Source organism: Esox lucius, chromosome 17, assembly GCF_011004845.1.
Source record: "Esox lucius isolate fEsoLuc1 chromosome 17, fEsoLuc1.pri, whole genome shotgun sequence".
Lineage (NCBI taxonomy): Eukaryota > Metazoa > Chordata > Actinopteri > Esociformes > Esocidae > Esox > Esox lucius.
Genome location: NC_047585.1, coordinates 46,144,260 through 46,216,348, shown reverse-complemented (window position 1 = coordinate 46,216,348; position 72,089 = coordinate 46,144,260). Strand labels below are relative to the sequence as shown.

Genomic DNA, 72,089 nt, shown 5'->3' with positions numbered 1-72,089 from the left:
CAACGATTATCAAGCAAAAACTAATTAAACAAGAGAAGAGCAAAAGCAATCAGACATAACAATATCCTCACACAGACAAGAATTTTAAAGAGAATAACAAATATTAAAGTATTATATTGCTACATCTGCCTACCTCGCTTTCTCCCTAGCTGTGTGTCTCTCACTCTGTCTCTCTCTCTCTCTGAGTTACTGTGTGTGTGTTTCTGTGCAGGCGTTTCTGTGTGAATCATCAGAGGACCAGCCTCACCACACCAACAATTATTTACCATTACGTGTGATGCCTGGGCTGAGTTTTCTAATGATTAATCCAAACCCTTATTAGGATTTTTCTATTAGATAAGCAGCCTGAGCTCATGAGATCAATTTGAGATAAACAACAATATTTTTTTTTTCTCTGCAAAGATTCTAGATATAGCATTACATTTCAACACCATATAAGTAGAAATGTGCCTTAGGCAACTGTTTTCAGACACGCCTGGTTTTAAGGTTTTTGGTAAAATGTACATATCCAGCAATAAAGACACATATTGCATTTAAGCATCAATCCAATCCTTTCCTCCCATTTAAGACTTTAAATCTGGCTCTTTAAGTCAGTGTTTCTCGACCCTGCTCCTGGGCGCCCCCCTGCCCTGCATGTATTAAATCTCTCCCTGCTCTGTCACACCAGATTCAAATGATCAGCTCATCATCAAGTCCTTCATGAGCTACATCAGGTATGTGAGGGCAGGAAGAGATCGAAAACATGCAGGGCAGGGGGTGTTGTTGAGATAAATGTAGTTTAAATAATGCTGATTTAATAACCATGTATTCTTATGTTTTTGTTTTATTAAATTGTATGCTGCAGCCAGGTTAGGGAAATATGATTGAATACAATAACCATAAAGTTTAGAACTCCTTAAATTACACTCAGCCACACTCAGACTTTACACCTGGCTCTGATAGAGAGACAGGATTAAAACCCCACAATTAACATACAAATGAAACTGCCCCCTATACAGCACAAAGAGACCTTCTGTCTCCAGCCCCCTGATGTTATAGTCTAGGTTAGGACAATAGAATGTAAATTACTGTAACCTGGTTAAGATTTCACACCTGTATGCAAAGAACCTGTTGATCTATGCTCGAGAGTTAGTGCATGTCCTTCCTCATTGGATAGCGAAAACCAAGAAATTCGTCCAACATGTCACCATGCCAACGAAGAGCCAACAAGGATGGGTTTTACTCACGAGAGTGAAAAGTAACCGCCCCTGTGGCGGGAGTATTAAAACCAATGTTCGATCTTGTTTCTGGGCGAATATTTTGTGGAAGCTCGAGGGTTGAACAAATATTTGACCGCTGCAGTGTATTTCATGTATTTTGACTTATCAATTCTTATTAATAAATCTTTATGCTAAATTTCAATTTGGACCGGAGCCTCGTCCTTCTTCAGAAACTCTGATACACGTAAAATTCTTAACAATTGGTGACCCCGTACACGTGATTTCTGATAGGAGGACGGAGGAACGAGTAGATTCAGAGGACTGAAAGGTTGATTCTGCCGCTTGACTCTTGCATGGGCCCATCTAAAAAAGGTAAGCCATTCCTGTTTAATCGAATTTGGCGTAGGATTATGTAGAAATATTAGATGTAAGAGTCAACGGCCATCAACTCGTAAGTCTATTCAAATCTGTAAAAGTTATTGATAAAAGTAATATCCAATTGAAAACTTTGTTGAAAATGATAAGTCAAAAGCAATGTCTGTGAATTGTGTGTGATTGTTTGTGATTGCCTTAAAAGCCAGAGGAAGGGTGCCTGGTAAGTGCGCATTAGAAATCCGAGAGAACGGCCGGGGTACATGCTTAGGTTTTGGATGTATGAGACCTTGGAAGGATAGGCCGTGTCCAACATACATAGACCCTAATTTCATGTGATGCGACCAGGGTAAACCTGTGTGGATTCTTGATTTTGGGTGGGCTACTCTGTTGAACATGTATACATTTGGAAACCTGATCTAGAAAAGGAGGTATTGGGACGCCTGGAAAAATTTCAGTAAACGTTAAAGGTCCGGATTGGGTCGGCCGAGTTTAGACTCAGTAAAATTTTAAATAAAAAAGACCGCGGGGCGGCAACAGAGTAATAGTCTCTGTTAGGCACGAAGATAAACATTAAGACTTTTTTAAAAGCCAGCTGAAAATAGTTGTAGGTAATCTACTTGTTACAGCTGTGGAAGTAAGGACTTGGTAACGCTGACGTTGGCGTGACGACGGACGTAGATGCGCCATTGGAAGTGCTTTCAGTTTTTTCTCTCGTACTTAATAGCCAAAAATAGGAATCAATTGGAACATAGGTATAGTCGAATTGTGTGAAGATACACTTAGGAAATGTACAGAGGCCTACTGTAAATATTTTGAAATAGAATGGTGTTGATAATTTGAGTCCGTGGCAGCGACTCGCGCAGTGTGTGTTTTGTGATAAACTGTAAATAACGAATTGCATAAGATTGGGTTGTTGAATTGGGAGCGAGCGAGCTCAAGCAGTGTGGTTTTAAACAGGAGAAAGCGTCCATTAGCGCCAATTCTGTAGTGACTGGGGAATGTGGGGAGGATTTTTAAACTGGAAAAACTTATCAGAAAGGTCTGTTTGAAGTAACACATTCAAAGTATAAGTGTCCGCCTGAAAATGGTAGAAGCCTGGCTCTATATTAAGTGAATTAAGTGTAAGAAAACAAACAGATCTTTGAGTTTTACTCTGTGGCAAAGGGGGTGGGGAACTGTGTGTAAACTAATTGTGTATCGTGATTGGACTGGAGCAGCAGACTGCGTCTAGACCTGTGTGAGGAAGTTGTTTCCTCTTATGAACAAAAAGTAACACTGGAAACAGAGTGGAATTGTCTTAATTTACTCGATCCAAACCAACTAAAATAAATATTACAATCCAAATAGGAAATACTCTAATGTTAAAATGACTAGTAGTTAAAGAAGCGAAAATTAAATAAATCTCCCTTGGGATTTGTAGACAGAATCCCCTGATCCCCATCAGTTTGAACATTAGAACATCAGACCAGGAAAAGTAACAGAGAGAAGTGAAATCAGGCACCAAACTAAGATTTGCATAAAATTAGAATCCTCCTTGAATTAGTACATGGCCTTTAGCTTCCTTTCCTTATTTACATAAATGTTCTAGTTTCATTCATTTCTTTAAGCAAATTTTTATTTTTCAACATAGATTCATGCTCGTTTAAATATCCAAGTTAGATCAATTTTACGTTTTGTTTTAAATTTCTTTTCTAGATTTCCACAATAGGTTAATTTCTTCTGCTTCTGTTTAGAATTTATTTGTAATTTTTTAGAACTCCCTAGTTTCATTTATTACATTTTATTTAGCAAACTTCTAATAAGAAAAGAGAAATCATAATAAAACTCACAATAGATTCATTTTACATTTTTGTTTCAAATTGTATTTGTTATTCTAAGAACTTTCGGGTCTCATAGATTTTTATTATCTTTAGTTTCAAAAACACCTACTGATCACAGTCTAGGTTAGCACAAGGGTAGACAAACAGCCCCTAGAGTTGTTCCTAAACAAAATAACAGAAGACTGGAAGAATACGATTTTCAAAAGAATTGAGCCCACCACAGAACCAAAACCAGGTAGACTCATTGGGGTTAGCAAAGAGAGAGATTCAGACTCAGACATCTCCAACGAAGAATTAAGAATCCTCAAGTTACATTCAAAGCCCATGGCACCCCCTCCTTACAGGGCACCTAACTCCCTCTGTCCGCAAGTACAGGCCCCGGTCATGCAGGTAAAAGGAGGGATCCTTGAATTTGATGAAATTACTGTGGCAACCCAAAAACTGAGTGAGATGCTGTCAGATGTCATGGTGGCGACTCAAAATGCACAGCAAATGCTGAGCGATGCAGTTCAAAAGGCTGTCGCTGCAGCATTGAAGAATCCCCCAGTGGGAGCCACGCCTCCACTCATAGGGCCAACATCGCTGATGGGACCAGAACCAGGTACGCCACACCAATACCCCATGCAGGACCAAAGACCACCACTGCTTCCACTTAATCCTCCAAAGAGAGGACGGAATAGGAGGAGACCAAGAGGACACAGAGGTTGCCACAACTGTGGAGAGCTCACACACTGGGTCAGAGATTGTCCTTCCGCGGGTCCACCAGCACCCATGCCTTATGGCTCACAAAGAGGAAGAGAATCATCGTACAGTAGGGGACCATCACACTCAGAAGGATGGAGAGGGAGGAGCAATGATGGGACCCAGAGAATCCAACTTCGGGTGTTCCCACCCCACCACACCTTCAACCAATAGGCACCGGCACAAAAGAGGGAACAAATTGAGGCTCCTAGAGTTTTGAGGAATATAGGAAAATAGTAACTTCAGCCATAACCAGTTTCAATACTAGTGTTGGGGTGTACTTGGAGTGTAAATTGTATAAATATCTTTGATGCGTTTGATGTTGGGAAAGCGTTGTGGTACGTCTTTGGCGACAAAGTAAGTGTTTAGTTGTTTGAACATGTGAACGAATGTTCCTTTGAGTTTTATCAGGGTTTCCGGTGACTGGCGTTTCCTTTCGGTGACGGATGCGCGGCCTGGCAGGCTGTTTGGAGGCAGATGGACGTGGTAACGTATGAAAGTTGCAGAAGGCGCAATATTAAGTTGTTTGGAAGGTGTAGGCTACGGAATGTAGAAAGTGGTGACTGATGGAAGCTTTGGGAAAGTACAATTTTCATATGCTTTAGTAAACTATGTGGTTGGGTTGTGTATGTCAGATTTGAGGGTTTTGTGGAAGTTGATAGAGGGATTTGAGAAAGTGTGGAAACTATAGGTTATTTTTGGAGTATTTTAGTCATAAGCACCTGTAATTAGAATGATGTCGTTTTGTTCCATGTCCTGACAACCATTCCCTTGCAGCTAGCCTATTGCGTTGCGATTAGTACAGGATTTTAGGCAGTTGGACTGCGAGATGGAGAAGTTGAGTGCTCCTGTATATAGTTAAACTTTATCTACCTCAACATGAAGCTGGAACTTATCAAGGAAACCTGATCACCTTCCTCGGTAATAGCCAAGCTTATTTAATTAAATATTACATGTAGTTCAAGAAACATTTGAATGTTATATAGGCGTTGATGATAATGTGTAAAACCGTAAGGCCCCAAGGGGGGTCTCACGGAAAAGTAGGTCTGCCTTAATCAAGGCCTACCACGTGGTACCTGACTGTTGCGTGCGGAGCTATTCGCTAGCACAAGTGGGTACGTCTGAAACCTAGTGATGAATTAGAATTTGGTACAATGATTTTCTAATCTGGTAAAATAGTCTCATGGTTAACGTATTATTTTCACTCTCCTCATATATTGAATAGGTGGTAGAATGAAGTTTATCCACATGGGGATAAACTTGAACATTAAGGAGACACGCTGTGTCCCAAGAGGACTGAATTTGAATCCAATATAGTCATAAATCTTAAAAGGGTAATAAACCTAAAGCGAGTTTACTCCCCACAATCAAAAGTAGATGTATTTTAAATGCTGAATTGAGTTTGGTTAATTAATATAGTTTCACTTTGTTTTTATTTACAATTATATCTGGGATAATACTGGTGTTTTCAAACCAATGCCTGATACTCGTTAATGGAGTAAATTCTAAAATGGTAAATTGACAAATGCACATATGGGGTATAGATGTGGGGTATTAAGGCCTACATTGAGTGTCCTTTGGATTACTTATTGTACCTTGATTTTAGTGATGTCATGCATCTGGTTTCTGTCTACATTACCATTCTTACGAGTTTTCTTAATTTCCTAATTTCCAAAAATGTGTGGAGCCCAGAGCTTCAGGAAGGGGGGTTAAATCAAAATCGCCTATTACTAAGGGTTACATTCAAGTGTACAGTCTGGTCTCATCTATGGTCATTTCACCAACACAAGTACATTCAGTTTTGGGATAATCAAACAATAAGTGGAAGCTAAATACATTTTCCTCTCAGTAGCTTTAATGTTGACATTTATGATTTCGAATCAAATTGTAATAAGGGTGGAGACCTTAAGTCATCCAACATTGTTAATTGCTAGTACAAATTTGATGTCTTTGCATGACATATACATGAAAGTAGCGATTTTGGCTGTCCGCCATTAATTTGAATAACATAGACATACATCTGGAGTTGAGAAAATGCCCTAGACGTTAGGAGGTAAATTGAGTCATGATGTTTGTTTAGTCTCAAATTCGTTTGGCCGTTGCCTGTGGAAATGCAAAATGTGTATATGCTAATTTGGCCTATAGGTTTTCTGGGTTCCTTCACACGAGCGAACGTGGGGCATATTTGTTTTATTTTCTGATTTACATAAAGTTTTTGTCATTTTCATTTGTTTTTGTTACATTTGCGATTAAAAAGTTTTTACTGTATGATTGTTGCTTTCACTTGGATTGTAAAAGCAAAGGGGGGAATATATGAAATAATTGTCTATAATGAAAAAGAGTTGAACTTAAAGTTCAAAGGGATTTAAATAGGTATTTAGAGAGTTACATGAAGAATTTTGTTTTTGTTTCATAGTTATAGCAGATAATTGGTTGCTGAAAAAATGTCCGTTCACAGTTTATCTAATTTGGTTTTCTGAAAAGTTTGTTTTATACAAAATCTAAGTAGAATACATCTTACCATTTTGAAATGGTTTAGCAAAAACAACTAATTTGATGGGATTGTTCAGGTATTTGATATTTGATTAGAAGTAATCCTTTTAATCTCATCCACTAGGGAATAAGTGGGTAAAAAGGTGCAGGGAGCACATTTGGTTATTCGTTACAGGTTTATACTGAGAAAGTAATTCTGCTTAAAGAGAGGTACAGACCCCATGGCGTGCCCAACTCACTGACACAAAACAAGTGAAATGGGTGGGGGGCTGTTCGAAATAGGTCTTTGTCTTGTTTGAGCTATTAAGCAGAGAAACAGACTAAATGGGGACATCAAATTGGGTATTCTAATTCCAGGTTTATTTACATATTCAATACCTCTTCATTATTTTTATTTTTATCATTTAAGTGAAACAATGGTGAATTCGAACACAATCAGATGTAAATTATATAGGTGAACTGAGAGTTGTCCATGAACTACTCTTTGAGAGTGATACTTCAATGTAAACAAACTATCTTAGCTGATGAGTAATTGAAACAGTGACAGGAAATGAGAAATTATGTACTGTTGTTATTTGTTGGTTGGTAAACTAACTATAGAAAAGAGTAGAATTGTTGTTTTGCTACACTAGCAGAACAGAAGCACCAGAAATGTTAATGTTTTAACGATACTGTTACTAATCTATTTAGTCAAAGGAAGAAGAAAGACATTGGGAATACGGTTTTGAGTGTTTGATGGAACTGGGTTACAAGCTAATGTACTGGACCTATTTGTGATGGTGTACTGTGCAGTTACAACTAATCTTCTCAAGGATGATTCACACTTCAGGTACCGGACATTTGAAAACAATTCGACTGGTTGGAGCCCACAGAGACTGAGCTTGGCTTAAAGGACAAGAGGCAGGTGGGCAGAGATAAGATGGACACACAAACACACACTCACATCCACACAGACTGGTCTACAGCTGCAAGCAGAGTCTACACTGAGGCGCCGCACATCTACAGAGAGGTCCCGGGTTCCTGTGAGCTGGACTAATCCTAGTCCTGACGATTCTGCCGTGAGATGGAGAAGGCAGCATCCAACCGAGCAGATGGGGGCTGAAGGAAAGCGCCGGTTCTGAACAACATCTACAGGGGCGCGGAAAAGATCTACTGCACAACATCATGCTACGCTGGTTGGGTCCATACCAGGTAACATCTCATCGGCTGTCCAGGTAGCTGAGAGAGGAACCTGCAGATTGACGACACACTCTACAGGAGGGCTTCGGAGTTCAAAGCCTGCAGCTATGGAGCTTTTGGGCTAAAACTGGTCATCTTGACATTCACAAGGGAGGACACACAGATTCTCCTGGCCTGGCTGATAAAGCAGCTGGAATGAAGACAACAACAGCTGCATTGGAGCTATGAAGGACAACACCTTGGAATATACATCAGATTTTTATGTCCTGTTACACCGGTCTACAAAGAAATGGTTCACAACTGACTATCTGACATTTGGAGGAGCAGTACATTTGGGATGATCTAATTGGAGTCCAGAGAGAGACTGAGTACTTAGTTGACCATGCGGTGAACAAGTAGGTTTTGATTGAGATAATGGTGAATTTGGATTAGACACAGCAGAACCAGAAAACCTTGGTCTCTCTTTCTGGTCACCTTGGATGCAAGATGAGGAGATGAGGAGAAGAAACTGAATCTCTTGTATAAATCATGGTGTACTCTATTCTTTACAACTTGTTTACATTCCAGCAATCTACCATGAAGTATTTTTACAACTGGTCTACAATAATTGATGTTTACATTTGTCATATTTCTGTTTAGGTAATGATCTTATTCTCAGTGACATTTATAGTTATTTTCACACCATAAATGGTGTGAAACGGGGGATTGTTGAGATAAATGTAGTTTAAATAATGCTGATTTAATAACCATGTATTCTTATGTTTTTGTTTTATTAAATTGTATGCTGCAGCCAGGTTAGGGAAATATGATTGAATACAATAACCATAAAGTTTAGAACTCCTTAAATTACACTCAGCCACACTCAGACTTTACACCTGGCTCTGATAGAGAGACAGGATTAAAACCCCACAATTAACATACAAATGAAACTGCCCCCTATACAGCACAAAGAGACCTTCTGTCTCCAGCCCCCTGATGTTATAGTCTAGGTTAGGACAATAGAATGTAAATTACTGTAACCTGGTTAAGATTTCACACCTGTATGCAAAGAACCTGTTGATCTATGCTCGAGAGTTAGTGCATGTCCTTCCTCATTGGATAGCGAAAACCAAGAAATTCGTCCAACATGTCACCATGCCAACGAAGAGCCAACAAGGATGGGTTTTACTCACGAGAGTGAAAAGTAACCGCCCCTGTGGCGGGAGTATTAAAACCAATGTTCGATCTTGTTTCTGGGCGAATATTTTGTGGAAGCTCGAGGGTTGAACAAATATTTGACCGCTGCAGTGTATTTCATGTATTTTGACTTATCAATTCTTATTAATAAATCTTTATGCTAAATTTCAATTTGGACCGGAGCCTCGTCCTTCTTCAGAAACTCTGATACACGTAAAATTCTTAACAGTGTCCAGGAGCAAGGTTGAGAAACACTGTCCTAAGACAAGACCCTTTAAACCAGACCCAACCCTATTTTCCCCCATGTGGGAGAACAGATCACTTCATGGAAAAAATGTAAATCAAGATGTGATGTTCTCTTTTTCACTGTGTGTGTGTGTGTGTGTGTGTGTGTATCTTCATCTTTCTTGATTTTGCACCTGGTTAACATCTTCAGAGCTCTCCTGTGTTATCAGCTACAGTGCTGATCAATAGGTAGCCCCCAGGTAGCTGGTCAGACTCCTGTGTTGTAAGATTACAAACCAATATCGCCCAAAGCTCTGTTTGTGTAGATAGACAGGAGTCTTTTGTAAATTAACAAGACAAAGGATCAATGACTTGACTTTGTGCGCTGGATCTCCACAGAGAGACTTTAGTGACCTGTCCTAATGACACAGGCTCCAGGCAGAAAAGGGTGAGGACACGGAGATGGAGAGGTGGCGACAGGGATGATAATGGCTTTCTCCCATTTGGATCCCTATAGGGACTGCTGTTAGGGTAGGGGTGGTCTTTCAGCCGGCTGGCTATAGGTGCCTTGACGGGGGCCATGTCTGGGGTGTATCACGCCTCGGGTGAGAATAGTTCATGTGGAATGGGGGCATGGGTGACTGTCAAGCCTGGATCGTTGCATTGTAATTGTCTCCACAAAGTCAGGGTGGGTAGATACTTAGTCAGGGTGGGTAGATACTTAGTCAGGGTGGGTAGATACTTAGTCAGGGTGGGTAGATACTTAGTCAGGGTGGGTAGATACGTAGTCCGGGTGGGTAGATACGTAGTCAGGGTGGGTAGATACGTAGTCAGGGTGGGTAGATACGTAGTCAGGGTGGGTAGATACTTAGTCAGGGTGGGTAGATACTTAGTCAGGGTGGGTAGATACTTAGTCAGGGTGGGTAGATACGTAGTCCGGGTGGGTAGATACTTAGTCAGGGTGGGTAGATACGTAGTCAGGGTGGGTCTTGGCAGATGTCTGATTATAGGGCAACAGGTGCTGCCATGCATCTCAATAGGGTGACAACACATGAAAACACATGTGGGGCAGGGGCTGTTTCCTGCAGGCTCCAGTGAAACAGATTCATTACTTTGTCCCCTCGTATCTCCATTCCCTATCCAACCCCCGGCGCCTTTCATTTGCAAATTAGAAAGCAGGCTCTTTTCTCTTCTGTCTTCAACCTGTTGTGTAGATTCTTATCTGTTTTACAAGCAAATTAAATTCTTTGACAGGGAGTTCAACTCCCCAGGGACTTCATTGGCTGTGGAATTACATCAAAGATCACAGCCTGCATGGTGCCTGGAACTCCAGAAACAGTCTCTGAATCAGTCCCTACAGATGGCACATGTAAATTGATCGTCCTGTTGTTGCCAAAAACTTGTATCATATTTAAGATTTGAAAAGAGTTCTAATGTTTGAAATTCCCTCTATGGACATTTTTCCATAGAGGGAATTTGAATTGGTAGGCCACATTGGATAGTATTAGGATAATACATCTAGCACATAAATGTTTTTTGCATCTGACACTGATTACAGAACATAGCACGTTACATATTCAATATACCAGCGCAGGTCTCATTTGAACACTTTATCATTTCAATGGTACAACCTGGTGAAATGAGCGTTCAGTAGGAGATAACATCCTCAGACTGGCCTTACTGTGTTATTCTCACTGTGATGCTTGCAACCCTCTACTCACAGCTCCATTGAACAGCGGAGCCTGGAGCTGTAGTGTTACACGTCTCAGCTTGGATGTGTTAAATGCTGTGTAATGTCATTTTCCACAACGGGAATCACGCGTAGATATACGGGGGAGGGGCAGGGGATTGGATGTCTTTATGTAAAGTTGATCTTTTGAGAATGGGAGATTAGGGTGATTAATGAAAGATAATCCTGCTGTTAAAACCTGTGGCAATCTAGAAAAGCTTGGAGTTTCTGAGGAGAGGTGTGGATTCAGGTTAACTATCATTGCTACAGTGGAACTAAAAGCTGTGATATTGCTCATGTGTATTGGGAAGGTAGGAACATAGCAATTGAAATGCTTTTCCTTAGAAGGTATTGGCAAAAATTTTGATTTTCACAAGTTAACTATTGGCAAATCTCTCCAAAAGTCTTGTTAATCTAAATGAAACAGTAGAAGTGTGAATTGGCCTTTAGACAAGGTTTTGAAGAACTGGCATGACAAACATTCCATGCATACTTTTCAAAAAGCAAATGGACATGCTAGGACTTGCTAGGGAATGCTGAAAGATAGTGGTGTATCATAGTGTTGTTGTCACAAACCCTTCAATGTAAAGTTCTATTGGATTTTATGTGGGGAACATCAATAAAAATGTTTCATGTATGTTAACATTGAGGCTGTTTATCTGAAAGTTGCATCAGAGACATCTTAAAAGTGAGAAGAAGAGGAATCAAGCTAAATTAATAAAGGCTTGACTGAACATTGACTAGGTTGAATGGCATTTCCCTTCAGGGATCAATCAATTATTAATATAAATTCATTATTAAGTAGTCATCTTCATTTTACAGTGTACCATAGCTGACCTGGGAAATAAGCCAAGCCGGAAATAAAGAGACAGCATCCACATCACAAAGCCATGATGCTGATAGGTCACAGATGGTGTGATCGTGGATCATGTTGGGTCAATTCACCAGGTTCAGAACATGTTGGGTCAATTCACCGGGTTCAGAACATGTTGGTTCAATTCACCGGGTTCAGAACATGTTGGGTCAATTCACCAGGTTCAGAACATGTTGGTTCAATTCACCGGGTTCAGAACATGTTGGTTCAATTCACCGGGTTCAGAACATGTTGGGTCAATTCACCAGGTTCAGAACATGTTGGTTCAATTCACCGGGTTCAGAACATGTTGGTTCAATTCACCGGGTTCAGAACATGTTGGTTCAATTCACCGGGTTCAGAACATGTTGGTCAAAACGTTGCTATTAAATGGTGGGAACAACTGTATCACACATCCGTTATCTCTTCATCCTTCACGAAAGGCAACCCTGAAGTCCTTAAAGTACCTCTGCTAACCGGGCCGGTGCCGCTGGCTTCTGTCAGCTTCCCAGCGCACACTGATGTTTCACGAACAAAGGGTTTAATATTCAACATTTACAATACACTTTCCCTGACCTGCAGGAATAAACCAGCGTGCAAACAAGAAATGATGATGAAAGGGCTTCTGCATCACGAGTCCTTCAAATATCTCCAGTAACCTGGCTGCTGCCCCTGCAGTCTGTCAGCCCCCTAATGCACATCGATGATCCACCAGTGGCTGTGACCAGCACCAGAACATACGACTGGCTGCCTACACATGGACGTCTGTAGAATAGTATTCTGGGCACGGGTGTTTCTCCCCTCATACACACACTCACTGCACTCTCAATCACTCATTTCTTTGGGTATCTCTCCCTCACCTATTTCTGTTCATCCATTCTGTCTCCCACAGCCCCCCCTCTAACCCGTTCACCCTGCCCCTTCCCTCTGCCCCCCTTTTTTCTGTCCCATTTTTATGAGGCCATGATGAAATATTAATGACGGGGGACAACATCTTCATGGAGATGTCCTAGGGAGGCTGTTTAACAGACTGGGTTAATAGTGCTTTGAAGCAGAAAACACACACAGACAACAACTCACACACACTCATTTTGACCCTGTAAAATATATTTAAGTTACATCATATTTTTTGCTGTACATCCCTCAAACAAATTAAGTTGCATTAAGGACATTAAATAACCACCTTTCTGCTTCCATGGCAAAATATTTTGGGGGACATAAAACAGCAAATGGGATGCTGATTAAATATAAAACCTACAGCTTGAGCACACTGTTTGTGATTCCTGGTCTCTTAACGAATAGCTACATACCTCGTTATACTTTATGTATTGTTTATCAGGTGTCCGTATGGTGTATGTGTCTTGTCTGCTGAGTAGATTAATTATACTTCATTATTTTTGTCTTTATTACATTTCCTATTTTCTTACTATTAAATTTGCATTATGGATAAGAAACCATTTCACGGCAGAATGCGATTTGATTCAATTTATTGCCAATGGATAACTTCATAACAGCAGCTCCCTTCCAAGAATCCCTGATGATCCTGTTATCTCTTCCAATACAGTGTTCCCTGTTGGGAATTATACAATAATTGGAGCACCTTTTTATATGACGACAAATTATCTTGAAGCACAACAGACGTTAAAGCAGCGAACACAGTAACACTTCTTGAAATTAAGCCTATACCCAATATAGTTCACTACTTTTGACCAGTCCTATGAGCTCTGTTCAAATAATAGTGCACTACATAAGGAATGGTGCTTTTTGGTACTGAGTCATTGTTTTTTCCTTGGCTTTCATTAATAGCTTACCTGCAACTTAAAAAAAACAAAAACAAATAGGATTTGAAGCATGGCAAACTGAAATGCTCTCCGGGAGTCCGCGGTGTCGCTTATTATTAGATACACTCGGATGGATTGCCCCTGATGTACGCAGCGACATACGGCGAGTGAGGAATAGGCCTGCTCAGGTTATTTCACTGATTCATTGTTATACATTCCTTACATATCGCCCTCACAGACAGGTTATTCCATGTTAATTAACATGGGGTCGGAAAAAAGGAAGACAAAGTAAATTATCCATATCCTTGAGTAATTATACAGAAGATTGTGTTAATAGTAACGACAGAATAGAAACCTAAAGTATGAAGTGTACAGGCTGCAACGATATTAGGCTACTTTATAATGTAAATCTAGTTCTAAGTCACATTGCCATGTAGTGCGTTAATGTGGGAGAGCTGCTAGCGCTTAACTACACTGACAGTCCCCGATTGTAGGTTTCCGTTACAGTACGTCATCTAGTTAACATTGTTGTTTCAGACTGCATTACATAATTATTAATGACACCATATTCGAAGATCTAAACCCTTCAATAATTCCCACTCAGCTGGATAAAAAATATGACACCATAACTGTGATTCTCTATATTTCTCGCATGCACGAAACATTGCCAGAGAGAAAACAAGTCATATCACCAAAACTTGTTGAGAACTTCTTAAATTATATCATGCACGTCTAACAAATGTGCATACATTATGTTACTAATTCAGACAAACATATTTGCTGTTGCAGAGACCATACTCCTTTTCGGATAGGCTGTAATATTGTGGTTCTAGGCTAGGGTCGTGACATGCAGTAATAACAACGTATTAACATGCCATTTCAGACACAGTACAGGCGATGTAATGGTTCGGAATAGTCAATGAGTGACACTTGAAAGTCAAAAGAGATACATTGGACCGTCATTTGATTGGTTAACTTATCGATGATAGATTGATAATCGTATAGGCTATCTGACTATTTTTTTTAATTCTATTTTATTCCAATCTAATAATGTTTCTGTCTGTGTGGGTATATGTAGCAACGGTCTGTTATTCTTTGCATATATCTAAAATAATATTTTCCACTACTTCATGTCAGACTGAATTTGAGAACTGTGGAAATAAGGGGGAGAGCCAGTTTAGGGGCGGAGTAATTCCAGGCGCTGCCTTCCTCTTCAGGCCAGGGACAAGAATTCATTCCTACAGGGCTCCGGTCTCGTAAAGTAGCTTTCATACACTTTGTGTGCGTGTCGGGAACGAGAGAACGAGACGGATCTGCGTAAATGACTGTGGTTAGGCTATAGCCTCCCTCTAGCTGGTCCGGGGTGTTTCTGCCACCTAATCCGTTATGTGATTGTCCTTTAATTTCTATCCTTCGGTTTTTCTTTTTTGTTAACTTGATTTCCAACAGCAGCCTTTCTACCAGAAGCCAAATAGGACTTGTAATCAAATACCGGTGTGCGTTTTTAGTAGGTTAGGGCTTCTGCGTTTCGAACGGGTGGACCCGACTCAAACTTCGTGTGGAGGCTGTCATTAAAACTCAACCATTCAACGAAGAAGGCAACTGCAGACAGTGAGGAGACCCGACACCTTTATTTGTCGGAGACGTCCCGAGGAGTGCCTCTCACCAAAACCGGGACGTTATCGCTGGTGCCTCTTTTTACTCCCATCGCTAAGAAGAGGATTTCAAGGATTATATGCATTTAAGCAAATGAAACGGTCAGTTTCCCGACATATCGTCTATATTTCTTAAATCTCAGCTCCTGTCTTCTTTGGCATTGATGCTTCTTGGATCTACTGATCGAGTCTGCTGCCTGTCAGTGAAAGTGTTCCATTTGTGGATAGGGAGAACATTCAAGGAGAGTGGGAGAGAGCGAAATTTCTTCGTCTCTTTTGTGGATTCCAAATATGCTAAAACGAGGACAGATGATTGAGTTTGCGTCTTAGGCTAGCTATAGCTTACAGCATGAGCTAATCAAACCATGTGCATTCGCTGCTTGGAAACGGGTAAGTGAATCGATGTATCTACAAGAGCTAATTCGTGCCGTTAATAGCTACCGAATCAGAAAACTTGCCAAAGCCATGACCAGAGAACTGGCTACTAAACGTCTAGCATTCACGGAGATTCGCGGTACCCCGCCGTACGGTAGCTAATTCTGAGCCAACTGCCTACTGGCTAGCTTCTATTTCAGACCTCAGTTTTGCTCTTCGCAGCTGCTGGTGTTAGTCAACTCGCTGCTGTCCGTTTCCTGGCTTCCAAACAAGGATAAAAACAGGTGCATTGCAAGGGGATATATGTGACTGTTGGAGATGGTATGCGCAAGCATTTATAACATTGGTTGACTTTATTTCGCCCATTATCATGTGTTATGGCTATATCGATAGATGTGCTTCTTCCTTGCAAAGAATGTAGTGAGCTATTTGCAAGTTTAAGTTACAGAATAGCTGTCCAGTGATGTAACTGCTGTCTACATTATTGTATTGCTTCGCCACTTTTCAGGGCCTATACAAAAAAATAAAAAAACAGTCAGTTTTGTTGTTTACAGATTAATTTCTTATTATCTCAGTATACTGTGGCAAACGTTATTCAACGACCTTCTGTTTTGCTGGGTTAGTGGGCTCACATGCATGTAGTAGGTAATCATAGATGGGCCTACTGAGATGTTTATAATCCCTAATGTAAATGGATTTGGTAAGAGCTAAATAATACATTGGTCAAATCTAATTCCTTACTAAATATTATGATATTGTCTTAAACGTAGATAATTCTAGACTACGTGATGTTATTTCAACGAATAACATAGAATGTTACTCGCTCGGGCAGTGCACCATCGTTGCCTGTGCATGCCACTAGCTATTTCTTTCTATGTAGGTTTTTAGATATTTGTTTTTCGTGCGTGTCTGCACGTGCTTGCGTTGTGAGAGCGAGCCCGGAACAGTGGGGGTCCAACTTGGTTACATTGTAAGAAAGTGAGTATACAGGATTACATTCTTCACCTCTCTGTAACATCATACACCCCAACCTTACGTTACAATAATAATCTCAAAACAGAAGAAAATCATTAGGCTATAATTAATTGAATGATTTAATTATGTTGTAAGGTTACGGGGAATGTGTTTTTAAAATGTTCTCACGTCTCCTCCATGAAGACATTTGAAACATTCCAGTTCAGGGATATCGCTGTTCTCTCTCTGACCGAACGCAAAAAAAAAAAAGGATTTCTCTTTGAAACTGATCTAGCTGATAACTAAACGAATGGTAGGGAAATATAGTCTGCAAACTTTCATGATTTAGCCGCCGCCTGTGGATTTTTTTTTTTCAAATGTTTTTTACTAATGTATGTTGTGAGTGAATAAAACGTATTTCGAGGCAGTGGTGTGGGAGCCTAGTCAACTAATTTTAGGCTCCCTTTCAGCGGTGTTTTCTCCCCAAGGAGCACTTAAACACTTAGGAAGTGCAATTGATTTGTCACTGCAAACGACAACCAATAGACCACTATGTGTTGGCTTATTATTCTGATTCATTAGGGATTCGGAGAGTGTGTTTTTTTTATTGTTCTGATTCGTGGGGGAATCGGATAGTGTGTTTGGTTATTATTTTGATTGATTAGAGTGTGGGTGCACACAATGTTCACCATGTCCTGGATGTTTACCCTAAATAGCCTACAATTTTGATTCAGCAGCGTTGTCTGCTTACTGCATTCTGAACTTCATGCTATTTTTAATAATTAATCAGTGAAGTTTATTTCATGAAGCTCTTGTCACAAAAACGAAATGTCATCGTCGGTTATCCAGAAAAATGCTTCTTTTTGAATGTTGTTTAATGGGTTGTTGCCCCCGCCCCTTGGTTTGTGGTTCTCCACATGGTGGTTGTAGTTTGGAACCAATATAACATATTTTGTCTGTGGCTTGGCCATATATTTCTATGCTTTCACTATTCCGCTGTACTGGCTAAAGAGCTGCAACTCTGTAATTATGTAATCAATAAGATGTGATTCCCAAATAGCGCTACTTTATAGTGCGCTACTTTGACAAGGGTCAGTAGGGATTGCCTATATGGAGTGAGCACCAGGAGGGCCTATAAGGAGGGCCTGTAGAGAAGGCATGCCTATCAGGAGCTACAGCCTATAAGAAGGGAGGGTCTATAAGGAGGGACGGTCTACAAAGAAGGAGGGCCTATAAAGAGCGATGGTCTGTAAGGAAGGAGGTGAAATGGGGCTCTATTAAAACTACTCTATGTCCCTTTATTCTGACCACATTGTACAATTCCAAGTGAAAACATCCCCACATTTCACTATACCAAGTTAACTCAACCCCCCATGCTGTGATGTATGAATTACTTTTTTGCTGTGATGTGACTAATCATTTTAATAGTCAAATAGTCTCTCAATTATTAAATCAATTTATTGTAAAAAGAAATAAAAAACGAATTCAAGCTTTAAATAAAAGTGGGTCTTTTCCCATTACGTTATACATTTGTGTTTTTCCTCATCTTGCACAGTGCTTGACATGGAAGTAATATTTTGTTTTTGAAAATGTGCTAAAAGTAATAGGGTTTATTAAGTGCATATGTGTAACAGGTGTTTACAAATCCATTTTACTCTTCTGATTGAAAGGTTAAATGTTCAACTGTTTAGATGAATACTGTGTAATAAAGAACACAATGAACTCCAACTAATTGCTACTTCCAGGTTGCTCACTTGATATAATTCATCTAAAATAGTATGTTTATCACATTGGAATTCATCCAAAATTGCTGTCTTTGAATCTGTACAATACAGTAATGTGGAACAAGAAGGCATTGCAGAGAATCTTATACCAGGCAGCATTAAAAATAGAGTACACAGACAACCTGAATTGCAATTAATTTAGTGTAACTATGAATGCATTTTGCTCCAAGTTTCTTTGACACCAATGTCATGATCCATCAAATCAAATTCTTAGCTAGTATAAACTCCTCCTGGTGCTTCCCCTGGTTCTATTGGCCCTCTTCCTGCTCCTCCTTTCCCTCCTCCTGGTTCTCCTCACTCTAATACTTCAGTGTAATGATGTAACCATGACAGTGTTCTTCAGAAGAGCCTTCAGTTCAGTGTTGATTCACAATGTTTTTGCTCTCAGCTGAACCTCTGACTTCATAAGGTGTTTGAAGAATCTGTGTATGTTCGTGTGTTTGTGTGTTTGTGTGTGTGTGTGTGTGTCTGTCTGTGTGTGTGTGGGTGCACGCACGCCCTGGGGTTAAATGAATACACACACTCTTCGTGTTATTTAATGGAAGCATGTAGCTGTCACAGTAAAGCCTTTCTTCCAAGTCCGTCTTGTTTATCTTTCTGAGCAGCACCAGTCTCCTTCTGAGGCAGATGTACTGTCTGAAACCATCCTGAACGCCACCCTGCACCAGGAAGAGTGCACCATGTTTGACTTGTTTTAGGGTGCCATTTTGGAGTCTGTAGTGCACTACTTTTGACCTGAGCCCCGTCTCTCATAATCAGAAGTAGTTCTTTATGAAGGGAATGTGGTGTAATTTGGAAGTTGGCCTATCTTACTAACTCCTGCTTGGTTGTCTGTTACTAACGTGTGGTTGGGTGACGGCTTAGAGGCTCTAAAAATAATTGGTACTTTAACAATACTTGTAGAACAAAATATTTTAGGGTTAATTAGTTAGGTCTGCAAAAATATAATAATACTTGGAGTTTTTAAAGGTTTTGCAAGATAAAGAACCCCTTCACAGTTTTAGCAGAATATCCTGACCTGGTTCTAGTAGAACAACCCTTCATGATTCTCTGTAACACCTTTTTTATGGTCCTGAAGTTGCATTTAAACTGGTCTTGTGTACTAATGACTAGATTTTTAAAGTGTGCCAACTCTCTAAAAAACGTGGATGTTTAACTCTTTCCCTCTAGAAAGGAGGATCTCCTACTGAAGCTCCTCAAATGGTGCACAGACAAGCTTGTTTGTGTCTTTCTCAAGGTCTCATGTAAACAAAGCATTTGGTTTTTATAGTATGCTTGTAAGTTTACGGTCAAGGCATTTTATTGATGTTTGTTCATCCCTTTGCTAATTCCTCCTATATATGTATGTGTGTATATATATATATATATATATATATATAATATATATTACACACACACTCACCTAAAGGATTATTAGGAACACCATACTAATACTGTGTTTGACCCCCTTTCGCCTTCGGAACTGCCTTAATTCTACCTGGCATTGATTCAACAAGGTGCTGAAAGCATTCTTTAGAAATGTTGGCCCATATTGATAGGATAGCATCTTGCAGGTGATGGAGATTTGTGGGATGCACATCCAGGGCACGAAGCTCCCGTTCCACCACATCCCAAAGATGCTCTATTAGGTTGAGATCTGGTGACTCTGGGGGCCATTTCAGTACAGTGAACTCATTGTCATGTTCAAGAAACCAGTTTGAAATGATTCGAGCTTTGTGACATGGTGCATTATCCTGCTAGAAGTAGCCATCAGAGGATGGGTACATGGTGGTCATAAAGGGATGGACATGGTCAGAAACTCAGGTAGGCCGTGGCATTTAAACGATGCCCAATTGTTTACTAAGGGGCCTAAAGTGTGCCAAGAAAACATCTCCCACAACATTACACCACCACCACCAGCCTGCACAGTGGTAACAAGGCATGATGGATCCATGTTCTCATTCTGTTTACGCCAAATTCTGACTCTAGCATCTGAATGTCTCAACAGAAATCGAGACTCATCAGACCAGGCAACATTCTTCCAGTCTTCAACTGTCCAATTTTGGTGAGCTTGTGCAAATTGTAGCCTCTTTTTCCTATTTGTAGTGGAGATGAGTGGTACCCGGTGGGGTCTTCTGCTGTTGTAGCCCATCCGCCTCAAGGTTGTGTGTGTTGTGGCTTTACAAATGCTTTGCTGCATACCTCGTTTGTAACAAGTGGTTATTTCAGTCAAAGTTGCTCTTCTATCAGCTTGAATCAGTCGGCCCATTCTCCTCTGACCTCTAGCATCAACAAGGCATTTTCGCCCCCAGGACTGCCGCATACTGGATGTTTTTCCCTTTTCACACCATTCTTTGTAAACCCTAGAAATGGTTGTGCGTGAAAATCCCAGTAACTGAGCAGATTGTGAAATACTCAGACCGGCCCGTCTGGCACCAACAACCATGCCACGCTCAAAATTGCTTAAATCACCTTTCTTTCCCATTCTGACATTCAGTTTGGAGTTCAGGAGATTGTTTTGACCAGGACCACACCCCTACATGCATTGATGCAACTGCCATGTGATTGGTTGATTAGATAATTGCATTAATGAGAAATTGAACAGGTGTTCCTAATAATCCTTTAGGTGAGTGTATTTATGTGTGTGTATATGTATATATGTATTTTACTTCAATGCCTTGCAAAATGTTCATGGTCCGTGGAGACATTAGACTGGACTGATGTTGGCTGAAACAGCAGTAGTTTGCATTAGTTGTAGTCTTTTAACAGACCTCCCTGTAACAGTAGGAGGAAACCTACTCAGGCTGAGTAAAGACATCAGTCTGACAGAGGTCTTAGATTTTCTCTCCCACCGAAAAATTTGTAAAGCTTGGGCTTTCTCCTGCATCTTTACAGAAGAACAAATCCAAGCTTATAGTAGTAAACTCTAGATGGCCACACAGCCAACCCTTGCCTTGGGTTTGACTGGCACCTAAACGGATACTATATCTTTAAGAAACCAGTCTTTTTTTAGTAGAATTGTGTTTTTATAATTATGTCTAATCTTTATTACTGTGTTGATATATCCAATTGTTATTATTCTATATTGTTTTTCACACCAGGTTTTTGACAGCAATAGACTTTAAACAGGCTCAGTCTGTTTTATTCTTGTTTATTGTTGTTGGTGTCTGTGTCTAATGTCTTGATTGACTTGTTTTTTTTAAGACTTGTTAATCCTGTTATCATATAAGGACTGATCTCATCACTGTGCCTATTGATAATCACCCATCATTAATATTCTTAACAAACAGAGAGCTGCTTTTAGCCTGAGCCTCTGCCAACATTGACGAAGCCCCACTCAACAGGAGCAATGTGGTACAGCATGGTGAGATGTAGCAGTGTGGTGAGGTGGAGCAATGTGGTACAGTGTGGTGAGATGTAGCAGTGTGGTGAGGTGGAGCAATGTGGTACAGTGTGGTGAGGTGGAGCAGTGTGGTGAGGTGGAGCAATGTGGTACAGTGTGGTGAGATGTAGCAGTGTGGTGAGGTGGAGCAATGTGGTACAGTGTGGTGAGATGTAGCAGTGTGGTGAGGTGGAGCAATGTTGTACAGTGTGGTGAGGTGGAGCAGTGTGGTACAGTGTGGTGAGGTGGAGCAGTGTGGTGAGGTGGAGCAATGTGGTACAGTGTGGTGAGATGTAGCAGTGTGGTGAGGTGGAGCAATGTGGTACAGTGTGGTGAGGTGGAGCAGTGTGGTGAGGTGGAGCAATGTGGTACAGTGTGGTGAGATGTAGCAGTGTGGTGAGGTGGAGCAATGTGGTACAGCATGGTGAGGTGGAGCAGTTTGGTGAGGTGCAGCAGTGTGGTGAGGTGGAGCAATGTGGTACAGCATGGTGAGGTGGAGCAGTTTGGTGAGGTGCAGCAGTTTGGTGAGGTGGAGCAATGTGGCACAGTGTGGTGAGATGGTGCAGTGTGCTGAGTTGGAGCAGTGTGGTGAGGTTACCTATTAGTTAGTATAGCCAGGTGGAAAGGGCCTTTAGTATGAGTTAATAGAGCCATGTGGAAAGGGCCTTTACTATGAGTTAATAGAGCTAGGTGGAAAGGGCCTTTACTATGAGTTAATAGAGCCAGGTGGAAAGGGCCTTTACTATGAGTTAATAGAGCCAGGTGGAAAGGGCCTTTACTATGAGTTAATAGAGCCAGGTGGAAAGGGCCTTTACTAAGAGTTAATAGAGCCAGGTGGAAAGGGCCTTCACTATGAGTTAATAGAGCCAGGTGGAAAGGGCCTTTACTAAGAGTTAATAGAGCCAGGTGGAAAGGGCCTTTACTATGAGTTAATAGAGCCAGGTGGAAAGGGCCTTTACTATGAGTTAATAGAGCCAGGTGGAAAGGGCCTTTTTCTGGATTGTAAAGCTTGGCTGGTTATAACAAGAGTCTGGCTCATTCTCTCATTATCTATCCTACCCAGACACACCGAGCTGCTTACATAGACCACTCAGAGTCATTCTGAATGCATCGGAGCATCACATTGTTAATGAACTAAAACCCCCTATATCCGCTAGCCTACAGCCTGCGTGAGAGAGCTGTAATAATAGCCTATAATAGGTCAGATATTGTTTCCAGGGTGATGGACTTCATTTCCTGTTGTGTACAACATTAAAGGATGACTGCTTTGTGGGTGTGAATCCCAAATGGCACCTATTCCCTAGAATGGCGCCCTAGTTTCCTGTGGACCTTGGTCAGAAGTAGTGGACTACGCAGGGACGGTAGGACCATTTGGATTTACATTGGGCGACTGGATATTAGTTCAGCTACATTTACTGGGCATTGCTAGGACAGCTTCATTAAGATGCATGGTTGGAATGGTTAGCTATTTCAACACAGCCCTTTGTGTTGGGTGGTTTTACTGCCAGAAGGCTAACTCACTGGTGAGCCATGATTTCAAATGTTGATGTTACCTTTTGTCCATTTTGTACAGTGATAGCAAATAATATAATGTCCCAATAACATGGACCCATGGTGGTGAGACATTGGTCCTGGGTCTCTCCTGTAAATGTATTGTGGCTCTCAAAGCAATACGTGTTTTGCCACTGATGAACACAGAATGTTTATAACATCAGTGTAAAAAATAAAATCTACAAATTGTTCTAAACTAATTACAAATACAAAACAGAAAATACATTGGATGTCAACATTGAGTCAATATTTGGCACCTTTGGCAGCCAATACAGTGATCAGTCTGGTTAGAGAAGTCCCTAGCAGCTTTCCCCATCTGAAATGCCTTTTGGCAAACTCTAGCCAAGATTTGATGCAAGTTTATTTTTTACCACTCTCCCATGAAGGCCACTTTTGTAAAGTCCCCGGCTACTGTTGAAGTCAGCTCAGTGTCTCCCATCTCATCTGTAGGAGACCGTAACTCCTGTAGAGATGCCAGAGGCCTCTTGGTCTTCCTGACCAGTGCCCTTCTCACCAAGACACTCCGAGGACAGCCTGTTGTAGACACATTCACAGTTGTCATATTTTTTCCTCTGCCTAATAATGGACTTCACTGTGTTCCAGGGGATAATCGGTGCTTTGGAAATGTTCTTCTATCCCGCCCCTGAGTGATGCTGAAGAACCTTATTCCAGATTTGCTTTGAATCTTCCTTTGCCTTTGTGATGCGTTCTTTGTTGAGAATTGTCCTGTGGGACCTCCCAGAAGCAGGTGTATTTAACCTGAAATCATGTGAAATGCCTTAACTGCACACAGCTGGACATTCAACTACTTATGTGACATGAAGGTTGCACCACAGCTCATTCAGGTGTGTCATAGCAAAGGGGGTAAATACATATGCAAATATATTTTCTGTTTTATATTTGTAATACATTTAGAAGAATTAGCAGATTTTATTTTATACAACTCCTGTTTCAATCCATTTTGATTTCATGTTGTAACTATCACATTTGATCAGCAGCTGCACATACAGCTGCAGTACACCACAGCTTTTAGGAAAGAAGAGGTCGAGCTTGACCCAACCAGCAGGGCTTTTTCACTATATCAGTGTTTCCCAATCCTGGTCCTCAGGACCCAAAAGGGTGCAAGTTTGACGTAATCAACCTGTCATCAAGTCTTTCAGTTGGATCAGGTGTGTGAGTACTTGGTCAAAAACTAAAACATGCACCCCTTTGGGTCCCCAGGACCAGGATTGGGAAACACTGCTCTATATAAACGGCCATCATACACCTTCCTGGAGGCATTGAAGACATGTGGTTTTTAAATGTTACTTCATTTTACAAGGTAGTTAGGAATATGGTGCACTACCTTTCCAATGGTTCCTGGGGAAAATAGAGGAGAGGACACTTTTTCAATAGATAAGGGTCAGAGAACGTGGCTGTGCTATTTCTAACAGTTAAACACCACAGCTCTGTTTTCACACCGCCTGGTGTCTTTACAGGGTTTGTAGAGGACATTGTTCTTCGTTTGAGGGGTTTACTTTGCTCACTCAGTCATCGTCAACCCCCCGCCAAACAAACACATAGGCTGTGCATGTGCTGGCAGGCAGGCGCGCACCCACACACACATGCACGCACACGCACGCACTTCTACGAGTTCAAACATTTAAGTAAAGGCTTTCTGTCACACTCTATACCAGGCTGTTGGAATGTAGACCCTCAAAGCCTCTGCACGCACCATTTTGTCTCAGCTCGTAGACCTGCCGATGTGGCAGAGCTGTGAGCTTCCTGAAGCCCCCCTGGCCTAACGACAACAGACATTCCTTCAATCAGAGCATCAATACCCAAAATCCTGTGATGATTCATCCAAAGGCCTGTCTCGGAGACGGGTCTTGGCCTGCCTAGCTTACGATTCCAGGGATTACACACCTAGATGCATTTTCATCACTCGCAGCAAGTAGGTGCAATAGTTACCAATAGTTTAAGTCTTGCAGATAGATTCATTCTATAGGCCTGTGTATGTAGACCAACAATTTAATAGATAATGGAGGGACCTTACAGAAGGCTAGTGGCCAATCTTCCTTATGGTTTGACAGCTCACAGATGTTTTAATGGGTCTTGGTATGCCCTGGGACCTTGCCTTACAATAATGTCACAGTAATTAGGAGGTGATAGAAAATTATATATTGGACACAGATTGAATTGCTATTCGATGATTTGCAGAATACATTGACTCACAATTTTAAAAGGTAAAGAAGAAACCACAATGGAAAAACTACTGGAGTTCCGGTTGCTGTACTTCAGCATGTGTTGGAAGGCAGGTTTCAGTGGGGTGGGAGGGGAAACTCTTCCTGGAGTCCAGACAAAACTTTGAACATGATGCAACACATAATAGACAGGTACAGCAAAACCACATTGCAATCCGAAGCGCTACTGAGATCTTGCAGACAAAAACACAACGCTTTACATAATAAAGAACGTTAATTTGTCAGCGGACTATAAAGACAGGTACATACGTAGATACGTACAGCTACATGCGTAACCCGTAACTTTGCTTTATTCTAACAATAGTTTGATAAATCCTAATCCCACCGGGTTCTGCAATACTCAGCTTGTTTAACCCCTGGGTTTATATTTAGTGGACAGGGTTAGAATATATCTATTCTCGTGAAGATCCTGGTGCCAAGAAAATGTAACAGGTTAGAGTTTATCACCACAGAAGGTGGAGTTGCTGCTCGGCTGAACTGAGCGCATTCCAGCCCTGAGGACCGGAAGATTCATGGGCTTCGTCAGGACAGGCCGGGTCCAACTGGATGTGATCGGACACCTCAGACCTGGCAGAGGCCACATCAGTGACATGAGACATGATGTCTGCGTCCCAAATTAGCAGTGCCACATGAAGACGGTGTGTCAACAATCTTATCCCGATGTGTGGTCCTAACTCTAAATGTTTCCATCACGACTCACAAGGGCTCTTAGCCAGACTCTTTTTAAAACCAATGTCTTTGATCTTTGGCTGTAGAATAAGTGGTTTGAGCCGATACTGAAGTAATAGCTAGAATGCTAAGTCAAGACATATTACCCCATCCTACACATTGTTTAACATTCATGCAGCCCAATTGGCCTATAGAGATCTATGATGTTCTGCTGAAAACAGCAGGTTCTACGCTCCCATTTGTAGAGCAGGGCCCGGCTAGCCTCCTCCACGGAGTCCTTTAGACAGCTGCAGGCGCTTCAGAAATGTTAACAGTTTGTTCTATTCAGCTGTCTCCAAAGCATCCCAGGGCATTTCAAATGCATTTTACACGCATGCATGCACGCACACACATGCACATGCGCACACACAGACACACGCACACTCACCTCTTTCAGCGTATTACAGGTTGAGGTCTTTCCTGGTGTAAACAAACTAGGTGCGATTCTTCATTAAGGCCTTCAGCTGAGGCCACATCACGTCCTGACGTGATCTCAAGTCAAAGCTAACAAATTTTTTTTCTCGTAGGTCTTTTATTTGTATGCTATCTAGCTAGCAGCACTTCAAGACACCTGCGTTCTCCTTAATACAACATTGTGTTTTTTTCCCTCAACAACATGACAACCTTGGGAGTAGCTATGGAGAAAATAAAGGGGAAAGGAAAGTTAAAGGAAATATAATTGTGCTTTAAAATTAACGTTTGTTTTGTGAGAGAGAGGGAGAGATGGATGGAGTGGGAGAAGAAGACAGGGTTACGGAGGAGAGAGATGCCCTTTGAAGTTGCAGTAATTCATTTGTCCGTAGGCTTGTTTTTTTAAGCCCCAGTCTCTTCCTCTTTGCTCTTCTTCATTCCTCATCCTCTTCACTCATTGATATGAAACCCTCGCTATCTTCAGGCCTTGGTGTGGGACTCTACACACTGACAGGAGCAGCCATGGACTTAGTTATGCAGACATCCTCTCACCAGAACCCAAAGAGAAGAGAGCCATGTGTGTCGGGATGGTTAACATGTGCTCCATGCCATTGTCATCTCCTTGCCCCAAGGAAACTTGGCAAGCTGCTGTCTGTTGTTGCTGCTCCTGCAGATTAGTGTACACACACACAAACACGCACGTGACATGGACAAACACACAAGCACACACACACTTTCTGCCTCCTTGGCTCACCAGTAGATCTACCCTTGGCTAGACTTCTCTCATGAACACACTGGTTTCCACTCTTTTACTTAGTGGCTCAGATCATTGGGGCTAGATAGACAGTCAAACGGCTAGATGGACAGTCAAAAGGCTAGATGGACAGTCAAAAGGCTAGATGGACAGTCAAAAGACTAGATGGACAGTCAAAAGGCTAGATGGACAGTCAAACGGCTAGATGGACAGTCAGACGGCTAGATGGACAGTCAAAAGGCTAGATGGACAGTCAGACGGCTAGATGGACAGTCAAAAGGCTAGATGGACAGTCAAATGGCTAGATGGACAGTCAGACGGCTAGATGGACAGTCAAACGGCTAGATGGACAGTCAAACGGCTAGATGGACAGTCAGACGGCTAGATGGACAGTCAGACGGCTAGATGGACAGTCAGACGGCTAGATGGACAGTCAAAAGGCTAGATGGACAGTCAAAAGGCTAGATGGACAGTCAGACGGCTAGATGGACAGTCAAACGGCTAGATGGACAGTCAAAAGGCTAGATGGACAGTCAAAAGGCTAGATGGACAGTCAGACGGCTAGATGGACAGTCAGACGGCTAGATGGACAGTCAAACGGCTAGATGGACAGTCAAAAGGCTAGATGGACAGTCAAAAGGCTAGATGGACAGTCAGACGGCTAGATGGACAGTCAGACGGCTAGATGGACAGTCAGACGGCTAGATGGACAGTCAGACGGCTAGATGGACAGTCAGACGGCTAGATGGATAGTAAATTTCCTTTTTGGTACATGCAGTGGTGCTTTGTTGTTCCATGAAACCAGTGTGTCCAATCAACTTATCCTAGCTGCTGAGGGCTCCTTGTTTAGGGAATCCTGTGTTGTGCTGGTTAACATATTGGTTTGTCATTGATGTCTGCAGTAAGGGCAGCCTTAGTGGGATTTCACCACACCAGTTTTAAGCGTGGATCCAATACTGGGGGGATCTAGGATGACTTCTACTCATCAACAGTCAGACACTTCAGTGGATTCTTTCAGGTTTTTAACTAGAGCTACCTGTGTCGAGGTTGGATTCTTGCCCACAATCTGTGGCAGCTTCTCAGGGGGTCGGGACGTCCACAGCATCAGCGAGGACATCTGTCCTCTGCTCAGCCTGCTTGGTGACATGCAGCGTGTCAGGCTTTTATTCATCCACATTGAGAACTGAGAGAATCAGTTTTACTTCACTTTCACCTTGTGACGTTTATACCCGACTCTCTGTTTTGTTTCTTGATTGATGCCAGGAGAGCTCAGACACCGCATTTGGCAATGATTCCACTCGCGGTGTATCGTGATTAGATCCACCCCCCAAAAAACGCATGGCGTCCAGCACCCTTTCCTGAATCAATCGCGGTCTGGGTCATCCAGGGATTTCAGTCTTCTTGTCTTGTTTCTTTACTGACCTTGCATCCACAAATCTGTCCATGAATTTGACAGTGGTAATATTTGACAGTGGTAACATTTGTCAGTGTTAACATTTGTCAGTGGTAACATTTGACAGATCCCAGATACAGGCGGCCGAAATGAGCTTTCTCTGCAGGGTGGCTGGGCGATCCCTTAGAGATAGGGTGAGAAGCTCGGTCACCCGGGAGGAGCTCAGAGTAGAGCCGCTGCTCCTCCACATCGAGAGGGGTCAGCTGAGGTGGCTTGGGCATCTGTCTCGGATGCCTCCGGAACGCCTTCCTGGGAAGGTGTTCCGGTCCCGTCCCACCGGGAGGAGACCCCGGGGAAGACCTAGGACACGCTGGAGGGACTATGTCTCCCGGCTGGCCTGGGAACGCCTCTGTGTCCCCCCGGAGGAGCTGGAGGAAGTGTCTGGGGAGAGGGAAGTCTAGGCATCTCTGCTTAAACTGCTGCCCCCGTGACCCGGCCCCGGATAAGAGGAAGGAAATGATGATGATGATGAACATTTGACAGTGTAAATATTTGACAGTGGTAACATTTGTTGGTGGCAACATTTGTCAGTGGTAACATTTGTCAGTTGTAACATTTGTCAGTTGTAACATTTGTCAGTGGCAACATTTGTCAGTGGTAACATTTGTCAGTGGCAACATTTGTCAGTGGTAACATTTGTCAGTGGCAACATTTGTCAGTGGCAACATTTGTCAGTGGTAACATTTGTCAGTGGCAACATTTGTCAGTGGTAACATTTGTCAGTGGCAACATTTGTCAGTGGTAACATTTGTCAGTGGCAACATTTGTCAGTGGCAACATTTGTCAGTGGTAACATTTGTCAGTGGTAACATTTGTCAGTGGCAACATTTGTCAGTGGCAACATTTGTCAGTGGTAACATTTGTCCGTGGTAACATTTGACCCACCCCATTTTTCCAAAACCATTGTGGGTCGATTTGCATGTTTAAAATCACTGAGCAAATCTTATTTGAACATTTACTTGTATGTATTTATAGGTTATTGGATATTTGCCTGTTGCTGAACGTAAAGAGCATTTGAGGATGTTTGAAATATTCTGATGCAGAGCATTTAAAAAAACAGGGGAGAGGGGGACAAGAGAGAGGAGGACAATGTAGAGAAGGGGGGGCAATGTAGAGATGGGGGGACAGGGGGGAGATGGGGGAAGGGGAGAGATGGGGGGACAGGGGAGAGTTGGGGGACAGGGGAGAGTTGGGGGAAGGGGAGAGATGGGGGACAGGGGAGAGATGGGGGGACTGCCAGCTGGCCTGGTACAGTCTAGTGTATTCATAGTACCGTGGCTGGGCTCTGATAAGAAAGTATTATGAGGATTTACGGACACTGAGCCTGAGGAAACAGTGATGTATATCACCACGTCTGGCGTTCATCTGTCTTACCTCACTGGCTCTGACAGCCAGGCCAGGGGAGCTGTGACCCAGACACACAGCCTCTACAGCAGACAGGATGGAGCTGGATTGGAATGTCTCGGCGGTAAGATAGGTAGAAGTCAACCAAACGCTCCGTTTCCATGTGATTGGCTGTTGCTTTAGGACCCATGTGGGACAATGAACCAATGGTTTTCGAGGCGGCCATACTGGCGATTGCACATCTCATTGCTGAATTTTCAATAGCTAGCTAACAGTTTGTTCTATTCAGCTGTCTCCAGAGCCCCCCCCCCCCACCGCTGCTGTGCTTCTTAGGACAGTTACTTAAACATTGTTTGTAATTACTTACTAACAATACAACATTGGGTATTAGGTACTCTTTTCTATAAAATAAAAAAATATTATTGGGGCCTATTAGTGGTAGATTTGTACTATGATATGAACATGGTGTTTGCAAGGGTTTAGCAGGGTACCAGCTGTGACCGAATAGGGTTGTATCAGCTGTCAACCAACTGTATATTTCCTGAAATGTGTTTGTGTCTGTCCAGTCGGCTGCCCCCAGCTCTCTATCTGTCTCAGCATGGAGTCCATGGCTGGTGGTCCTTTGACTGGACCTAGAATTGACACATGCACGTACGCACGCACACACACACACACAGCGAGCCCTCTTTATTTGGGGCTGTAATAGTTTGTTCACTCTTCCAAGATTGTGTTTTCCAATATCTGAATTTGATTAAGGCCTATGCCTACATCATTTGTAATACTATCAGAATGTGATTATACCCTGGACGGATCATTTGTAATACCAACATTTGATTAGGGCCTGCTACCATTTGTAATACCAACATTTGATTAGGGCCTGCTACCATTTTCTTTGTAGTGATGATGAGTTTCTCTGTCGGCTCTTCTTGCTGTCAGTGTCTGAAGGCCAGTTCCAAATAACCCCCTCTCCCAGAGTGCTGCCTCTGACCAGGGCCCATGGGGACATTAGTGCCCCAGCCACTATGACAGCGTCATTTATGTCACACCCTGGGTGAATGGAGGAAAGGAGTCATGTTGATTTGAACACTTTGGAGCTGGATGCCCAATCAGACCTCAGAGTGTCATAATAATCTTGTGTTTGTGGGCGTGTGTGTGCGCGTGGGCGTGTCAGTGTGTGTGTAATTAGTAGGAACATATCTCCATGTTTTCAACGTTATGAATCACCCTGCCCCCTGCTGTGTGTATCACACACACACAGACGCATAGACAAACACATGCACAGACACACACACATGCACAGACACACACACATGTGCAGACACACACACATGCAGACACACACACATGCACGCACAGGCTCACACACACATGCAGGCACAGACGCACACACACTTGCACAGACGCACACACACACGCACGCACAGACTCACACACACACGCACAGACACACACAGACGCACAGACACGCACTGACAAACGCACGCACAGACACACACACACAGACAGACAGACACACACACACGCACGCACAGATGCATAGACACAAACGCACAGGCACGTCAACTCACACACGCACACGCACACACAGACACACACTCTCAAACACTCACACATGCACAGACACACTCAAACACTCACACATGCAGTCTCAAACAAACACACACACACACAGACACACACACACCGACACACCACACCCTTGGTAGTCATAGCAGCAGTCACATCATATAGGCTAGCCTCTAGAGAAAGGAGGGAGGGGCTGTGATCAGGGGAGGGAATGAGGGGGACGGATGGAAGCAGTGGTTTGAAGCGTTTTTCTTCCATAACGGTGGTGGAATATTACATTGATGAAATGTATGCTACTGTATGCCGGCAGTCATAAGCGCTGGGCTACCGCCTCAGTGGAGAAACAAATGACTTGAATAATCCTGTCTTTTTTTCTTCCCTACTGCTTGGTACTGTTCAGCCCTGATGAGATACTGGCGCTTGATACTGCAGTCTGTTTCAACAGGAATGCGGAGTAATTTAAATAAGGCATTTTTCTAAGCTTGGTAAAATATAGCATTAGATGAATAAGGTATTTTAACTTTCTGTTGCCTGCTAGAACATGATGATACATAGCTGATATGTAGAGTTAAAGGAGCTGAATGAGGAATTTGTAGAATATTGTCCTGATGAGATGGTGGCCTTGCCTACTCTATTTTTGGCTGGCTTTATTATTCAAAGAAGGTACCCTGTCAAGGCCTGCCCACCACCCTAGACAAGGTTGTGTCAGAAATTACCCAAGCTAAGCAGCTCAGTTGATAACCCAACGTGGCATGGCATCATGTTTCTTTAAAGAGATCTGTGTTTTAATACACATTAGATCTATATATGCTAAACTCCCTGTAGTTGCTGAGAATCTTCCCTCTGCGGTATTTACATAAATTCACACCAGCAGTGACATTCCGTTTCATAGTAACTGGGCCATTACTTTGAGCTTAATTCAGCCTTATGTTGGCCAGCAATTTCCTAACTAACCAATGATCAAGAAACATTACAGCAGTGGAACGTTGTGAATGGATTACATATTCGATTTCTGGTTGCCTCAGGGTTATTCAAATGCAACTGGTCGAAGTAAGAGGGTGCATCTGTAGTCCAGGCAGGTTACACCGTGCAACCACTGAGCAGTCCCTTCTGCTTCAACATGACACCTTCTGCTTCAGCGTGACACCTTCTGCTTCAGCGTGACACCTTCTGCTTCAGCGTGACACCTTCTGCTTCAGCGGGACACCTTCTGCTTCAGCGGGACACCTTCTGCTTCAGCGGGACACATTCTGCTTCAACCCGAGACCTAATGCTTCAACATGAGACCTGCTTTAACATGAGATATTCTGCTTCAACATGTGACCTGCTTCAACATGAGTACTTCCACTTCAACATGGGACCTTCTTCTTTAAGATCAGATCTTCTACTCCAGCATCAGATCTTCAATATGACATTTGCCCTGCATATTCACATGTGAAGCTTCAATCCTTTGACAGGAAACTCTGCTTCTGTCATGAATAGACAGTAGCCTACATGTTTTAATTGTGAAGGCCTGCTCCAGTCTGTCTGGTGCCTGTACAGGCAACATACGGTGCTCCTGGTGTGTCTTCTGTCATTAAAAGACTGAAGACATATTTCATCTGTAAATAGCATTTCGGGCTGAGATTGCCACGCATTATTTTAACCACTTCTTGGAGGACAATGAACAACAGCAGTCTTACAATGTCTTGGCGTTCTGCTCCTCTGAGGTACCTCACTGCCGTTACATGATTGTGTATATGACAATACTAATAATGACATCCATAATGGCGTTAATAACTGTCCCCACTGGGAATGAGCAGTGGGGGGGGGGGGACCACCCCCCATGAAAAGGGAGCACAGAACCAAGCAGGGTCGGTGGGTGGGTTCACACTGACTGAGTAACCTGAGAATTCAATCGTCAGTATGAAACGTGATATTATACGTCACAGACACATTTATCGGGCTTCCTGTCTGAACTGGCTATGCTAATTTCCTCAAAGCCGGTTGTGTAGGCTACTCCAATTCGTTTAGTTGGATTAACCTCAACCACCAATCTGTGTGTGTTTTTCTATTTCGGATGTGTACAGGTGCCTCTACCATACTGGCTTTTCCTTCTTCATCATATCTAAGGTCTCCATCACGTTCTTTCTCTCTCATTCTGTTTTCTTTGATTCTGGCTCTTCTGCCGTACTCCTGGCTGTTCCTTTTTCATATTCAAGGTCTTCATCTTTTACTTCAGTAGTCTGTGTGTCAGTGTCTCATCATCTGTGCGTACGTGTGTGTGTGTGTTTTTGCGTGTGTGTGTGATTGTCAGTCTTTGTAACAGTATGCTATCACTTCATGTTTAATGTGAATCCCTGTATAGCCTATGGCCTTCTATTTGTCTAGGTGCTGCTTCAGAATACTAAATACTGTGTCTCCTTCTGTGTGACAGATTAGCTCGGTTGTAGATAACAAAAGGTCAAAGAGCATATGTCTGTACAAATGTGGGAGTCTTACCCGTTAAGACAATACCGTGAAAATATCCCGAAACTCACTGCATATTTTAGCGAAAATTTTCAAACAGGTGATGCTGTTGCCATGAATCTGTTCATTTCTTTTCAGTTTAGTTAGGTTGTCCCAATCTAGGTGTCTTTAACGGAGCCTGCTGTAGGCTATGTGTCTGCCTATGTAACAGTACCCATTAAGCACCTAGGAGAGACCCATCTCTGGGAGTTCTAAACGTAAAGGATTCTAATTTTAGCTAAATGTAATTATCCACAACTACCTTCCCATTCCGAGGGGTTTAACAATAATTGCATTTTTTACTTTCCATCTTTTTTCCGTCTAATTTTTTTTTCCTGCAGTGATAATTACAGAGATGTGAAGAGAAGCGGACCAGCGGCATATAGAGAAACACACACACTCCCCACAGCCCCCCCACGAGCCCTGTAACTGTGGTAGAGAGAGTAGAGAAAGAGCTGACGAGTACATTTACTCCGGCTTTAATCAAAGTGGACACGTGTTTGGCTGTGTTCGCACTACAGAAATTATTCCCAGTTTCCCACAGTTCCCAATGTTTCTTTGGCTCCAATTAAAAGCTTGTTTGAAAGGCCTGGGTAGACTCTTTTGTACCACTGACCAAAACCACTAACAAAGACTCAAGGAGGACCTGCGAGGGATGAAACTCAACGTTAAGTAGGCTCTCAGCATTTTGGACCGTTTGATCGGAAATGAAAACATGTTTTGATTGTTGGAAACAACTCATTTAATTTTTGGGTAGGCTCTTTCAGACCGATATGAAAACCACCAGGATCCCTGTGATCAAGCATATCTCTAAGCCAGGGGTAAGCAACTCCTGTTCCTTAGGGCCAAAACACAACTGTTTTTCATCTTGTCCTTCCAATCAGAAACCAAAGTGGTCTTCCCCTGTTTCAAGCCAAAGTCTGTCTGCATATAGCTGGAGTCTAGGCTATGGTCAATACAGAAACCTGTCTGGCTGTTGAGAGGAAAATGCTTGTTTGAATCCAAAAAGGTTTTTTATATCTCTGTCGTATCACTGCAGTTACAGAGTGTTTTAAAGCTTCCATGATTGTGAATGTTGGAGGGGGTTAGTGTAGTTTTACACAACGTCAGACTCTTCATGCTCTAAATGATCACCTTCAGGTCTGTCCTGTAACTCTGAACTTCAGACACTTCATGCTCTAAATGCTCACCTTCAGGTCAGTCCTGTAACTCTGAACGTCAGACTCTTCATGCTCTAAATGCTCACCTTCAGGTTTGTCCTGTAACTCTGAACTTCACTCTTCATGCTCTAAATGCTCACCTTCAGATTTGTCCGGTAACTCTGAACTTCAAAAACGTCATGCTCTAAATGCTCACCTTCAGGTCAGTCCTGTAACACTGAACTTCGGACAATTCATGCTCTAAATGCTCACCTTCAGGTCAGTCCTGTAACACTGAACTTCGGACAATTCATGCTCTAAATGCTCACCTTCAGGTTTGTCCTGTAACTCTGAACCTCAGACACTTCATGCTCTAAATGCTCACCTTCAGGTTTGTCCTGTAACTCTGAACTTCAGACACTTCATGCTCTAAATGCTCATCTTCAGGTCAGTCCTGTAACTCTGAACTTCAGACACTTCATGCTCTAAATGCTCACCTTCAGGTCAGTCCTGTAACACTGAATTTCAGACTCTTCATGCTGTACATTCTCACCTTCAGGTCAGTCCTGTAACACTGAGTTGTCTGAACTTCAGATTCTTCATGCTTTAAATTAAGTTTCCTATTGTGCCTGGAGATGAAGAAGACTGCCACTCCCTCTATATCAGCCTTTATTTTTATGTTCCAGTCTTTGTGTTTTCACTCCAGGGAGGGGAGACCGGGAGTATTGATGCGAGGACCTGTTGTAGCTTGTGTATATTTACAGGACAGGTTTAATCTCCCATATCAAAGCACAGCAGTGGCTACAAGAAATATAATACTTATTTTCATGTCCCTGTTTTCATGTTTTCACTCCGGAAAAGATGGTGGGGTGTGTGTGTTGACACAGAGACCTGGTACAGGTCAGATTAAAGGTTGAATCTCAAATATCAAAGCCACAATTACAAGGAAAAAACAAGGAAAAAAACGTGTTGATCCATTTCCCAAACCGTCCACAGAAAATGATTTTTTTTTTGTTGCTTTTTAATCCAACCCTGAAAGACACACAAATGCACCCCCAACGGGTTGGAATCACTGTTTAGTCAGACAAACAGCAGTTCCACCAGAATGTAGATGTTCTGACATCTCTATTGTTCCTATATCTGTGTTGGTTCTTCAGTTCCATGTTCTACAGTTCTGCCGCCGACCACGGTTATTTATTGTCTTTTTGTTCCAAGTTAGAAGAAACGCTGCCTGTTCCATCCTCTTCTATTTCTTCCTCCATAATTCAGACTCATTGGGAGTGCTGCTAAGAATAGCTTGTTATTAAGTTTCTTGGCAAGAGTGTCCACGCCACATTATGGTGTTCACATATGGCTCCAGGATGCTCCCCTCCCACACCATTCTACAGTATGTTCAGGAAAACAAGGGCAGTTTTTATCCAAGCTCACCTTGTGTTCTGAAACCGTTCAATTGTCCTGTAAATTTTAGGTGCTGGTTTCCCGGACTGATTGGGCCGGTTTTACAGACACAGATTAAGCCTAGTCCAGAACTAAACAATCACATTTATGGAAATGTTCAAGTGATCTTGCTTGTTCAGGCAAAGCCTGGATGTATTATTGGTCCACAAAAATGTCCCATTAGAATTAGGACAAGTTCTTGATTAAAACCTATTTTAAATATTCCCAGAAATGATCCATTGAGCACAATTTTCTATTTTGTTCAGACTTGTTCGTCTTAATTGGTATCTGGGAAACCAAGCAGTAAATTTAGACTAATCTGGGAAACCAAGCAGTAAATTTAGACTAATCTCCATGGAAGAGGTCTGAGAGGCGTCGGACCTCTGCTGTTGCCAGTCTGCCCTGTCTTCCACATTCTCCCCACGTTGTCCCATTTTAGACTGGCAAGGACCTTCCCTCATTGGCTAGTATAGGATATCCACCAAAGATATCTTAGCTCCAAGTCGCTGGCTACCTCAACAGATAACCCAGGGAGGTTTATTGAATCCCATGGCGGATGGGTCATGAGGTGGCTTGCCAAAATAAGCCTGTGGTGTCATATCCTTTTCCCCCTCTGACCCTGAACTGTAGGGGCTCAGATACCAATGCCAGGCTATCCATAGAACCTGGCACCAAGCTCGGCTATATAAATAATTAATTTTTCTGTAGGGTTAAGGATTGTTAAGCAAGAGTCTGTTATCATAATTTTTCAAGTTTATTATCTGAGACTTTATGACTCTCCTAGATCTCAGTTTATCCACACCGATCACACCCTGCTGTTGTGGAAAGTGGACTTATAGTAAAATATTTTTTTTTTTAAATTAACTTCCTGAAATTTGGCTATCCAATGCTATCTCTTCATTCTGGGAAGTTGATTCGGAAACAGCTCGGTGGATCTGAAGGACAGGTGGCCTGGGACAAAAACACTTTTGAAGAATGAAAAGTTTCTGACTGGCCCTTTACGAGTCCTGCTGTCCATCTTCAGGTGTCAACAGCTCTGCATTCAGATGCTTAATTATGTCCAACTGGGGCTGAGTTGCCTGTCTGTTTTATTGGCTCTATGCTAAATCACTCAGGCAATGAACGGTAGGTGTTAATCTAGGGTAGACTAAAGTAACCTAAGGAATTTAATGACACTAGGAAAGCTTATAGTACTTCAATATCACCAGCTTTGCACTCCAACCATGTTTTTATATTTTGTTTCTGTATCGACTGTTGTCAAACTATCTCAAAGTGTTGAAATAAACCTGCCTGCTAAAAAGCATTACATATTCTAAATTGTTTAAAGACCTAGTTTGTCAAATTTGAAGTCAATATTTTTATCAGAGGCATTCATCACCTAAAATGTTAAACTTTCCCGGTTCCAGGTAGTGATATCTTAAACAAAAATGTGGCATCACATAGGCTACTTTAGATTACATGGGTTTGAGTGGCTACACTATTTATAGGCTATTGATGGCCTTAGAAATTGGTAGTTTAACTAGGAAACTAGTCACTTTATTTATACATCTCTATGAAAACCTTCCCTGAGTAAGACCAAACTACAACATTTTAAGCTGCATTCAGAGATTAAATCAAAAAATGCAGGCCTTATTGGGCAGCTACATGTTTGTATGCAGCACAGGAATGGGGCTCTGGGAACTGAATCCCGTGTCCCAGAATGTATCTTTAAGGAGCAGATATTACGCTCAGACATTAGTGTATTATACAACAGTACAGCTACTTAGCCGTGACTAAAGAGCCCACCACCCTGTATAATGTTTCTCCCTGAAGATTCCTTTGAGATCCTCTTTAAACACACCATGGTGGTTTTTCTATGGATGCATTCAGTATGTTGTCAACACACAGTGAAAGTACACATTAGAACAAATTCCTCCTGGTGTATTAATTTGCTTATTATGAATGCTATTAGCTGATACCAAGGCAACAGCTCGTTATCCTTGGGTCTGACACTCAATAACATAATATATTACAGAGAAAATGCATTTCACAATCCACCTGCAGAAAGCCCTGGATTCTTAGGAATCATCATATTGACATATTTGTGCAGTAAAGTAAGCTGCCAATCTAATAGGAACACTTTAATCAAAATGGCGTCATTCACTACTCAGGAGTTGGCAGTCCCAGAGGGCCCAGGCACTTTTTTATCTAACTACAAGGGAAGACCTAATGTGTTAATCAATATAATCAACATCTCATTATAATCAATCTTAGTGACCATTAGCATTTTATATTTTTTTGTATTTTATATTATTTTATTATTTTTATATATTTTTATAGTTTCAGTATTAAAAAAAAAAAAAAGATCCTTTGAAATGTGTGATGGTAGTGATGTGAATGGGTTTTGTACCCAGGTCTGCCTTCCTGCAGCTACCACAAGCAGGGAATAAACTCACGTTTCATTTTCTTTAGACATAAGCTCTATTACTAGGGCTGGGATCTGCGAGGGACCTCACGATATTATCACATTAATTATTTGGCAATGCGAAATGTGTAGCAGTTTTCGTGATTCCCACTATTCGATGTATTGCGATTCAGTATTGCATTTTTTTTGTAATGTTTTCATATAACTATTTGCAAACAGTTCAATCATACTTCCAAAGACCAAATCCTGGACAAAAAGTTTGAATCATATAATAAAACCATGAGTCTGTCAATTAAATGTATTCAGAACTTTCGCAGATGTTTTTTTGACCAATACCGTGCGTATGCTTGTGCATTGTGCCTAGGGTTAACGGTGTGCCACTGTAGTCAGCCATTTGAAAAAATTTTAAAACATTTACAAGTTACATTTATATGGAAGTTGCTACCTTTGGCTGAATCAGAATAAATACTGATTTGTTTTTAGTTCAGCGACACTGTATGGACACAGCTCTTTATTCCCCGAAATGTTGTTGAATCCAAAGTGATTCCATACCTTTGACAAGTGCGCACCTTGAAATGGCATTGGCATCGACAATGTTTTGTTATGCAAATTGCTTTCTAAAACTGATTTGCGTTCATTCCGCCAAAAAAGACCTTTGAGACATTTATAGGATTGGAGTAATTACAGCATTGTTAATTCACCCAAATAAAAATAAACTGCTTGAAAATCCCCCCAAAATCAATTATTGGAGACGATTTCAAGGTCGTCAAAAATAATATTGCAATACTACGCTATCTATTTTGATTTCCTAATGTTTACATGATATTAATTACTGAAACACATTACTATCACAGTGTTTCTGGTTGACATTCATGTTGACTATTCACAACTAGAACAGTTGTTGTTTATTGTCTGTTTTCCATTTTGTTAGTTGCTGCCTTTGAGGGGGACTGTCTGTAAACAAAAACATACATATACATTTCAGCAGTTTCAAAAACATTGGTTTGCTGTTCAGAAATGTACTTCAGGAGCATTTGGTTCAATGAGACCAGAAGTGTATCTCAATAGCTCAGCAGGGGGGTTCCTCTCAAGGAATGCATCTCCTGATATATCAGTAGAGATCTTAGCATTTCTCAGATTTACACTTCTTTGCTCTCAGGAATAAATGCCTAGAATCTCTGTGTAATATCCCAAACTCGTTCATGCATGAGTGGCTACATTCAGAATGGTTAGAATGAGATGTTGGAACCTTCCGGAGTAGGTAGAAGATTCTGCCATGGAACATTTTATGTGTTGTCAGAACAGTCTGTTGTTAGAGTGTTCTTAGAAAGTTGTTAGAATGTTGTTAGAATGTTTTTAGTGTATGCGGACCAGTGTGAGTCATTCCAGTCATTCAACCGCCCCTCAGTCCCTTGTGTTCTAAAGCCACAGTCAACGCTGGGCCTCATTCTGAGCCGGACAAAGGTGTTACCATGGTGTCAACAGGAACTGGCTACCACCCCTGTGACTTTCTTTCAGATGTGTCCCCTCTTCTCCTCCCCCACTCATTTTCATAGATTCGACCAGCAGAGTTCAGATGAGGTTACCCAGCCCACTGCCATTTCAGCAAAAACTCTCTCCTCTGTCTTACAGATGCCTGAACAAAATATTTGAGATCCTACTAAATCAACATAAGTCCAACTGTGAAATTAATAAGCCTCTACTCAGAATGAATGCTCATGCACCTTTCAAATAAAAATGAGACACAGCACCCACTCGGGGCTGTTCAGGCAAAAAAAACAACGTTGACTGAATTCGAATCTGCTGGTTCATTCAACATGCAGGGTGTTTATTGTGGGGTTTGGGGATGCTCCAGGTTATTGGTTAAGTTGGCGTGCCATTGTTCTCTCTCTTTTACGTCAGAACACTGAGCCTGGAGAGTTGGGCTTGATGTTACATCACATTCTCTAATGAGTAAACCATTTGTGCCATACCATGACGGCATTATGCTGCAGTATGTCTAAAATGAATATGTCACTTTGAATTTGCCGTGAAGGAGCTTTTTAATGTTGCAGTACAGGTTGAGCTTTGTTTGTGTGTTGTAATTTGTTCTCCTTTTACATGTTTATAGCTTTGAATGTTCGGATCAAACACATTTTAATGGGAAATCTCTTATTAGGAAAGGTGTTAGTGACCTCTTCATACAATTATCTAATTGCACAGCTTTTTTTGTTATTATCTCCAAATCCCAATTTTTTGTTGAATGAACATTTGACAAGTTGAGGAACCAAACTGAATAATGATTAGTTTTCTGCGTGTGTCCTTTCCAAAGGCTGTGGACGTTGAAGATGTCTCAGGGTCCAGTGCTGAGTGCTTCAGACCCCTCTGATCTGGCTCCTTTTGATGAAATCTCTCTTTTTTTCTACCTTTGAAGGCGATCAGGAAGTCCAAACCTATTCCATTGCACAGCTCAGAGCTCAGGTTCAGCCTGATTGGGTCCCAGAGCTTTTGACCGCGGCCTAAAAACGCTGAAGAATAAGGTCCCATTATGGACCCGACCCTTGACTCATGTCGTACATGTTTGGGAGGGTGCTCATTGATGCCTGTCTGATGGACTCGGCGGGTCCTTTTTCTGGAGATTTTGGACGACAAGGTCTCCGGCCTCCTCGTGCCTGGGTGACAGGTGGTCCAATGGATGAAGAGAAGAATGCAGAGATGTGATGACGGCCTTTTAGCCTCTGAATAGTTCTCCTCACTTCTCAGCGTGCTGAAAGAACTCTTTATCTCCTCCCCACTGGAGGGGAGACCGTTCTGCATGCAACCCAAATGGCAAACTAACCCTTAGTGCACTACCCTAAAGTCCAGGGGGCCTAAGGACCCATGTCAAAAGTAGTGCACTAGAAAGAGGACCTGGCTGGCATTTAGGATGCGGTTTTGTAGTCCTTTCAAACTGCCGCCCGCCAGGTCACTGCTTGTTCTATCAGTGGTATTGTACATGCTGAATAGTGAAGGGGCTTCCGAAGGAGGTGGTGGGGGAGTACAAGGCTTCAACTCAATAACCACGCTTTCACTGCCTCCATCTTGCACTTTTGACCAATTGTGTTCCCAAAATAGGCTGCTGGTTGATCGTTGTTTTCTTTGAATAGGTGTTATTCATTAGGCCTCAATTTCTTCTTGTCACCACTCATCCCAACTTTAAGATTTTATTTTAATTGTGCAGTCTGTTGATTGGAGCACTGACGACACAGCACTCACAGTGGCATCTTGACAGGATTAGGGACCATTGTTGTTTAATAAAAGTTATGTTAAGTTCCTCTTCTCTGGGGAACAATCAACCCCAGGGAGCAAGTGACCAAATCCCTCTTTGTCTGCATGATTGTTCCCTCTATCGCTTTTCCTCTCACCTCTGTTCCCCATCACCTCTGTCCCCCATCACCTCTGTCCCGTATCACCTCTGTCCCGTATCACCTCTGTCCCGTATCACCTCTGTCCCGTATCACCTCTGTCCCGTATCACCTCTGTCCCCCATCACCTCTGTCCCCCATCACCTCTGTCCCGTATCACTTCTGTCCCGTATCACCTCTATCCTCCATCACTTCTGTCCCCCATCACCTCTATCCCCCATCACCTCTGTCCCCCATCACCTCTGTCCCCCATCACCTCTGTCCCCCATCACCTCTGTCCCGTATCACCTCTGTCCTCCATCACCTCTATCCTCCATCACTTCTGTCCCCCATCACCTCTGTCCCCCATCACCTCTGTCCCCCATCACCTCTGTCCCGTATCACCTCTGTCCTCCATCACCTCTATCCTCCATCACCTCTGTCCCCCATTACCTCTATCCCCATCACCTCTGTCCCCCATCACCTCTGTCCCCCATCACTTCTGTCCCCCATCACCTTTCTCTCTCTCACTTTTCTTCTCCTTTTCATCAGTTCACCTCTCTCTTTTATTCTGATGTTCTCTTTCTCTCTGTTGTTCCCAACGAGAGGCTGAGAACTCCCTCAAGGGAAATCAGCTGTATAGGGCTGTGGAGTTGGACCCCGACCACACACACACACACACACACACACACACACACACACACACACACACATACAAACACACACACACACACATTCAAAGGCGTGCACACACACATACAAGCACACACACAACACATACAAACACGCACACACACACATACAAACACGCACACACACACATACAAACACGCACACACACACACACACACAAACACACACGCTCTCATTCGCCTGATGAATAACAGTGGTGGGCTTAGCTGACCAGCCAGGCCCCAGACAATAGAGAAGGTCTCCATTCATCCCAACACTCCCCGGAAAGGCTTCAGTTGAGCCAGGCTGGTTTTGTGGGCTGACCTCTGGTCTAACCACATTTCAGTTTGCAGGAGCCAGGCTGGTTTTGTGGGCTGACCTCTGGTCTAACCACATTTCAGTTTGCAGGAGCCAGGCTGGTTTTGTGGGCTGACCTCTGGTCTAACCACATTTCAGTTTGCAGGAGCCAGGCTGGTTTTGTGGGCTGACCTCTGGTCTAACCACATTTCAGTTTGCAGGAGCCAGGCTGGTTTTGTGGGCTGACCTCTGGTCTAACCACATTTCAGTTTGCAGGAGCCAGGCTGGTTTTGTGGGCTGACCTCTGGTCTAACCACATTTCAGTTTGCAGGAGCCAGGCTGGTTTTGTGGGCTGACCTCTGGTCTAACCACATTTCAGTTTGCAGGAGCCAGGCTGCATTCGGAGGTCACTGTGGAAGGCAGGTCAGTCCTGGCAGGATATTCACCCAGGCCATGAGCGGGATGGGGAGGGACGGAGTGAATGAGGAAGATGGAAAGAGGAGAGAACAAGAGGTGTTTTTGTGTCTTCACCTCTATCGCCTCGCTTTTACTCCTATTCCTTCTCCACCTTTTTCTCCTCCTCTTCTCCTCTTTGAGTTTAATGTCATTTAATATAATTCCTCTGAGTTTGAATGCTGATCTGATTATGTTGCTATAGCTACACACCTGTGAACCGACAATACGGAAGTCTGCAGATTGTCGTCTGGGATCTTATTGACATTGAGATTTTTGTAGACTAGAGCAAATGAACCCAACACTGAGGTGTTAGGGAGAGCGACAGAGAGGGAGAATGAACTCCAAGGTGTTTAAAAGTTGATGAGGCTAAATATTGAACAGTTGAGCAGTTTTGAGACAACTCGTTATTTAAAGCTTGTCCTAATGAATCCCTGTTTCTTCTCTTTCTCCAGGTCTCAAAAGCTGACTTAACAATGGGGTCTCCAAACCAGTGAAGAGCCTCTGACCAAAGACCAGAGGAAACAGGAAGAAGTGAACAAAGCAAAAAAAGAAGCGAAAAAAAGCCCAAACAAAAGAAGAGGGAATTCTCAGAGAGAAAGAGGGAGCGGGAACCCCTGTTGAAAAGTGGAGGTCAGCCTGCAGTAGGATCAGCCTGCAGTAGAATCAGCTTTGAGGCTGGTGTTCTGGGGTGCATGCTGCTCTCTCCAGTGGACATCCTCCATTGTTTGACAGAAAGTTAACAAAAGACAAAGAATGGGCAATAAACGGAGAGGAGGGTGTGAAGGGATGGAGCCCGGAGGAGGGATGTCCACTCCAAGGAGCATGGCTCTTGGAAGTAGGACTGGTGTCATTCTGCTTCTGACCATCCTGGTAGCTGCAGTCCAGGCTCAGGGGGCATGGCCTTTGGGTAATGGCCAGGGACAGGTGGAGGCGCTGGGGGGCATGCTGGTGGAGGGACCCGGGGAGCTGGAGGCCTCCATGCACTCCTTCATACTATCAGACTTCCAGGCGGTAGAGGCGGGGTTGGAGGCCTTGGAGCAAGCGGCGGCAAGAGTCCGGCAGGAGGCGGGGGGAGCGGCAGGATTCCCTGACTCGTCGGCTGTGGTGGGTCGGGTGTTTCAGATGAAGTTCCAGGCGAACACCGACTATACCAGCAACACCAAGGTGAGACTAGTTACTCTGTATGTCAGGGGTTTGAACCAATAATTACTGCAGGACTCTGTATACCAGGGGTTTGAACCAATAGTTACTGCAGGACTCTGTATGTCAGGGGTTTGAACCAATAATTACTGCAGGACTCTGTATATCAGGGGTTTGAACCAATAGTTACTGCAGGACTCTGTATGTCAGGGGTTTGAACCAATAATTACTGCAGGACTCTGTATATCAGGGGTTTGAACCAATAGACTTTTTAGATTGGTTTTAGCTCTGCCATTCATTGTAAAGGGACCTGGTATCGACGTGTGTGCCTTTCTAAATCAAATCCAATCAGCTGAATTTAACGCAAGTGGAGTCCAGTCAACTTCTAGAGGCTCCTCAAGGACGATCCATTTACTGTGTCATGGCAAAGGTCCAGTAGGAATACTGGTCATTGTATCTATATCTGTGTGAAAGACAGACCAATCTACTACGGAAACATGTGTGGGCTGCAGAGGCATTTGACAACATGTAATGTAATCCATAGTGTTGTGTGTAGATGTGGGTGACCTAGCTCTTCTGAAAGCCTTCTGCCAACCCAGTATCTCATTCGCAGGATTTGCCTTTAGGACATTTGGTTGCAAAACAGCGTACAATGTTCAGCCCACAGAGAGACTAGTTAATATGTAATGTTAGAGCAACAGCATGTTGAATGTTTTAAACATGCCAGAAACATGGCTGCGATGAGGACGCAGTTGACCAGCCAGTTGGTAGACAGGGTCAGTAGTGAGCTTACCTAGTTTACCCCTGGATCTTTGGTATGCTAGTTAGTTTCTTTTTCCCAGACGCTGGTCCGGACTCTGCCAGGGTGATTGTGAAACATGCCAACGGTTTGAAATGCATGACCCCAGCACTTATTCCCGCATTGTGTTGCCCAGTCTCATGATAACTATCTCAGAGTCTCTCAGGCCGTGGAAGTAATCCTATATTCATAGGAGCCTTTCTGCCCTGTCAAACGCATTTTTAAGTCCCTTGCACCAAACACCAAACCATGAGCCCTTTGTGCATATTGGGGAAATCAACCCTGACAGCTCAGCTAATGGAATGCTAACACTGAGCACGTTCTGAAGAGAAGAGGCTACTTTTATACACCCAGGGAATAATGGACTCACAATAGCACACACACACACAACACACGCAACATAAACACACAGTAACAGGCAACCACATACAGTTCCGGATTCTTTTTTGAGACCACTGCACCACTTTTTCTTTACTTTCCAAAAACGTTGAAAAGGAAAGTTTTGAGTGAAGAACAGAAGCACTCAAATTGCAGTGGTCTCTTAATTTTAACCAAAGAGACCACTGCAAATTGAGCGCTTTTGTTCCTCACTCAAAACTTTATTTTCAACTTTTTGGGAAAGGAAAGAAAAAGGTGCAGTGGTCTCTTCATTTTTTTTTTACGCAGCTGTATATTTTTATCTTACTATTCTTGTGGGGACCAGCAAAAAGATTCCCTTTCAAATTCATATTTTTGCTAAGCCTAACCTTAACCCTCAAATTTAGAATTTTTTTAAAGGGGCAATATGTACGATTTTTACTGTAATACTATCATAAACACAAGCAAAACAGTACTATACCAGTCAGTACTGTCCTTCCCACCCTAAAGCATCCTGGACTAACAAGTACTATACCAGTCAGTACTGTCCTTCCCACCCGAAAGCATCCTGGACTAACAAGTACTATACCAGTCAGTACTGTCCTTCCCACCCTAAACCATCCTGGACTAACAAGTACTACACCAGTCAGTACTGTCCTTCCCACCCTAAACCATCCTGGACTAACAAGTACTATACCAGTCAGGATTCTACACAGTGCCCCTTTAACCTAACTGTAACTCTTAAAGCTGAATGTGCTTTTTTTCTCATGGGGAGAGGTTGAATTTTAACCTTCATAAAGGTTAAACCACACACACAACCACAGACACACTCACATACGCACACACACTCTGCCCACTGACAGGAATGTGTTGTTGGAGGAACACATCACTCCTCTCCGATGAAAAGGCTGCTTTGATTTCACACACACACACACACACACACACACACCTCTCACACACAGGTAGTCTGTGGAGCAAAACAAACATAAAGCCAATTTCAGTTGAAGGTTAGCATTGGTCTACAGATTAGAGATGCATGAGAGTCTGTGTGCATACGTGCTTTGGTATGGCTGCTACACACACGTGAATGCCTGCTGGCAAACCTGTCTGCTTGTGTCAAAATAAGCATCTTTAATTTAGATGCATGATGGAATAAAAAATTATTCACAGTTTCAAGAACTTAATAAATATTGTAATATTGATGTTTCCTTGTGGGGAGGGAGCTGCCTGGCAAACATTTGGTTGAATGGTCAAACCTCTGTGTTTTCTGATCATGGCCTATTTACAATATAACTTCAAACCTAAAGCCTTTCCATCATGGCCTATTTACAATATAACTTCATGCCTAAACCCTTTCCATCTATTTACAATATAACTTCAAACCTAAAGCCTTTCCATCATGGCCTATTTACAATATAACTTAAAACCTAAAGCCTTTCCATCATGGCCTATTTACAATATAACTTCAAACCTAAAGCCTTTCCATCTATTTACAATATAACTTAAAACCTAAAGCCTTTCCATCATGGCCTATTTACAATATAACTTCAAACCTAAAGCCTTTCCATCTATTTACAATATAACTTCAAACCTAAAGCCTTTCCATCTATTTACAATATAACTTCAAACCTAAAGCCTTTCCATCTATTTACAATATAACTTCAACCCTAAAGCCTTTCCATCTATTTACAATATAACTTCAAACCTAAAGCCTTTCCATCTATTTACAATATAACTTCAGCCCTAAAGCCTTTCCATCTATTTACAATATAACTTCAACCCTAAAGCCTTTCCATCTATTTACAATATAACTTCAAACCTAAAGCCTTTCCATCATGGCCTATTTACACACAATTGTGTATAGAACAGTTGGAATAACGTTGGCTGTTCTTCCTTCTCAAATGTTTCGTGTACTAAAAGAATCCAAAGGATGTCTCATAAAAGGTCCCTAAGAACCTCAGGATCTGTTGAACTCTCTAACCAAGGCATGTCATTTACCCTGAGGCCTGTGTTCAGCTGACTATTGCCAAAATATGTCCCGGTGACCCCAGCGTGTTTCTGTTAAACTACGTCCACGCACATGGGACATCTTTTTAGGAAGAGCTTAGAAAATACACATATACGAGACTTAAATTGGTGTTAAAATGTTGTGTTCATTTTCCTCCACCATATGCAGCCTTGGGGGTTTGTATATCAGCCAGTACATGGTAGGAGGAGGCCTTTAAACACAGGGAGATGCAGAGACAGAGAAATATGTCCGGTTTGCTTGGCTGTGTCCTGGCTTGTCGATCTGTTACAGTTAAATCACGCTGTCCCTGATAAACTGTGACGGATATTCCTGTTGTCTAGGCTTCCCTGTGGATGTGTTTGTGAGACTACTGCACTCCTCCTCTCCTCTCTCCTCCTCTCCTCTCTCCTCCTCTCCTCTCTCCCGCGAAGGCAACCTGGCAGGCGGGATCTTTTTTTGTATCTTTTTCCCTGAACCCGTCCCAGGCTAAAACCCAGTTAGGCTTGGCAGTGTTGCAGCGGAAAACTTGTATTAGTAGGATGGATGGAGGAGCCAAGATAAAAATGGGTAGGAGATGTGAGTCATTCTCCGTTCTCTGGTCAGATGTAGCCAGATCCATTCAGTGTGACTGCTAATGGGTCTTACAGAAATGTTGTGTATCCCTCCATCTTTCCCTGGTGTTGTTTAGCCTGGTTCAGGCTAGTCCTGGTCCTGTTTCTGGCAGATAATGGTTCTGGCTGGTCCTGGTTCTGGTTGATCCTCGTTCTGGCTTGTCCTGGTTCTGGCTGATACAGGTTCTGGCTGGTTCTGGTTCTGGCTGGTTCTGGTTCTGGCTGATATTGATTCTGGCTGTGCCTAGTTCGGGCTGGTCCTGGTTCTGGCTGGTCCTAGTTCTGGATGGTCCTGGTTCTGGCTGATACTGGTTCTGGCTGATACTGGTTCTGGCTGGTCCCGGTTCTGGCTGATACTGGTTCTGGCTGTGCCTAGTTCTGGCTGGTCCTAGTTCTGGCTCTGCCTAGTTCTGGCTGGTCCTAGTTCTGGCTGGTCCTGGTTCTGGCTGATACTGATTCTGGCTGGTCCTTGTTCTGGCTGGTCCTAGTATTGACTTGTCATAGTTTTGACTGCTCCAGTTTTAGGCTGGTCCTAATTCTGTCTGGGGCCTGTAATAGATTGTTCTGGTCTTAGTTCAAGGAGATTTAGCAGCAGGTTTCGGGTCTAAATTTGAACTTGGGAAGTAATTGTCTAAGTGGATTTTAAAACCTAAGTATAATTATTTTCCTTTGTGTGAATAGTTTATTATTCAGCCCTATCTGAATTGTATGTGTGTGTGTGTCCTTGGATGTACTTGTGATATGCCTCGTTAGACTTCAACTTATTTGACTCATGTCCTCATATACAAAAATATGACAACTTCTCCTTTCTACTACTGTATTTATTTATCCACTCTAAAGGTCAACAACGTGTCACACATCTTCTCACCAGAACACACTGGAGCAGAACAGAATAAAACATTGAGGAATATGTGACACAAATAATTTAAGGATCTGAAAATATGCCTGATATGTGAAACCTCTGATCAGAAACAGTAACACAGGTTCTAAAAACCCAATTTTAATAGTTATTATTATTGTTTTGTATGCATGTTTTCATGCTCCAATAGCTTTTCTTTATCCATACTCCTGCTCTTCATCTATTCACTCTTCATCCCTGCCGTGGTTCAACTCAGGTCAGCGTATTTTCACTCTCCTGCATATGACTACTCATTAATGTAACTGCAAGCAATAGTTTTTTTCATTTCTTTATTTTTTCTTCACAGAGAGAGCTTAATGACTCGTTTGTTGAAGGTCACCTCATTTCTTAGGAGTCCGAAATTACACCCCATTCCCTTGATTTTCCACTACATTTGACCAGATTCTCTGTCGGCAATGCAGCCATATTGGCGACCAGAGGAAGATGGGAAGTGAAGCAGCTCTCTGGTCTGTGGGATGGAACTGTTACAATTAAGCTGCCCACATTCTTTTTGTCCTAACCAGGAATGAACTGTGTGCGTGTTTCTGTGTGTTTCCATGCATGAGTGAATGTGTTTTTATGTGGTTGTTTGTGTGTTTGAATGTTTGTGTTTGCATGTGCGCGTGTGTGTGCGCGCATGTGTGTGTGCGTGTGTGTGCGCGCATGTGTGTGTGCGTGTATGTGTGTGTGTGCGTGCGTGAAAATAGGTCATATTCAGCAATCACTCAAATGTTTATGACAACATTTATTTACAAAAATGACCTCCCGGTGGCACAGCAGCCTTAGGCACTCTTCTGTAGCACCAAGCTAACCACCACAGAATAAGCCTTGACAGTGCCACTAGCTGACGAGGGGCTAGGAATCCGCATGGGTGATTCAGTTGGGCTTGGCTTTGGGGAGGCTTTGTCTGCTGGGATTTCCTGGTGTCATCATGCTGCAGTGACTCCCTTAGAAAAGAACTCCTCACCGTGGGTGCCTGCAGATTCACTGAGGTCATAGGTCTTTTCACACTTTGACCCACATGACCTCCTGGTTTGAAGAAATATAGAGTGTAGTAGACGTTTACAGGGAGTTTTCTGGGGTTGCCATACTGACATCATCAGTCTTTTTTGACAAAGGCTAGATAACACTGTTTTCCATGATCCACAGTGTTTTCAACAGTGGCAACTACTTTTCCTCCACGGCTGAGCTGTAGGCAATAGTACATATCCCTCTACAACCAAATGGCTATAAAATACAGTCATGTAAATAAAATACAATCAATTAAATAAAATATAGTAATTTAAAATAAATACAGTAATTTAAAATAAAAACAGTCATGTAAATAAAATACAGTAATGTTAATAAAATTCAGTTATGTAAATAAAATGCAGTAATTTAAATAAAATACAGTCATGTAAATAAAATACCCTAATTTAAATGAAATACAGTCATGTAACTTAAAATACAGTAATTTAAATAAAATACAGTCATGTAAATAAAATACAGTAATTTTAATAAAATACAATTATGTAAATAAAATACAGTAATCTAAATAAAATGCTATTATGTAAATAAAATACACTAATTTAAATGAAATACAGTCATGTAAATAAAATACCCTAATGTAAATGAAATACAGTCATGTAACTAAAATACAGTAATTTAAATAAAACACAATTATGTAAATAAAATACATTAATGTAACTGTTTAACGGTTTGAAAATGCCCTGGATTTGAAGAGAGACTGTTTTTTCTAAACATCCGACTTCCTTTCATGCTTCTCTGTCCTCTCTTTCCCTCCCTCCCTCGCTACCCCATCCCTCTCAACGCTCGTTCAGTCAGATTTTCCAGTGGAAAGAATTAGCAGTGCCAAAGCTTGTGTCCCTCCACCTCCCTCCCTCCCTCCCTACCTCTCTACCTCTGTGCGTCGGGACTCCGTCTCTCTCCGTCACCCTCTCTCTTCTTCCAATCTCCTCCCTCTCTGCATTTCAGCCATCACCACTTCATATCACAAAGACATGCTTCAGTCAGTCTCCCCAGCCCTCCCTCTCCACATTTCAGCCCTCACCGCATCATCCAGTATCACAAAGACATGCTTCAGTCACTCTTCCCCCTCATTATCTCCTCCTCCATGAATGTTATCTATTCCTCTGGAATCAGGCCCGTGTGACAATGGGTGCCTTTTTCCTGTGCTGCTCCTCCTCAAGTTCACCTCAACAATGGGTCTCATTCTCTCCCAACTCCAACGGGCTTTTTCATTTCCCACTCTTGATTATTTTTTCATATAATGCAGTGGCACATTCTTTTTCCACTCTGTCGTTCGTTTTTGTTCATCTTCAGTGGAATATGTGATAGGGGTATCGGAGGGTGTGTGTGTGTGTGTGTGTGTGTGGCGGCAGGGCGAACAGACGTGTGTTTGCATGTAAACCGCCTTGGCTACCATCTGGAGTGTGTCCCGTCACAGGAGGGTGAATGGAGGCGGCTGGAAAATAAGTGGATGTTAGGTTCCTGTTGTTTGGTTTATTTATAGAGGTGTGTTGTGATTGAAAAGAGTAGCCTGACTGCCATGTGGAGAATGCTCTGTGTTTCATTTCTAGAACACTGTATAAAGCCAATTAGGCTAGTATCTCGGCAGTAGTGGCAGAAAGAAGCCATTCAGAATACCATTACCCAGCTTAACAAACGCTATAATGTCAAAATACATTGTGCGCAAACCAAAATATGGAAATGTCTGTATCTGCTATAAATCCGATGTACTGACAGAATGTACAATAATAAAACCGAATCCAAGGATGGAAAATTGTACTTGAAAACTGCCTGTGTCATCGTCTCATTCTCAATGCCAATTGGAGGAGAAAGTCTTAGGTTCCTCAACTCTGACCTTTTCTTCTAATACATTTTAAGCAGGAAAAACAGAGAGAGGAACAAACAAATATCCAATGGATATTCTTTCCAGTTGATGTTTGGTTGCTTTCTTATCACACATTACTGCAGTACATTCCAATATCCATTTTGTGCTCTGTGTAGATACCAAAATAAAGTTGGCTGAATTTAATCGCAAAGGTCGTTCCTGAGAGGTGGAGACAAAATGTCATGCCCAACCCATCCTTCACGTCACAGGTACTGAAGCAGGCCCACAAATTACAGGTGGTGGGACTCTTAAATAGATTTGAATAATGTTGCCATATTTTGGAAGTGTTCATTTGGGTAGAGAACCGGCGACGTGATGCTGTGAAACATCAGCAAGTTGAGCAGCTGTCATGCTCACTGAAACTCCTACCAAAGTTGCTTTAACTTTAGATTTTTATCAATCATTGTCCATCAGTTCCTCTCTCTTTCTCTCCTCCATGAACTCATAGATCCATCCATCCTCTCTCTCTCCTCCATGACCTCATAGATCCATCCATCCTCTCTTTCTCTCCTCCATGAACTCATAGATCCATCCATCCTCTCTTTCTCTCCTCCATGACCTCTTAGATCCATCCATCCTCTCTCTCTCTCCTCCATGACCTCATAGATCCATCCATCCTCTCTCTCTCCTCCATGACCTCATAGATCCATCCATCCCCTCTATCTCTCCTCCTTGAACTCATAGATCCATCCATCCTCTCTCTCTCCTCCATGACCTCATAGATCCATCCATCCTCTCTCTCTCTCCACCATGACCTCATAGATCCATCCATCCTCTCTCTCTCTCCTCCAAGACCTCATAGATCCATCCATCCTCTCTCTCTCCTCCATGACCTCATAGATCCATCTATTCTCTCTCTCTCCTCCATGACCTCATAGATCCATCCATCCTCTCTCTCTCTCCTCCAAGACCTCATAGATCCATCCATCCTCTCTCTCTCTCCTCCATGACCTCATAGATCCATCTATTCCCTCTCTCTCCTCCATGACCTCATAGATCCATCTATTCCCTCTCTCTCCTCCATGACCTCATAGATCCATCCATCCTCTCTCTCTCTCCTCCATGACCTCATCGATCCATCCATCCTCTCTCTCTCTCCTCCATGACCTCATAGATCCATCCATCCTTAATCTCTCTCCTCCATGACCAAATAGATCCATCCATCTTCTCTATCTCTCCTCCTTGAACTCATAGATCCATCCATCCTCTCTCTCTCCTCCATGACCTCATAGATCCATCCATCCTCTCTCTCTCTCCTCCATGACCTCATAGATCCATCCATCCTCTCTCTCTCTCCTCCAAGACCTCTTAGATCCATCTATTCTATCTCTCTCCTCCATGACCTCATAGATCCATCCATCCTCTCTCCAGGCGCTGTTATATCATGTGTTATCATGGAAGCTGATAGTCACTCTGGGTTGGGGAGCTGTGAGCACAAATCTGTACAGTATTCTTCAAACAGTTTTGGGGGAGGGGGTACAAATGGCCTCCTTTTCCCCATTTAGCCACCTAATGCATTACTTTTAACCAGACAGATAGTGCCCTGTTATAGCGGGAAGTGTGGCATTTAGGACGCACATTAGTGTCTTTGATGAGATTATCGAGACTCATGGTTTAATTAACTTCACTATTAAAGTTGGGAGACATGTGCAGACTTCTGTGCACTCAGTATCCTCATCACATGCCCGCGCACAAACACGCACACACACACACACATACCATCTCATCCTCATCACATGCCCGCGCACAAACACGCACACACACACACACACACCATCTCATCCTCATCACATGCCTGCGCACAAACACACAGACAGACACACACACACACACAGACATCATCTCATCCTCTTCACATGCACAAACACGCACACACACACACACACCATCTCATCCTCATCACATGCCCGCGCACAAACAGACACACACACACATATGCCAACTTATCCTCATCACACGCTCACGCACAAACACACACACACAGACAGACATCATCTCATCCTCTCCGGGTGATAGCAGCCAGGAGCTTTTGGATACATAACCACATTACCCATCACCAAAGCTGTCAAAGTTTGTTCTAAAATAGCCACATCTGCTCTGATGCTGGGTTAGGGGGTGGGGGTAGCAGTGATGTGGGCGTGCGTGCATGTGCGCATGCTTGTCAGGCTGAGGGACTGAATGCTGGAAAAACCCAGTTGCTGTTTCTATTAATCCCCTGGTGACGTCTCTTTACTGGTCATACACTTCCCTGGTAATAGCTGTATACTGGTTACATACACACTCCCCTGGTGATAGCTGTATACTGGTTACATACACACTCCCCTGGTGATAGCTGTATACTAGTTACATACACACTCCCCTGGTGACGTCTCTTTACTGGTCATACACTTCCCTGGTAATAGCTGTATACTGGTTACATATACACTCCCCTGGTGATAGCTGTATACTGGTTACATACACACTCCCCTGGTGATAGCTGTATACTGGTTACATACACACTCCCCTGGTGATAGCTGTATACTGGTTACATACACACTCCCCTGGTGATAGCTGTATACTGGTTACATACACACTCCCCTGGTGATAGCTGTATTCTGGTTACATACACACTCCCCTGGTGATAGCTGTATACTGGTTACATACACACTTCCCTGGTAATAGCTGTATACTGGTTACATACACACTCCCCTGGTGATAGCTGTATACTGGATATATACACTCCCCTGGTGATAGCTGTATACTGGTTACATACACACTCCCCTGGTGATAGCTGTATACTGGTTACATACACACTCCCCTGGTGATAGCTGTATACTGGTTACATACACACTCCCCTGGCGATAGCTGTATACTGGTTACATACACACTCCCCTGGTGATAGCTGTATACTGGTTGCATACACACTCCTCTGGTGATAGCAGTATACTGGATACATACACACTACCCTGGTGATAGCAGTATACTGGATACATACACACTCCCCTGGTGATAGCTGCATACTGGTTACATCCACACTCCCCTGGTGATAGCTGTATACTGGCAGCATCATGCTTTGGGGCTGTTTTTCTTCAGCTGGAACTGGGGCCTTGCAATCTGGCATATTTGGAGCGCTTTTGCAAAGAAGAGTGGGCAAATATTGCCACGTCAAGATGTGCATTGCTAATAGACTCCTACCTTAAAAGACTGAATGCTGTAATAAAATCAAAAGGTGCTTCAACAAAGTATTAGTTTAAGGGTGTGCACACTTATGCAACCAGGTTATTGTGAGTATTTTATTTGTTTTTCAATTGAATTGTTCACGTTATAGGTCACATTAAATGTGGAAAAAGTTCTGACGAAAAAATGGTCTCATTCTTTTACATCACAAGAACCTGGCATTTTTACAGGAGGGTGTAGACTTTTTATATCCACTGTACATACTGGTACATTAATGATCCATCCAGAGTTTCAAGCTATGGTTAATTAATCAACAATGCAAAAATGAACGTGTTGGGATGGCAGGAAAGCAAAGAACTAGTTAAGGTTTATTGATTCATTTCCCTGCATGTCTTCTGTCTAGTCATGTTGTGCTGGCCTGCAGGCCTGATGTTGTGCTGGTGACGTAATGTAACTCCAAATCAAACGCAGTCCCAGAGAACCACAAACCATTTCACGTCTTTGATTTAATCGACCTGAAAGGCCAGGTGTGTTGAACTTAGTTCATCACTGACCTCATCAGTTGCACAGGTGTTCTGCCCAGCTGTGAAACTCTAGGAAAAGTGCTAGGGTTGCAGTTGATCACGTGTAAAATCTTATTTTGTCCATGTATTATTCCATAAATGGATGAATTATATTTGTTTCCCTGAGTCTGATAGTTCTAAACAGGCTTGTGAATGGAAATGTATCCTGGTGTAGAAAAAGGTCACTCACCGTATACTATGCAAAATCTGAATTCAAGAACGTTTGCTATTGCAGAAAAAATATCTTGCAGCATAAATGTTATGTATACATTTTTTTTTTTAGATATTCAGTATCTCACAAAAGTGAGTAGACCCCTCACTTTTTTGTAAATATTTGATTATGTGTCATTACTGAAGAAATGATACTTTGCTACAATGTAAAGTAGTGAATGTACAGCTTGTATAACAGTGTAAATTTGCTGTCCCCTCAAAATAACACAACACACAGACATTAATGTCTAAACCGCTGGCAATAAAGGTGAATACACCCCTAAGTGAAAATGTCCAAATTGGGCCCAAAGTGTCAATATTTTGTGTGGCCACCATTATTTTCCAGGACTCCCTTAACCCTCTTGGGCATGGAGTACACCAGAGATTTACAGGTTGCTACTGGAGTCCTCTTCCACTCCTCCATGACGACATCACGGAGCTTAGAGACCTTGCGCTCCTCCACCTTCCGTTTGAAGCTGCCCCACAGAAGCTCAATAGGGTTTAGGTCTGGAGACATGCTTGGCCAGTCCATCACCTTTACCCCTCAGCTTCTTTAGCAAGGCAGTGGTCGTCTTGGAGGTGTGTTTGGGGTCATTATCATGATGGAATACTGCCCTGCGACCCAGTGTCCGAAGGGAGGGGATCATGCTCTGCTTCAGTATGTCACAGTACATGTTGGCATTCATGGTTCCCTCAATGAACTGTAGCCCCCCAGTGCTGGCAGCACTCACGCATCCCCAGACCATGACACTCCCACCACCATGCTTGACTGTAGGTAAGGCAAACGTGTCTTTGTATTCCTCACCTGGTTGCCGCCAGACACGCTTGACACCATCTGAACCAAATAAGTTGATCTTGGTCTCATCAGAGCACAGGACATGGTTCCAGTAATCCATGTCCTTAATCTGCTTGTCTTCAGCAAACTGTTTGCAGGCTTTCTTGTTCATCATCTTTAGAAGAGGATTATTTCTGGGACAACAGCCATGCAGACCAATTTGATGCAGTGTGTGGCGTATAGTCTGATGCCCAACAGGCTGATCCCCCACCCCTTCAACCTCTGCAGCAATGCTGGCAGCACTCTTACGTCCATTTCCCAAAGACAACCTCTGCATATGACGCTGAGAATGTGCTCTCAACTTTTTTTGTCAACCATGGCGAGGCCTGTTCTGAGTGGAACCTATCCTGTTAAACTGCTGTATGGTCTTGGCCATCGTGCTGCAGCTCAGTTTCAGGGTCTTGGCAATCTTCCTATAGCCTAGGCCATCTTTATGTAGAGCAACAATTATATTTTTCAGATCTTCAGAGAGTTCTTTGCCATGAGGTGCCATGTTGAACTTCCAGTGTCCAGTATGAGGGAGTGTGAGAGCGATAACACCAAATTTAACACACCTGCTCCCCATTCACACCTGAGACTTTGTAATACTAACGAGTCACATGACAGTGGGAAGGGAAAACGGCTAATTGGGCCCAATTTTGACATTTTCACTTAGGGGTGTACTCACTTTTGTTGCCAACGGTTTCAACATTAATGGCTGTGAGTTATTTTGAGGGAACTGCAAATTTACACAGTTATACAAGCTGTACACTACTATACGTTGTAGCAAAGTGTCATTTCCACATGAAAAGTTATAATCAAATATTAGCAAAAATGTGAGGGGTGTACTCACTTCTGTGAGATACTGTATTTACATTTACAAAGGTAAAAATGAGCCTGAAAATGTTTTCCATCAATCTTATTTCAGAAACAAAATATTGGATCTATTTATATTCTCTCCTTCTCTACTGCAGATTTGAATTAATAAATTCTAAACATGTCAAATTATCAAAGAAACAGTTGTTCAGTTAATAGAGCTGAAATAGTCAATGTTGTATAAAATTATGATTTGTCATGTGGTTATTGTAATTATTTCATGTTCTTTGAGGAAATAAATACTTATCAACTCTGTTTTTTCCAGATAACTGAGTCAGGCAAGGAAACGCTACCGTCATGGCTTCACTGGGACACGAAGAGCAACGTTCTACAGGGTCTACCACTGGAGAATGACAAAGGTGTCCACTACATCTCCGTCTCCACATCCAACGGCAGCCAGGATGTCTTCTCCATCGAGGTTTACCCAGAGGAACATGCCGACAGCGACCCCATCCAGCTGGCAATCCAGTCAACGTCTAACAATGACGTGCAGCCATTCGTTTGTGGTAATGAGGAACCGGTAACGGTGCTCACAGTTATTCTGGATGCGGACCTGACCAAAATGAATTCCAGACAGAGGGTAGAGCTGCTGGGCAAGATGAAGAAGTTCTCTGGCGTGGCGCTGCAGCACATGAAGATTCTTCCCGTGGTTAACAACAGATTGTTTGACATGTCCGCCTTCATGGCTGGACCAGGAAATGCCAAGAAGGTGGTGGAGAACGGAGCTCTCCTCTCGTGGAAACTGGGTTGTTCCCTGGATCAAAGTAACGTCCCTAACATCAGCAGCGTTCAGGCGCCTGCCAAAGAAGGCACGATGTCGGCTCAGTTGGGATACCCCGTGGTCGGTTGGCACATCGCCAACAAGAAACCTCATATCCCCAAACGGGTGAGGCGCCAGTTGAACAACACACCTACCCCAGTTCTAACTGTGGTTCCTCCACCCTCTGTGGTGGAGCCTCCTGTTCGCATCGTACCCACTGTCACATCCCCCGCTATCGCCACCCCTACAGACAGCTCGGCCCCACCCATGAGGGGGCCAGTGCCCTTGCCCATGAAGCCCACAATCCGTGTCAGAGACTCCTATGCCCACACTCCCACCCAGAGTGTGGCCCTCCCCACCAGAGTGATAGAGTCCACTAGTACCATCTCGATTCAACCCACGATGACCAGGCATTCCCTTCCTGATCTCACGCCAATACTCCCCCCGACCACCCCAGTTGCCACCAGAAAGCCAACCAAGAGACCAAAGAGACCCAAGACCACCCCAATACCCAAAACCACCACAGCCAAACCAGCCAGGCGCACCACCCTTTCGCCTGCCGTGCCTGACCCAAGCAACGAGAAACCAGATCTACGCAACCCCATCGATCAGGTCAACGCCTTTGTGGGCACATATTTTGAAGTGAAGATCCCATCCGATACGTTCTTTGACAAGGAGGACGGCACGACAGACAAGCTGAGGTTGACCTTGCGAATGAACCACAATGAGGTGGTTGGGGACGACTCCTGGATAAAGTTCAATAGCACAAGCCAGCTGCTATATGGCCTGCCTGACTCAAATCATGTTGGTAAACATGAGTATTTCATGCAGGCAACTGATAAGGGTGGTCTGAATGCAATTGACGCCTTTGAGGTCCGTGTGAACCGATGGGCTTCCAATGGTAAGTCCCCAGTACTGTTCCAGGCCCGCTTTCATGGTGAACCCCGCCAGGTGACTAACGATATCAACAAGAAGATCATGCTTGTCAAGAAGCTAGCGTACTCATTCGGCGACCGCAACAGCAGCACGATCACGCTGAGGAACATCACCAAAGGATCCATCGTGGTGGAGTGGACCAACAACAGTCTCCAGCAAAACCCTTGTCCCAAAGAGCAGATCCAGACCATGTCCCGGAGGATATCTGACGTCCAGGGGAGGCCATCCCAGACCTTCGTCTCTGCCATGGAACCTGACTTCAAACCCATTGACATCAAGGTCAAAGGGACAGGCATCTGCCGAAACTACATGTTTGTGCCCCCAGGCGAAATCACTGTTCCTATCCCGCCAGCGGCAACTCCAGCGATGGGCACTGGACGGCAAAGCACGGACGACGTTTACCTCCACACGGTCATCCCTGCTGTGGTGGTGGCGGCCATTTTGCTGATCGCTGGCATCATTGCCATGATCTGCTACCGCAAGAAACGCAAGGGCAAGCTGACCATCGAAGACCAAGCGACCTTCATCAAGAAGGGGGTGCCGATTATATTTGCAGATGAGCTTGATGACTCCAAACCCCCGCCATCCTCCTCCATGCCCCTCATCCTCCAGGAAGAGAAGCCCCCTCTGCCTCCGCCGGAGTACCCCAGCATGGCCAGTCCAGAGACCACCCCCCTGAACCATGACCTCCTGGGGGAGTACACCGCTCTCAGGGACGAAGATCCCAACGCTCCTCCCTACCAGCCCCCGCCCCCCTTCACCGCCCCCATGGAAGGAAAAGGCTCTCGTCCAAAGAACATGACCCCCTACAGATCCCCCCCACCATACGTACCCCCCTAAGGTTAGCTGGCTCCTCCATGAAGGGAGGAGGGAAGCAGGGGGACTTTTTAACGGTCTCGCACCAGTCTCGTCTTGTTTGGAAATGAGGGGTGGGAGGAGGGTAGAGGCTCTGTGGCGAAGTGGGAACGAACTTTGTACTTTGGGTTGGGAGGGTTTTGGGGTGATGTGATCAAGGCTGAGTTGAAGTTGAAAGATAGAACGGAGGGAGAACTAGGTGGTAGCCGTGGTAACAGCAGCCACATTAAGGATGCTATTCAGTCTCTTGTCATCTCACTGGCTAAAGCTGAACAACTAGTTTGGAAAGACATGCCCCTCCTGTCTCAATTATTTTTATTTCTCAGTTTGAGACTAAATGGGCTTTTGCTTTACTTTGTGCATTTTGTTGTTGTTTTCTTTCTGTTGTTTTTGGACTGACTTAAATCCAACTACTTGCCTAACAGCTCTCTTTATTTTCTATATTGAATAATACAAGAAGACAAGAAACAAACACACTGTAGGCTAAAAGGTTTCTAATAGAGAGGAAGCGTTCTATGATCCAAAACAAAAGCAACATAATGATGTGGATCTAGGACAGCCTGCCTCTAGGCTGGTCAGCCGGTCGGTTCGTTCAATAAGGTTTGCCTTTTAACACTAATTGTATGTTTGTATCCTTATTCACACAATGTCTAGTGACGATATGCATTACAAAGGTAGCGTAAAAACATAATTAGAAATGTTTTCTTTTTTGTTTTCTTTTAAATCCAATGTATATTGGGAGAAGTATCTGATAGGTAGTAATAGTATGGTTTTGGTGGTGGTGGTGGAGGAGATCTCCTGATTGAACTAGCCTGCAGAATCTCTGTATATTTGGAAAAGTATCTGATCGTAATAGTGTTGTTTTGGTGGTGGTGCTGGAGGAGATCTCCTGACTGAAATAGCCTGCAGGATCTCTTTTTCCCCGATCAGAAAGGTATGGTGCAACCCAATAGACAATAGAGAGTCCAAGACTAGTCCAGGCTAAACAAGCACTACCAATAGCCTATGTTAGAGTGTAGGGCCGCAATGACAACCATGATTTTCGTCCACCCTGGCCAGCGTAGTATTACATGTACAGTTTACACTTAACTTGCCTAGGTTTCCCAAAGCCACCCGAATCATTCAAGACTGAAATACGATAAATAACAATTGAATGTCCCACTTTTTTATTATTATTATTTAAAGCTCCCTTATCTGAATATTATGATTATCACTATATGATCATTGTCCTAATATGATCATAACATTGACAATTTCAATGCCATTCTGCCTTTGTGGTGATACGACAAGTGTCTTCTGTAAATAACTATTGATTCGCCTGTTGAAATAATAATAAGTGTATTTATAATTCAATAACATTTGTGTAAATCAGATATGGAAAAAGACTCCTGCAGTTTATTTTAGACAAGGGGTAATTATTTTTTTATGTAGCAAGGAAGCTCTTGTTCTCATAGTTATTATGCGGGAAACAGTTAGGTCCTGTTGAAAGTGATCCAGATTGTTCTGAAAGGGATACAACATTCATTCACATATTTCAAAGGGCATTGTTGCAGTGGGGGGTGGGGGGGGGGTGGGGGGGTGGGGGTGGGGGGTTTAATTGGGACTTCCTAATAACCTAATTGCAGAAAACACAGACATGGTTGATAAAATCTCTACGTTTTTTTTTACCAAGTTTTTGATACAGCCTCAAATTGTTTGATTAAAAAATATATAAAAACATAGTGTATTGCAATTTGTTAAATCTTAGTGTAGAAAATTGATTCTTCATAATGTACCTTTTTTCCAATCACCTTTTTAAAGTGATTTTAATTTTTTCTTGGCATATTATCAGAATTGAAATGTATCTCCTGGTGTATGGCCAGAATGACCCATTTTATGTTATCACACGTTTTGATTTATTTTATTGTTCATGTTTTTCGCTAACAAGTTTTGACCCTTTGCAATAACCTAAGGTGCTGTCCAGTGGTCACTGCAGGTGAGTAATGACTTAGACCCTTCAGTAGTTATGACATACTCACCTGGTTTGTTTTCGCTAGTTACCAAGTGTTACTTTTTGAGTGTTCATTAATAATGCAACCTGGTCTCTTTCTGTCTGTGTTCAGATTATTTTTCCTTCTTCACACGTTTGAAATGCTGATCAATAAACCCTAATAGTATTGGAATGAACAAGTCATCTATACATATAGCTAGCGGACATAATGATAATGACTCGATAGTGTTGCCATACATTATAATATATAGATTTCTTTTTATTTGTGAGTTTTAATGTTGTTTTTTTTATGTCTCCACTTTCACCTGCATTGGCATGTTGGGGTCCAGCATCAGTAAGAAGTCCATAATGAAGTTAGCTAGAAGACTCATATTTTCCCATAATTCACAGCACAATGTCCACTCCAAAAACAGCTTCATGATGAGTCCTTTAACTAACTCCATGGTGTCCATCTATTTGATCTGTCTGTCAGCCATGTAAGACCCTGACTCCTCTCTCACTAGTTGGTCAATAATCTCTCCTTTGACTAAAACTGTTCCTGGTATTCATTCATTCAACTAGATGAGACATTTGATCTGGATATTTGAACCATTAAAAAGGTTAACATGTTGTAAATTTGACTTTCATGTCAGTGTTTCCTTTACACTCATACATCAAATGTAGATGTACTTTACTGATTCAATTAAAATAACGTGCACCCAGTCACCTGGTCAATAGTTCATCTAGTCACTCCAGCTGTATTAGATGTATCAGAAGGACACTGCATTGGAAGGCCTACACTGGGAACTGCCGAGGGGAAGTTGCTGGGTAGAAGAAGGACAGTTACTGATGACTGCCTACTTACTGAGGGTTTGATCCTTGTTTGAATGAGATTTAGCATCTTTAAGTAGATACTACAACCATGTCCTTCCAGTTCTATATACAGTATGTATATTGTATTATTTTTAAATGTTGTAATCTTTCAACACGCTCACTTCATTAGTCTAGCAAATAATCAAGTTTTGTCTTAAAGTATTTCTAATATGACACACTTCATGTAAAATCTGCATTTTACATCACTCTTCAGAGAATATGAAGGGGAGTATAGAGCCTGACTGTGAAAGCCTGAGATTACAGTCCAACGGTTGCATATCATCAAAAAACCCCAAAATACCCTGGTTTTACGTAAACACTGTAAAGCCTGTTTTTCACATCCCTGAATTCATAGCTCTGATATCAAACTAGTTTTGAGAGTGGTTACAACAGCTTTGTTGACACTCAAACTGCAGATTGGCCAGAAAAGTAACCAAAGATGCCGAAAATGTGACATGGTCGTTAAGTTATCCAGAACTTTTTCAGATGCCTTGTTGAAAGAATATCTTTTACATATCGGTTTCCTTTCAGTTTTTCAGTTACGTATTTTCAATACGTTTGATATGTCAGTAGGTGTGTCAACAGATTTAGAATCAACAAAAACACGTTGTTTACATGATCGCTGTCCCGGGGGCGTCACCAGACCAGGACATGTTTTGCCCAGAGTGTTTTACGGGGTACTTTTTGTTGAGTTAAAAGCGTTTCACACAGCAGAGATCGTGTCAATTGTGGGCATTACTAAAACAGAAGGATGCAAATTCTGGTGACGTCCCTAACGAGAGATGCAGTTAGAGGTTTTTCAGTCTTTACGTTTTGTGGAGTTGGAGGACAACACTCCATTGTTTGTATCGATTACTGACGGTGTCCTTTTGATTTCGGGTTGATACCTTGGACATTCGGAGGGAATGATGATACAATGTCATCTGTACCATACTTTTGTGTTGGTGTTCCTTATTTTCTTTACCTTATGTTTTTGCGAAATGTAGTGATTGCCATGTCAAATCAAATCAGCCTTATAAATGCATTTCTTACAACGCCGCAAGCAAAACTGACTGAAAGCCTACAATACTCTAAAGCTCAGATTTCTACTATATTTTACTATATATGTTTGCTATCGAGATTATATAGTCTTTATTTTCTTTTAACATTCATAAGTATGAGTCCTAACAACTGGAATGTGGATGATCGTAATAATACCAGTAATAATATTGATTATGATCATAAACAGGGCAATATTATTTTATCCGAATGGTTTCAGGGGGACATTCTGTACTTTGCTTTTCTCTGCATTTGTCATTCATTTTTTTTCAGTTTGTTAATAAAATACCTTTTCCCCACCATCTTCCTAATACCAAGGTTACGCCTCTTATACACAAAGAAAATATTTGCCAAATTGCTACAAAGCAAACATTTGGTGGCTCAGCTCACCTACATATTATACATTCAGTTAACAAAGAAAACGACATTATGCCTCCCACGGGGAAGAAAGATAGTGATGATAAATAGACAAAGACTAAATTTAAAGAGGGAAGAAGGAAACGTAGGAAATGCTTGACAATTGTCCTTGAGCACAGGGAGCTCCAACCTAGATGAGAGGGTTGAACATACATATGGATGCTTGAGTAAAGAATGCATGGTCACATAAAATGCATTTTTATTTTCTGTGTTTAATAGCATTGTTTTATTTAAGCCACTAGACACTGTATGTTCAAATCTTGTATTAAAAAAAAGTGTTCTCACCAAAGTATGGCTCTGACTTTTTAGTTCATGGTTTGCTGTTGTTCTATTATTATTTTTTTCTTGTTCACATCTTTGGAGCCATTCAGTAACAGACACCTCTCAACAACTAACATGCCATTATGTTCCATATGTTGTATCTTAATTTGAGCCAATGTATTCCTCTGTATACAGAGCATGACTTGGGACCTTTCTTTTGTAGACCTACTATGTAGGAGAAGCAATTTTTGATAACAGTATCTGCTGTCAGAGAGAAAGAAGTTGTGCTGTATTCGATGTCCAGTATGCAACAATACGAAATGTCATGTACCCAGCTCTTTCAGTTGTAACGCCATTACCTTTGTTATTACCACACAACAGGTGATCTAAAGTTGAAATAATATTTAACATTCATAATGATATGAATGAAAAAGTTACAAAAAGCAAGCTGTAGATGAAAACAAAAAGTCCACTCACCATTTTGATTAATATTAAAGATTAAAGTCCGTTCTCCTGTCCTACTTTATGGAATGGATAATGGCAGGTTCATGTAGCTTCTGTTTTCATAAAAAAATATTTTTCAATTGAGATCAAATACAGGGCTGACAGTCGGGCAATCGGTGTCATTACGTACACTCACTCCAAAAAGCTAGCCAGGTGTGAGAAAACAAGATAAGGCTCGCTATTGGCTGTGAATTAGTGTAAGGTGACCAGATGTCCTGAAATGAAAACCGGGGAGATTTCCAGTTTGGCAGTCAATATATCATTAACGTATCTGATGTTATTATCTTTGAAATAAAAAAAGGGGACAATTCCAGTTTCTTGTATTTAGTCTAACAGGCACATTGTGATAGACAGAGAAAACCACTATATTACTGAAACACCACAGCCAAGTCTGAACGGTCCAATCTGAACAGCCATTCAGTGCTACTGGTTGTCTGGGCAGAATAAGAGCAGAAGAGAACATGAGCAAAATTGAAAAAAACTGTGACAATATACTTTTTCTTCTACTACATAATCTTTCTCCTCTTTTGTTCACTAATCTTTCTTCTCTTTCTTCCTTTCCTTCTCTTTACCGTTCTACCTTTATAAGGTTCTTTTTTTTTTCTTTTGCTGTTCTGTAACATAGCCTGTCCTTTTTGTTCTGATTGTTTTCACCTGTTGTTAAGTCCTCGTTAGCTCCCGATTTAGTTTGCCCTATTCTGTAAGCCCTTTGAGTCATTGCATCTTTTGTGTCTGTACCTGCCACCAGTCTGTGGTTTTCCTGCCTGCCTATTTACCTGCCGTTTTCTAGTTTTTTACCTACCTCAATTCCACCATTTTGCTCTTAAAGTCTGCGTTTGGTGTCCTGCAAAACTCAAAATGTGAAATTCTTCTACACTGTCCTCGCTTCATACTTTTTACTCCCTTAACTGTTCCTTCTCAGTCTCTTCTCCTTCCTCTCCAATCTTTAATAATAGTACACTATTAGATAAAATACTTTGGTTAACATATTCCCATTGCTTGCCTCATTTTTGTATTTTATCTCAAAAACATTGTAATAATACATTGGCAGGCTCTGTAATCACATCTTTACCTTTCCTCCTCAATCTCCTTTCCTATCTAGTCTTCCTCCTCTCCTCCCTCTCCACTCTCTAACAGAAAATGTTATGCTAATGTTACCCATGAAGATGAAAGATGTGTCAGCATCGAGTAATTGTCTTTGGCCCCCTCCCAGCTAGGGGTGGTGACGAGCTCTACAGCAGACTTGCGCAACTCATTCGCTGGCTGAAAACAGAGTTCTGCCCGTCGCAGGAGGTAGAGTTTGTAGATAACTGGCCTTCTTTTTAGGACCGTCACAGAAATTGGGCCAAGCCTGATCTGCTGAGGAGCGACGGACTCCATCCTAGCTGGAGTGGTGCTCTTCTTTCATACAGGAACATTGACATGAGTCTCACTCCTATAGCCTCACCATGAGATAGTGTGCAGGACAGGCTGCAGGCTGTTAGCCAGCCTGCTAGTATAGTGGAGTCTGTCGATAGCCAGAGTAGTTAGTACAGTTTTACCTATTGCCACTGTGACTCGTTCCAGGCTGAGAAAAGCAACCTTATTAAGATAAAGCCTTCCTCCACCTACAATAAAAATAACTGTATTACCTCGCATTGCAAAATGGGACTCCTAAATGTTAGATCCCTTGCTCCAAAGGCAGTTGCAGTAAATGAATTAATCACTGATCATAAACTAATTCACGTTGTTATTGGCTTGCGTGAAACATGGCTAAAGCCTAATTAATTTACTGCCCTAAATGAGGCCTCTCCTCCTGGCTATACTAGTGATCATATCCCTCGTGCATCCCGAAAATGGGGGGGTGTTGCCAATAATTATGACAGTAAATATGAACTTACTCTTAAACACATCACTGGTTTTCATTCTTTTGAAGTTTTACTCATGAAAGCTATTTACTCATGCTACTATTTACAAGCCCCCCAGGGCCATACACAATGTTCCTCAGTGAGTTTCCAGAATTCTTGTCTAACCTTGTAGTCATGGCAGAAAGTATTCAAATTTTTGGCCATTTCAATATTCATATGAAAAAGTCCAATGACCCTCTTCAAAACGCATTTGAAGCCATAATTGACTCAGTGGGTTTTATCCAACATGCCTCAGGTCCAACACACTGCCACAATCATACCTTAGTCCTATCACAAGAATTAGATATTGTAGATCCAATAATTCTTCCCCATAATCCTTGAATATCGAATCACTGCCTTATTACATTTACCGTTAAAACAAGAAAACCAAATGCATCCCAAACAATGAATTTTAAAAGCCGTAATATAAATTCTCAGAATACAAATAGATGTATTGTTATTCTTCCAGGCTCGCTCATTGATGACAGAGTTAATAAATCTGCAAACAAACTAATCGACGATCTAAATGCAACACTGCAAAATACTTTAGACACAGTTGCACCACTAACAATAAAAGAAATACACAACAAGAAACTTGCTCCCTAGTACACAGAAAATACTTGAGCACTCAAGCAAGCCTCCAGAAAATTGGAGCGAAAGTGGCGCTCTACCAAGTTGGAAGTATTCAGACTAGCCTGGATAGACAGTACACTACAATACCGAAAATCACTCACATCTGCTCGCTCAGCTTATTTTTCCAACCTGATTGAGGTGAATTAAAACAATACAAACATTTTTTTTACACAGATGCAAAGTTAACAGAAAAGAAATATTCAACAAGTGAAGTAGGTCACTTTAGCTGTAATGAATACATGAACTACTTTGATGAAAAGACCATCACCATTACAAAACAAATAACTGACTCCCCCTTAAATAGTTATAGTCCCCAAAATCTCAATTGTCCTGAGAATGTCCTGAACCTCCCTGACCAGGTGTCAATGGGGACGCTTGAATTTTTGGATCCCGTATCGCTCGACATGTTCACAAAATTTGTAATGAGTTCTAAACCCATAAATTGTTAACTAGACCTTATTCCAACAAAACTACTTCGAGAACTATTTCCTGTGCTAGGATCTGCCAATGTTGAACATAATAAATTGCCCCCTTTCCTCCGGATGTGTACTAAACTCACAGAAAATAGCAGAAATGAAGCCTCGTCTGAAAAAATCTAATCTAGATCCAGACATATTAAACAATTATTGGCCTCCTGTTCCTCTCAAAATCTTAGAAAATGTTTGTCCCAACAACTGAATGCCTTCCTGAAGACAAATAACATTTATGCTCCAGTCCGGTTTCACACAGTTGTACAGTATATTTCAATGAAGCATGGAGAAGCCCCGAAATTAGCTACTTTGGGAGCATGCGTGTCAGATATTAGGAGGTGGATGACAGAGAACTTCTTGCTTTTAAACAGGAACGCTTGTTTTTAGACCCAAGAAACAAAGAGTTTTGTTGGCAGATCTCACTGTGAACCTCGAAGGCAGCATATCCCAAAAAACTGTACGAAACCATAGTGTTAACATCGACCCTAACCTCTCCTTTGATGAACATTTAAAATACAGTGGGGAGAACAAGTATTTGATACACTGCCGATTTTGCAGGTTTTCCCACTTGCAAAGCATGTAGAAGTCTGTAATTTTTATCAAAGGTACACTTCAACTGTGAGTGATGGAATCTAAAACAAAAATCCAAAAAATCACATTGTATGATTTTAAGTAATTAATTTGCATTTTATTGCATGACATAAGTATTTGATACATCAGAAAACGTAATATTTGGTACAGAAACCTTTGTTTGCAATTACAGAGATCATAAGTTTCCTGTAGTTCTTGACCAGGTTTGCACACACTGCACCAAGACCTTCAGATGCTTCTTACGGAGCCACTCCTTAGTTGCCCTGGCTGTTTGTTTCAGGTCGTTGTCATGCTGGAAGACCCAGGCACAACCCATCTTCAATGCTCTTACTGAGGGAAGGAGGTTGTTGGCCAAGATCTTGCGATTCATGGCCCCATCCATCCTCCCCTCAATACGGTGCAGTCGTCCTGTCCCCTTTGCAGAAAACCATCCCCAAAAAATTGTGTTTCCACCTCCATGCTTCACGGTTGGGATGGTGTTCTTGGGGTTGTACTCATCCTTCTTCTTCCTCCAAACATGGCGAGTGGAGTTTCTAATAACTGCACCAACAGTTGTTGCCTTCTCACCAAGCTGCTTGCCTATTGTCCTGTAGTCCATCCCAGCCTTGTGCAGGTCTACAATTTTATCCCTGATGTCCTTACACAGCTCTCTGGTCTTTGCCATTGTGGAGAGGTTGGAGTCTGTTTGATTGAGCATGTGGACAGGTGTCTTTTATACAGGTAATGAGTTCAAACAGGTGTAGTTAATAAATCATACAATGTGATTTTCTGGATTGTTGTTTTAGATTCCATCTCTCACAGTTGAAGTGTACCTATGATAAACATAACAGACCTCTACATGCTTTTTAGTAGGAAAACCTGCAAAATCAGCAGAGTATCAAATACGTGTTCTCCCCACTGTATATATATATATATATATATATATATATATATATAATTTTATTTTGTATATACAGTGGGGCAAAAAAGTATTTAGTGAGCCACCAATTGTGCAAGTTCTCCCACTTAAAAAGATGAGATAGGCCTGTGATTTTCATCATAGGTACACTTCAACTATGAGAGACAAAATTAGGGAAAAAAATCCAGAAAATCACATTGTAGGATTTTAAATGAATTTATTGGTAAATTATGGTGGAAAATAAGTATTTGGTCAATAACAAAAGTTAATCTCAATACTTTGTTATATACCCTTTTTGGCAATGACAGAGGTCAAACGTTTTCTGTAAGTCTTCACAAGGTTTTCACACACTGCTGCTGGTATTTTGGCCCATTCCTCCATGCAGATCTCCTCTAGAGCAGTGATGTTTTGGGGCTGTCGCTGGGCAACACAGACTTTCAGCTCCCTCCAAAGATTTTCTATGAGGTTGAGATCTGGTGACTCGCTAGGCCACTCCAGGACCTTGAAACGCTTCTTACGAAGCCACTCCTTCGTTGCCTGGGCGGTGTGTTTGGGATCATTGTCATGCTGAAAGACCCAGCCATGTTTCATCTTCAATGCCCTTGCTGATAGAAGGAGGTTTTCACTCAAAATCTCATGATACATGGCCCCATTCATTCTTTCCTTTACACGGATCAGTCGTCCTGGTCCCTTTGCAGAAAAACAGCCCCAAAGCATGATGTTTCCACCCCCATGCTTCACAGTAGGTATGGTGTTCTTTAGATGAAACTCAGCATTCTTTCTCCTCCAAACACGACGAGTTGAGTTTTTACCAAAAAGTTCTATTTTGTTTCATCTGACCATATGACATTCTCCCAATCGTCTTCTGGACCATCCAAATGCTCTCTAGCAAACCTCAGACGGGCCTGGACACGTACTGGCTTAAGCAGGGGGACACGTCTGGCACTGCAGGAGTCCCTGGCGGCGTAGTGTGTTACTGATGGTAGTCTTTGTTACTTTGGTCCCAGCTCTCTGCAGGTCATTCACTAGGTCCCCCTGTGTTGTTGTGTGATTTTTGCTCACCATTCTTGTGATCATTATGACCCCACGGGGTGAGATCTTGCGTGGAACCCCAGATCTAGGGAGATTATCAGTGGTCTTGTATGTCTTCCATTTTCTTATAATTGCTCCCACAGTTGATTTCTTCACACCAAGATGCTTACCTATTGCAGATTCAGTCTTCCCAGCCTGGTGCAGGTCTACAATTTTGACAGCTCTTTGGTCTTGGCCATAGTGGAGTTTGGAGTGTGACTGTTTGAGGTTGTGGACAGGTGTCTTTTATACTGATAACAAGTTCAAACAGGTGCCATTAATACAGGTAACGAGTGGAGGACAGAGGAGCCTCTTAAAGAAGAATTACAGGTCTGTGAGAGCCAGAAATCTTGCTTGTTTTTAGGTGACCAAATACTTATTTAACAGAGGAATTTACCAATAAATTCATTTAAAATCCTACAATGTGATTTTCTGGATTATTGTTTCTCATTTTGTCTCTCATATTTGAAGTGTACCTATGATGAAAATTACAGGCCTCTTTCATCTTTTTAAGTGGGAGAACTTGCACAATTGGTGGCTCACTAAATACTTTTTTGCCCCACTGTATACACAGTATATACACGGTACATACAGAACCTGTGAAATGCGCCGCAGATG

At 42.4% G+C, this 72,089-nt stretch overlaps 1 protein-coding gene across 4 annotated transcripts; it reads left to right on the top strand.

Annotated features, from left to right (window-relative positions):
- Positions 1-14,788: 14,788 nt before the first annotated feature.
- On the top strand, positions 14,789-62,414 carry dag1 (dystroglycan 1). Of its 4 annotated transcripts, none has more exons than XM_010899140.5 (3): positions 14,789-15,328; positions 44,437-45,148; positions 58,575-62,414. In XM_010899140.5, the coding sequence occupies exons 2-3, from the start codon at positions 44,738-44,740 to the stop codon at positions 60,843-60,845; spliced, it is 2,682 nt and encodes an 893-aa protein (XP_010897442.4). In that variant the 5' UTR covers positions 14,789-15,328; positions 44,437-44,737; the 3' UTR covers positions 60,846-62,414. The 4 variants fall into 4 exon arrangements, with proteins under 4 accessions (XP_010897442.4, XP_010897443.4, XP_010897444.4 ...); XM_010899141.5 differs by lacking the exon at positions 14,789-15,328 and adding an exon at positions 15,375-15,616; XM_010899142.5 differs by lacking the exon at positions 14,789-15,328 and adding an exon at positions 15,771-15,885.
- The last annotated feature ends 9,675 nt before the right edge of the window (positions 62,415-72,089 follow it).

Bases quoted from the DNA above. Each gene is read 5' to 3' on its own strand.
- dag1 (XM_010899140.5), top strand. From the start codon at position 44,738: ATGGGCAATAAACGGAGAGGAGGGTGTGAAGGGATGGAGCCCGGAGGA. The intron at 45,149-58,574 runs GTGAGACTAGTT...TGTTTTTTCCAG, and splicing joins ACTATACCAGCAACACCAAG to ATAACTGAGTCAGGCAAGGA.